At 37.2% G+C, this 72,089-nt stretch overlaps 2 protein-coding genes across 10 annotated transcripts; both read left to right on the top strand.

Annotated features, from left to right (window-relative positions):
* The first annotated feature begins 32,358 nt into the window (after positions 1-32,358).
* Positions 32,359-39,046, top strand: slc25a48 (solute carrier family 25 member 48). Its single transcript, XM_077235952.1, has 7 exons — positions 32,359-32,690; positions 33,530-33,573; positions 33,770-33,841; positions 34,896-35,148; positions 36,177-36,452; positions 36,904-37,037; positions 37,731-39,046. The coding sequence occupies exons 1-7, from the start codon at positions 32,645-32,647 to the stop codon at positions 37,833-37,835; spliced, it is 930 nt and encodes a 309-aa protein (XP_077092067.1). The 5' UTR covers positions 32,359-32,644; the 3' UTR covers positions 37,836-39,046.
* A 3,102-nt stretch (positions 39,047-42,148) lies between these two features.
* cplx2b (complexin 2b) lies at positions 42,149-69,027 on the top strand. 9 transcript variants are annotated; one of them, XM_077235962.1, is made up of 5 exons: positions 43,564-43,800; positions 46,957-47,035; positions 58,856-59,001; positions 63,487-63,662; positions 65,136-69,027. In XM_077235962.1, the coding sequence occupies exons 3-5, from the start codon at positions 58,971-58,973 to the stop codon at positions 65,331-65,333; spliced, it is 405 nt and encodes a 134-aa protein (XP_077092077.1). In that variant the 5' UTR covers positions 43,564-43,800; positions 46,957-47,035; positions 58,856-58,970; the 3' UTR covers positions 65,334-69,027. The 9 variants fall into 9 exon arrangements, with proteins under 9 accessions (XP_077092076.1, XP_077092071.1, XP_077092077.1 ...); XM_077235957.1 differs by lacking the exon at positions 46,957-47,035 and adding an exon at positions 58,087-58,129 and having other exon boundaries at positions 43,600-43,800; XM_077235959.1 differs by lacking the exon at positions 46,957-47,035 and adding an exon at positions 58,091-58,129 and having other exon boundaries at positions 43,606-43,672.
* Positions 69,028-72,089: the final 3,062 nt, after the last annotated feature.

Below are 72,089 nucleotides of genomic sequence, written 5' to 3'. Positions count from 1 at the left end.
CAATCGATCGAACTCGAGTCAAATTTTGAATGAACTCGGACTTGTACGGAGCCCCTAAAGGGACGTGGTGGTGAAAAAAAAATTAGGATGGGAGATTTTTAAAAAAAAATCTTTGGCGTTCCCTCGCAAAACTTTTGCGTTCCCCCGAGAAACTTTGCGTTCCCTCGCAAAGATATTTGCGTTACCATGCAAAAGTTTTGCGTTCCCTCGCAAAACCTGTTGTGAGCTCGGACAGACACTTCCTGTTTAATGTCCCGCTGGCAGTGCTTCAGAGCTCCGTACGTTACTGGAGCGTTTCATAGTGTTTGAACTTGGACTCAAATATAAAGAAATGCGGTCAGTGCTTACCTCAAGGAACTTCCCGGATCAATATACTTGAGCTAAACGTTGTTAAAACACAAACGACACCTATTTACAATCACAGTAACCTAGACAACAAGCTACAGCCCAATTTTCCTCAAAACGAGCTTTATAATATAGGCTAAATAGGCTATCTTTATGTGCAGGCGGCTGAGAGACAAGTCAAGGGACCATCTGCAAAGTGCAATATGACCCAACAAACGACTACATCATCAACTCATAATCAAAAATACAAAAATAGTCATTAACTTCAATGTTACAAACTGTAGTGCCACCCAATTCAGCTTACCATCAATGGTGACCCACTGGTCATACTACACTGCTTTTTGCACATTGCACATTTTATATTATGAAAAATATTCAATAACTCCACTGTAACACACCAAATTTAGTTCACACATCACTGCTCTAATATTGGTTATACAACACTTTGTCTTCGAAATGCATAACTGTAAGTGTAACTCTTTTATTCAAAGGTAGGCCTATACATTCACATTCTTATGAGTTCTTGCTCTTCCCTGGGAATCGAACCTCTATGACCTTAGCATTGCATGCACCAACGCTCTACTGTGTGAGCTACAGGAAAGCTAATATGGGAAGTAATTGCACATGAAAAATAAGTAGGCCTATTATTTACACAAAATTATATTGGTACTGTGCGCAGCTAGTTACAATCATAGCTTATGCATTATATTTGCTTACTGAATTGCGATGGGATTACACATAACAGTGTGAAGTTATTGATTTTATTTCATAAAAAATCATAACAACTATGCTTTTTTTTAATCAAACTAAGTATTGTAGTATAACCAGCAGGAGAGCGGTGATGTGTGAACTGAATTTGGCCACAATGTCATAGTGAAGCTATAGAATATGTTTAATAATATAAAATGTGCAGATGGGTTTGGGATTTGAACTTTGCAGACGGCCCCTTATTTGGACTTGTCTCTCAATCGGCTGTTTAGAGATAAATTTATATTATGAGGAGAATTAGCTCGTTGTCTAGGTTACTGTGATTGTAAATAGGTGTCGTTTGTGTTTTAACAACGTTTAGCTCAAGAATATTGATCCGGGAAGTTCGAATAGCCTATTTGAATATTACCAGCATTTCTTTATATTTGAGTCCAAGTTCAAACACTATGAAACGCTCCATTAACGTACGGAGCTCTGAAGCACTGCCAGCGGGACATTAAACAGGAAGTGTCTGTCCGAGCTCACAACAGGGTTTGCGTGGGAACGCAAATATCTTTGCGAGGGAACGCAAAACTTTTGCGTGGGAACGCAAATAACTTTGCGAGGGAACGCAAATAACTTTGCGAGGGAACGCAAAAGTTTTGAGAGGGAACGCAAAGTTTCTCGGGGGAACGCAAACGTTTTGCGAGGGAACGCAAAAGATTGAAAAAAAAAAAAATTCGCCCATCCTAAATTTTTTTGTCACCACCACGTCCCTTTAGGGGCTCCGTAGACTTGTCCTATGGGATCAAATTCCCGCCAAATGTATTGCGGCCACGGATCAAAATATAATAAGCGTGAATCAAAAAATAACAAGCATGAAAAAAAAAACTTTAAACACATTAAAAAATATTTTTTACAAAACTTGAACATTGTTCATGCTTTCTTTAAAATGATGTTTTCCTTGATTTTATTACTCTGTACTTTGCGCTCTCTTTCATTTTCTGCTCATAATTAATTTTTTTGTACGCTTGTGCTGTTTTTCTCATCGCTCTTCCTTCCAAGTTCTGCACTTGCTCGAGTTTCATGTAAATTAGGGCGGGCTTAAGCGTCACCATTGGTCCACTAGTTCTAGATTGACAGCTCCTCCTCTAGCCAATCAAACGAAGAGGGGAGCTGACGTCACCCCAATGCGACTCGCGCTACCTTCTGGAGCTTGATTAGAATTAATTTGCCAGGCTACCTAGGCTATCCACAACTTTCCCGAACTTTGACCTTTCCATGAATCGCTATGGTAACGTAGAATGCTTAGAACAAGCCGGTATCAAACTTCCTGTTTACATTAGCCTGTAGCTGCTGCTATCAGCTAAACGCTATTAGTATTTAGGAGTAGAAGTGCTATACTCTTACAACAACGCCGCTGGCAAAATGAACACATCTCACAGATGGTCCCATGGACCTGACTATCTTACGAGAACTGGCGATAGTACAGTTAAAGTGCCCCATCCGTCTACCTTAACGGAATGGGTAGACGATATGAAATTGTGGCCAGACGTTAGCTATGTGGATATCGTTAACTATTTCGTGCTTAGTGAGGGTGTTGATGGTGAGACACTACGAAATTATAAGAGCACAGAGGCTTACAACTATCTACACAGCAACAAAATTGGAAAAATACTGTGTACAAAATACGACGAGTTCATCTTCCTTAAGGCTGAGGTCGAGCCGAGTCAGAGCATCAACAAGCCCAAACAACTTGCTTGGATAATGACGAGGCCGATTGGTATAATCGAAACAGTCGGCTGTTCATGCATTGCAGGGCTAGGAAAATCTTGTAGCCATGCAGCAGCTGTCATTTGGAAGGTAGGTATAGGCTGTTAGAGCGATCTTGCTACACATTAAATCTGTAAATTATTGAAAACAATAAAGAATACCCCTTACAAAAACAGCTTAACTGCAGTTTTTATTCTAAGTAAAGTGCAGGACAATGTCTGTGTTCGAAATATTGAATTTATGCAGTAGCCTACTGTAGTGTGCAATGCCGTTAATGTACAAAAATGTCATCAACATTATGTTATGGCTGATTCAGGTCCAGAATGCAGTGGTTAGTGGAAAGACAGGGCTTGCATGTACTGACACACAGCGGAGATGGAATGAAGGAACATCCAAGAACCTTCAGCCCAAGCGTCTGAGCCAGATTCATTTTAGGCACCACAAGGCAGAGGATGAGTATGAGGAAGAGACTAGGGCAGTTGGCAGTCAGCTCCCAAACACACCACAGTATCAGTCCCACAAAGACTTTAGAGAGAGTGTGGACAAATCTCTAACAAAACCTCTATTTCTTCTCAAGAATACACAAGCGGGTCCGTTTATGTTGGAAACAGATCCCGTTCATAAAGTCCTTCAGTTTTCGCGTGTTGTTTGTGCACCCGACAACGGCACACGTTGAGCCACAAGGAGCCATTGCGTAGTCTGTCACATTTAATATTTATAAGTAATCAGTTTTCCTCCTTTTGTTTGTGCCGCGAGTAGTGTCCCTTGTTTGCTAGCTTCATTGCTGTCATCTGTCTCCCTGCTAAGGCTAAACCGGAACTTAGATACCAGCAACACGAAGTATCGTGTGTCATGGCGACGCCCAATAAGACTCGCAGGAAAGTTGTGAATATGATCGCTTAACAACAACAATTAAGAAAATATTTCAGGATGACGTATTTAACTGTAACGGATCACCAGGTAGGCTGTGCGTTTTTTTTTTCTTTTAAAAAGGCTACAGGTTTATTTTAAATTTTAGTTGTTGTTTTTCTTTGTTTTACATACTCTGAACTGTACCACAAATGCCTTTGTATATGTCTTGTACTTTTTGCACTGTATGCCTTGTCTGTAATGGAGCTAAATTATATATATATATATATATATATATATATATATATATATATATATATATATATATATAAGTTAGGATGTGTGTAGCGTTGAAAGGTCAAAGTCCTAAATTCTTCAGACGGGTAAAATGGCCTTTTTTAACTTAATTTTTGCAAAGAAATGTAGTGTTTCAAAACTGCATGATGTTTTAGAGCTGCCTTAGCATATTAACATCATGAGCCAAGTATTGTTTAACACCGATTACCAGTGTGCGCATTAAAATGTAGGCTACCTCAAAAAAGAGGAATTTAATTATTTGTATATGTCCAGAGTTCAGACAGCTTTACTGCTTAAAAGTCCTTGTAAAGTTTAAAATAAACTGTTGTCTTCCCCTGTACGAGGAGTGAGGATCAGTAGCGCGAGTCGCATTGGAGTGACGTCAGCTCCCCTCTTCGATTGATTGGCTAGAGATGGAGCTGTCAATCTAGAACTAGTGGACCAATTGTGACGCTTAAGCCCGCCCTAATTTACATGAAACTCGAACTGCAATATTTGGAAGAGCAAGCGCAGAACATGGAAAGAAGAGCGAAGAGAAAAACAGCACAAGCGTACAAAAAAATAAATTATGAGCAGAAAATGAAAGAGAACGCAAAGTACAGAGTAATAAATTCACCGGACAAACTCGGACATTTTAGACTCGGAAATTTGCAGAGTAGGCTACAGTCGAGTCCGGGCACAGAAGGACACAATATTTTATTATTCAAAAACAAAACAAAACTACTTACATTGTGTTGTTTCAGCGTTGAGCATTGTAGCCAATCACAGACATGTATATTAAGCACATGAAAGTGAGTGACCAATCAGAGGCGTTTTAGAGTCATCATGTAGGAGAATTCGCTCAAAATATGTTCAGAATGAGCTTTATACTTTCGGAAATCCCCTCATAAACAACAAAGTCTAGACGGTATGTAAATAAGAGATTCACTTACGTGACGTTCACACTGTAAAGTTTAAGGAGTGATAACTAAATTTAAATGTGGGAGTGAATCTGCTAAATTATAGTCATGTGAGTCATGAAATTGCCATGATTTGACACAGTAACCATAGCAACATGAGAACGTGATGACAATAGCAACATTTTGACATCTAATAATGATATGATTTTTGTTACATTTACACTTTAGTCATAAGTTCTCATACACCTTGCAGAACCTCCAAAATTTATTTTTTTAAATTTATTTTTTAATAAGAAGGACCATAAAAACGTTTTTTCTAAATGTACTGCCCTGAAAAAGCTTTTTTACAGTACAGATCTTTAAGTATAGCCTAGTCCACAAGACAAAATACAAACTCAAAATACAAGACAAATTACATAAGCTTGATTTTTAATAATGTGTGTCATTACCTGAATGATCCACAACTGTTTTTTTTTTTTTGTAATGGTTCATGAGTCCCTTGTTTCAAACCAATCTTTCAAACCAGTCAGTGGATTTGAACTTGAAAAAGGGTGTGTATTGACATATTTTTGCAGTTCTAATGTCCATTCATGTTTGATTTGTGCTATAACTAAAATAGATGATCAGTTCACGTACTGCTTGACCTAAGGCGCTACACATTAAAGTGCCACAAAATGGTATTTATTGTTTTTAGCTGAGACTGTATTTTATACTAAAAGGAACCTCTTCTGTCTTGTCTGTTGGCACACTGTCAATGTCCTCTTTGCTCCTCAATATATTTTTCACTGTGTGAGAACATGATGTGTGGAGTGAGAGCAAAATGGCTTGTCGGACGTAGAAACAGTAACTAAGAGGGACGGGTCTTTGTGAAAGGTCAATTTCAAATCATTGAAATCTTTGTGGACTCGGCCAGACTCGACTCGGATGTTAAGGACTCTGACTCAAATCCGACTCGGCCCCCTTTGGACTCAGACTTGAACTCTGACTTGATTGGTAAGGACTTGGACTCGACTCGGACTCGACAAAGGTGGACTCGTCTCGGACCCAAAACTATCTTAAAGTGCAATGAAATTTCAAATGTTAAAAGTTTGTTAATTTAAACATTTTTAAAGCATCAAGTTACAACAACACACAGGGTGTCTCATCACCTCCTTCCCTAGCTTTAGCTCAAAGACTCATTTGAGTGCTGATGTAAGTGGTCTTTGGAAAGTATCACTGTTGTCTCAATATCTACAAATCAATCTGTGTTCTGACAGCCTCTGCAATGCAGGCACAAAGCTTGCACTACAAAAGCCCTTCCTTGCAGTCTGCAGCCTCTGATGCAAGAGCAGGTCTTCACCAACTGGTCAACAACAGAAGTAGAGGACTTGCATATGTGGCTTACTTGCATGTGTCACTGCTTATTAGCAAACTCGTTTATTTCAGCTTTATGGCAATCATAAGCTCTGTCTCTTGCTAATCGTCATATGACAGCATCTTTAGTACTGGCACTAAATCCTTTTATTTGGTATTTTATAGCGCATTGTCTTGCTCTGACATTTGCAGCTCTTTTAGGTCACTGTGTTCTCTCACAAGTATAAACTAAAGACTTAGAAGTATATATATCCAAGCTTCAGTGTCACATGATCCTTCAGAAATCATTCTTGGGTAAACTATCCCTTTAAACAACAGAACAATATTGACCTGGGCTCTAAATCACAGCTTAATAAATGTTGACTACACTTGGATCACCACCATATGGAGAGTTATTAAGAGGCAGATGGCATGCTTGGATATAAGCACCAACGAAACATCATTCTTACCTTTGGGAAACTAAGAGGTAGGCCTAATAGAGACGGAGGAGGTTAAAGGTTTATTTGAAAAATCCCTCATCCTGATAGCCTATACCTCTCTAAGGATCTTGTTTCTCTTTGCCAATGGTTTTGATCTGTGAGGTTTTAGTGCATCCATCTTGATTCCAGGTGTGGACGAAAGTGAGTCTGCAGTTCAATAAATGCATCATGCAAGAAATTTTTACCATTTATGCTGCCAGACACACAAGCATTGACCAATATATAGCCTCTTGTGTTAAAACAACTGTCTCTAAATGACAAGTTAATAGATAGAATATATCATAACCAATGCCACAACCAGAGAGACCAGAGATTTTTTCAGTTTTTCTGGAGACCATGAAACAGATTTATAAAAACCTTTACAGTTTTACATGGGAAATAACAATCACATCAAACTGTATTTCTCATTCGTTCTCATTCAGTTAGACTTTTATTTTCCCTATGAATGCTTCATTAAATCAAACACTTTATTGTTTGCAATGAAGTTCAAAGAAAAAATACTTCTCATGTTTGCAGAATCCAATATGCAGATAAAATTAAAAGTGCTAACAATTACATACGTTTTTTCTCATTGAAACAGTCACCATTTTTTGGAGCATCTTTGTAATGCTATAATGACAGAATCCCCAAATCGTCTTGAAATATTGGCGTTTTCCAAGCATCTTGGATGTATTTGAAGTAGCAGTGTGTGAAGTCTGTGTGTGTGTGTTCTGGTTAATAAGAATCTAAATAGAGCGGAGCTCTAGTGTCCTACTCACTCTTAGTAATCAATATAAGTCCTTTCTAACGCACAGCCTTGCAATTTACAGCAGATGCTGGACTGAATGTTGATAGGTCAGACTGAATGCTGCCCTTGGAAAAAAGCTTAGTCCAGCATTTCATGCCAAGGGGTAGTAAACTATATTTTTCTCATTAAGTATGCCATATAGCATCAAAGTTAAGAACCCATTGATTCAGATGACCCTCCTCCATCCAACATTTTATCTTTACGACTCGGAGTGAGATTTGATGGTGAAAAGGAAATAGTTTTTTCCCCATTGAATGGCAATATATAAGAGTCATAATATGAAACTGTGCCTTTTCCAAGATTTTAATGATTCTATCAGACAAATAATGTATTTAAAGTGTTAATTAATAGTTTAGTGCCCATCCTGAGCTAAATCAATAATTTTTTACGTTAAAATATAATTGCTTCAGGAAGGTAACAGAGTGTATGTTAACAGGGTAAGAACTATTTGCAAGCTGAAACTGTATCTTTAAAAAGACAAATGGTGATATCAAGTGCTGAGTTTTCTAGAAATGTCCACTTTTTAGCTCATCAGTTCACTATACAAAATTATGGTAACCTGTTTGACATTATAAGATTGCCTCCTACTGACAAACATAAGATAAAATTAGATTTTTGTTTTTAAATTTACTGACTTGACTGACATCTCAAAGAGATGCCTTAAAAGAATGTAATTTCTTTATTTTATTTATGTTGATGATATGTCTATAAGAGTTCATTCTGTTAAGTTGGCAGGCTATTTGGTCTAGATTATATTTGTTTTAAGAATAAACCTACTTTATCGCTTTCCAAAAAGCCAATACAAAACACTGCACACTGCACTGTTACTGGAAGTCAAGATTAATCTCAAATTTAGTGCCATACTTGGAAAGATATAATCATCAGCTTCTGATCACATCGCACCAGGCAATTTGAAGGAAAAAAGATAAATGATTCAGATAACAGCAGAAATCATGAAGCATTGTTTTGTTGCTACATAAGCCTGGAGCTGTCAATAAGGATCGAGACACAAAACCCTGGAGTTAAAAAACAGTTTGAAGAAATAGCATCAATATGTTTGGGGAAAGAGCCTTAAGTATTACCTCAAGTGAATACAGAAAACAACACAATCATACATTAGTTGTTTTTCATTTATTTTCTCCCTGTGATCATCTTAAAATGTTTCTATGCCAAAACAATTATTTTGTGTTAATCCCCCCTCCCCCCTCCCTTTTTTTTAAAGAAAAGCACCTTTTGCGGGTTTGTTTTCATGTCAAATATATTTTTTAACGTCCTTATCCAATAACAATCTCTTTGCAAAGTCTGCTTTACATTGTGACAGGATGGTCACAAAATAATCTGTGTTGAAATGCACTAAAGTGTTCATTTCTATTGCTGGGATCTTTGGAGCATCAATACAGTACATCTATGTTTTTCATGTCACAAATTGCAGGGCTGAACATTTACACCACATTGTGATTTCAGAGTCATGCTTGTGAAGTGAAAACAAACCTTCAGCTATTCTCTGGAAGTTTTAATGGCTATCATGCTAAACGCCGTCCAGTCAATACACACTTGAAGGTAGAGACGGTGACTGCTGCTTCAGAAACAAGGGAAGAAAAATTAGATGCTGATGTTTGGTACAGTTTGTCTCATTCCTGTCACTTCTTTCTCGTCCTTTCCTCCATTTCTCCAGCTACTTTCCCCCCCATTTCATGCCACTTTTGGCAGATCCAGTGAACAATCCACTAGTACCGTAATAATGAAGCTGCTCCCTCATTTTCCAACCCCATTCTGTCACACCCCAGCACGGTGAAATATGCATCAAACCCCACAATAAAGAGTGTGTGCAGCCAGCATGGCCATGCTATTGGCAGAACTATAATGGAGACAGAGATTTATGGCTGAGACCAGGTGTGTGTTTGAGGAATTGTACCTGATATAATAGGGTTTTTTTTTGTTTTTTTTTTTGCTCGCTCAAGCAAAGACAGAGGAGGTCTGAAGGTGAGGGGTGTAATGGCATTGACCTGCTAAGACGAGACTCTTTCACTACATCATCAGGAATCATAAACGTTATAGTCATTTTTGACAAAACAAACGTAGTCTTGCTCCAACTGTGGAAGAGCAGAGAGACTATTTCTTTAAATTGTTTTAGATTAGCATTGACAGTGCTGGCGTTCCAACACTGGTTTATTCAACCTTCCTGAGTGAACTCAACCTTCATGCTTCTTTACACACCACTGAGAGAGTCACACCGCTAGACCCTCACTAACTAGACTTGCATTGTATATCTATAGACCTTTGACGGTAAAAGTCAATCCCAAGGGGCCGTAAAGGTAAAAAGGACCCCGTGTAAGGTAATATGGGGTCCACAAAAAATAAAAAACGATTTTACAGAACTTATTTTTGGGGCTATCAAAGTTAATGTGTGTAGTTAATATATGCAATGTGTTTAATGTAACGTTTTTTTTTTTGCATCCATATTCAGCAATCTTTGTTCATATTTCATTCTGCTTTCTGAAGGCTGAATAATTAATTGTTAATATTCAAATATTCTGTTGAGAGTGTTGTGCCCTTGAAGAAACAACATTATTACTGTCATCTCTTATTTTTCACAAATATTATAAAAAAAGTGTAACAGTCATGTCATGATAGTTTCATTGTATTGTTTAATTTCTAATCATGGTTTTATTTGTCAATGTTTTGCCTGTGTTCTAGCTAATTATTAGTTGTCATGGTTTCTGATCAATTCTTTCGTTAAAGGGTTAGTTCACCAAAAATGAAAATTCTGTCATCATTTACTCACCCTCATGTATTTCCAAATCTGTAAGAGTTTTTCTTCTGCTAAACACAAAAGAAAGTATTTTAAAGAATATTTCTGAAAAAACAGACACTTGGTGGTACCTTCCATAGTATTTTTTTTCCTACTATGGGAGTCAATGGGGTCCATCAACTGTCGGGTTATCAACATTCTTCAAAATATCTTCCTTTGTGTTCAACAGAAAAAAGAAATTCATAGAGGTTTGGGACAACTTGAGGGTGAGTAAATGATGGAACTTTCCCTTTAATGATCTTCCTTTGTGTATTTTAGCCCTTAGGGTGTTTACACGACACCGAAACTGACAAATGATTTTGCGTTTTGGCCGTTTATTTACACGACAAAGGCTTTTTGGGGGCCTGAAAACGCATACTTTTGAAAACCGGATTCAAAGTGCAAGTTTTTGTGTAAACTGCAAAAACATGAATTTGTGAAAATGGTGACGTAATGCGCATGCGTGTTCAGTTCATTATGTGTTCTGTCAATAGGTGTGTAGTGTTTCAGTACAAAGTAAAAACCGCCAACTACTGGCCTGGCATGAATAATTCAGCATTTTTTGTCGTTTTGACGGATCCGTGTGAACGGTGATCGTTTTGACAATGTTGTCGTCTGTAGGTGAAAAACGCAAAGGAAAAAATTTTACGCTTTTATTACATCGTTGTCGTGTAAACATATACCCTCAGTTCTTTGTTTCACGTTAACGTTATGTTCAAATGTGTATCACGCATCTCGTTCTCGGAGCATCTCGGAGTATAAAATAAATAGTAAAAATAACACAGTATATACAAAAGGGAAGAGATAATAAGCATATAGCCGATGAAAACCGAGAGAGAGAGAGGCATACTGAACAATCAGACTACGAAAAAAAGGAAAACCCCAAATTTGTTATAGAAAATGAAAAAGAAAACGGGGGCAAATAAACTTACAAAATGTAAATGGATGTTATTGTCCTGATCCTTTTAAGGTGCAACAACAGTAGGCCTACTAAGGGGGAAATATGTATACAGTTTTGCTTTTATATCAGATAAATTGTCAACTTACACTTTATTTCAATGGTACACTTTATACACTCTACTAACTAATAAGCAACTTTCCAACTACAACTAACTCTCTTTAGAAGTATTCGTAGACTGATAGGGTTAGTGTTAGAATACTGTAAGTTGACATGAAGTTGCAAAGTTACTTGTAGTCAGTAGTGTCTGTTGGAGGAGCATCACAATAAGAGTTAGCAGATGTTAAGCAGACAGTCTATTAATACTCTAATGAGAGTTAATGTTATGTAGTTGCAAACGTACTTATAGCAAGTAGAATCATGTCTAAAGTAGACTATCAAAATAAAGTGTTACCAAAATATTATAAAATAAACAGTCATTGTAATTAGTACATTGACAGTAAATAACAGCCATTATGATTAATTTAGTCTGTTAATGTGATTCAAGAATTAGTATGTCAAAATAATTATGGGTACGATATGAGGAACTGTCAAAGAGACTGTTTTCATACATTTTAATTTCTGTAGAACACTTCAGCCAAAAATACATTAATCACTGAAAATGTCATCTAAAGAAAGTCTCTTGTTTATAAGGAGGAAACAGAACACAGATAACTCTTTCCATATGTACTGTAAATCTTTGCCAAATATATCTACTGTCAGAAGTATCAAAGCTACTTCCATAACTGTAGTATTATCCTTTGTCAAAAAACGTTTGATAAATTAAAGAATAAAGGGGCTAACATATGGCTTTTAGAGATCTGATTACAGAAGTGTTTCACTTTCCTCTGAAGCGGCCTTGCACTGCATCGAGAACAACAAGCAACAAATTCCATAAAGACAGCACCCAAGATGCTCTTATCGTGTATTTGCCATCTGTTCCCTATAAAACGTGTGGATGTCTGCCTGCAACATAAACATCTTTCACTCAGCAAATCTGTACACACCACCTGCCTTTTCTATACCTCCTAAATACAAAAGGAGAGAGTGACTGGGGATCAAAAGATTAAGCTGTCTGAAAAGAGCTTTTTGGGGGGGGTTTCAGCCAGCTACTCAAGAGATGAATTATTTTCTAGATCTTAATATGTCACGCTGAATCAAATGGCTTGGAAATGTAACGTGTAAACATCTGCATATTGATTTTTTTTATCTAGGGTGGACCCTGCTGTATTTTTTATTTTTTCATATATATATATATTTGGGAATACAAAATCACCTTTAAATGTTGTCTTTTAAAGGTACACATGTAACTGTTGGTCCACTAGCAGCTAAAAAACAAAACGCTTTTTGCGGAAGAACATTGTTTTGGTTGTGCTTCGGCTCTGTGACTGCGAATGAATATGGTTGTTCTTCAGCTCATAAAGCATTCACTACTAAGCTTAAGAGAAATAACCAGTTTAGATGGAAAGGATCTCAAGCTGACTAGCTAAAGACTTTACTGTAGCTTTTCTCATTATTAGACATGGTACTATCTTGAAAATAAATTCCACCACAACGCTTAAACAACCATAATGAAATGACCCTTCACAATAGATAATGCTTTACAAGGAACTCTGTTAGAGAGCTACATATGCAATTTATCTGTTCAATAAAACACCTCACTATCAGTTGAGTATAAAAAAACGTCATCTCTACTGCGCTTTTACAATATTTTACAAAAAATATAGAAGTCAACATTTGAAGTGGATCAAAACATTTCATCAAAGTTATACATGCATTTTGATTTTGCAACTTTGATTAACTTTTTTGATCCACTTCAAATGTTGATTACTGTATAAACACTTATATCGGGCTTACCATAGTGAATCAGGGTAAGTCAAAACACGTTTTGGTAGAAGGATTGATGATGAATTGATTGATTATTTAAATTTGGTTAATTTTGAAAAAGCATTACATAGATCTTTCAGAAATATTAGCCTAACAATAGCCTAAAATAAACAGCAATTTACCACTAAATTGTTTATTTAAAAATAACAAAAAAACAACAACTGTGCTTGGAGACATTAACGTAAAATCATATTAATATTATCAGATATGAGTAATTGTAGTTCTTAAATTTGTCAGATACAAAGGGACATGATGATGGGAAAAAAGTAGATTGGAGGAAAACTATTTCAATGCTTATGTGTTCATTTGCAAAAGTATTGTGTTCCCCTGAGAAACTTTGCGTTTGCTTGCAAAAACTTTACTTTCCAAACTTTGCGCTCGTTTGCAAAGGTCTTTCCTCTCATATTATTTCCCTCACAAAGGTTTTGCGAGCGAATGCAAATTTTCTTGGGGAAACGATAAACCTCTCAAAAGCATTGAAAGCATTTTTTTTCTTTTGTCCCTTAAGGTGCTAGGCAGATAATCAGAAGAACCATACCCTACCTCAAAACTATAAAAGTTATTGTAGAACTACAATTCCCCTTCCATATCCGAAAAATCTGATGGGAAATGTTTTGTGTCAAATAAACATGAATCACATCAAACAAACACTGCTTTCAAGGGAAGTCTAGAAATGGGCCACAAAAGAATGCAAGAATTTTCCATCTGAAATGAACTATACCTAAACTAAGACTGGACTAACTTAATTAAACCATGGTCATAAAAACAATCCCAAGCACTAAAAGGTACTGCAGACCCGAAATAACTCCAATATGCCATAATGAGTATGTGCCTCAGCCCACCACAGGCAAGAAGGTTCTTAATGTAGGAGTTTTGTGCTATTTAGAGAGAAAGCCATGGTGAAGACCCTGTCAACTACTGAGGCCAAGAGGGGAGAATGCAGGAACTATGGCTGAAAGCCAATATGAGCATTCAGTCCTACTTAAGGCAATGACAGAACACAATAAAGCCTCAAGGCCAGAGAGGAGAGCATGAGATGGAACAACAAGCCCTTTCATGGTTGATTTAGCAAACAATAGCCTTGGCTCAGGATAGGGAACTCTAAAAGGATGAGCTGATTATGAACAATCTTTTATTCTCTTTTGTTTCATCACATAATCTCAGACTATGAAAATGTATAAAATGGTATCAGAAATCTGAACCATGCTGAGAAAAGAGCCTATAAAGAACTAGATTCAAGCCCAGAGGTCCCGAGAGAAATCCAGCTGCCTCAAAATGTAGAAGTATGTTCTGTAAAGCACAGCGTAATTCAACTTTCCCTTCAAAATATAGAGTTTCCACAGACAGGAATGAAGGTCATGATGCATGAGGCTTCCAACATCCCCATGAGATTGTGTCACGCTCCAAACTGGTGCACATGCAATCCTTTCCACAAGAGGGGACGCACATGTGTCATTGCACCAAAGAAACTGACAATTCAGGCAAACGCATTCTGTGGCTCGCTATATCCAGACCAAGAGAATTGCAGTTTTCCACACACCTGCCAATCAAGAGTAGCTTCCACTAATTACATCCTTTTTAAAAGATCAGTCATACTTTTTCCCTGCTAAAATCCATTTATAATGTTAGTAAAGTTGCCAAAACCATCAGGAATTTTGAATATTATTCTGATTTTTTTTCAAAATAGGACATTATATTTTTCCTACGTTTCAAAATATGAAGGAACACTTAATTTCTAATTAAATTATGCTTAAAATAATTTTTACAAATAAATACATTTTTAAATATTTTTTAAATAAATGAAAAACAATGCAGCAGATGCTGTCAGATAAATAATACTTATTTTTGGTTCTATTTAGTCCACTCCCATAGGTGCTAACTATTCTATGCAATTTTGTAGTATGAAGAGTGAGTAGTGTGTTCACAAAGAAAATTCAAATAAGAAAAAGTGCACTTGACAACCAGTGAACGTAAACTGTCTGTGGTCTCCCAGTGACTTACATCATTGGATGTTTAGCATTATGTGAATCTACAACAAAACAAAAGAAAACATTTCTTCTATGCCGATAACATTATTTTATTTATGTTTTTTCATTTTAAAATGAAACTAAGCAGCCATGTTCCGCCAAATATTTTTTGTGTATTTGGAATGTTTGCAAAGGATTGTGGGTGTTTCACAGTTTATGTAGCCTTCAAAATACGCCAAATGAAGGATGCCTTCCAAGGATTTTTCAAATTAAGATGACCTTCGATGCTTGATGACATGGCAGCAGAGAAATGAGGCTTTATAGGACACAGTCTTCCAATTTATAAGCACCCGACGTGTGTAATGTTGGGCACAAGCAAACAGTTTGCGCTCACACTCACAGGTAAAACAACAGGTAAAACAACGACAATAAATTTCTCTGTAATAAGTCTTGTTTGTAATGAATTTCTTGAAAAAATGTCTGAATTACAGTATCATGTAAATACAAGTTATGATATTTGATAGTGGCGCTCTGGTTTTTCATTGCTTATGGGTTTAGCGTTTCGGCATGGTGCTCCGATTTTTCATTGAGCACATGTCAAAGACATTCTGGCTGCTCTAGTGCCCATGGCACGTGCCCGGAAGGTCCGGGCGTTAATCCATCCCTGGTAACACCAGTCACTGGTGACAAGTGACTGGGTAAGTCATTAAATCATTCATTCATCAAATTCATTCAAAAACACTGATTTAATGAGGAACAAAACAAGTTGCTGTCTTTATGAGTGAGTCACTAAATAATTTACTCAACCGATTTGTTCAAATTAAAAGCACTGATTAATTCAAGAAAAGCTTGTTATTTCCTGTTTTGGCTTTGTTTATTAATATGTTTGTTGGTGGAGCAAAAGGGTCAAAGTAACTAGAAGAAAGGTAAAAAATGCAAGTTAATATTAGCCTTTTGTTTACTGAAGTGGTGTGTTAAAGTTATTTAAAATTCGCAGTCAGCATGCAGGCCTGAATATTTTGCTCTCTTGCATGTGTCATATTGCTTATAATAGAACACAAGTCAGCAAAAACAAGTTGATCAATAGCCTTTTTATTACATTTTATTATTTATTTTTTTTACTCCTGAGTTTACTATGGGTTGATGTTTTTAGTGTAAATTTTAGTGTTTAAAAAAAAAAAAACCTAGCCTTGGTGTGCAAATGAGGACATGCATTAGGTTAAATACTTCATGTTGTCCATGTATATATATAAATGTGTGTGTGTGTGTGTGTGTGTGTGTGTGTGTGTGTGTGTGTGTGTGTGTGTGTGTGTGTGTGTGTGTGTGTGTGTGTGTGTGTGTGTGTGTGTGTGTGTGTGTGTGTGTGTGTGTTTGTGTGTGTGTATTACCAGCATAAAACTATTGACCTATGAAGTTGTCACAACGTCAAAATGACTAAGTACCATTGTCAGTAATTGCAAAATTATGACAATAAATCAGGGAATTTCACTTTTCCAGTTTTCACGATGTAGCTAGTTATGAAAAGTGCGAATGTTTGTTCATCAGATTACATTGCAGTTATGTATTTTAGTTAGACGGGCATAGATTTATGCCAAAATGGATTAATAAAACTCCCTTTTTATGTTCTTGATAAACTAGGTGAGCATAACTGGAGGCTTTGTTTTCTTTTCTCTTTTTAATCTTTGCTGCTAGTGCGGATTATCAGATGAGATCGAGGTCCTCGGTACCCCGTATAGTAGATGTATTAAAATGATTGAAAAGCTTGACAGCTCCCAGCTGCACATGACCAACATGGAAGCCAGTTTCTAGACCGAGCAGCGCCCAGGCCTGGCAGCGCAGGGAGGAAAATCCAGAGATGACTAAGCACAACAGCCTGCCAGCTTTAAACTGCTGCCGGAGGACTATACATCCAACTCTCCCATGCTGGACCTCTGTCGCCTCAGATTTGCTCACACGGTGCATGTAAATAACATGCAGACTTTCCACTGATTCGCAACCACCTCATTCTTCCCAAAGTGGCTCGAATCCTTCTTTGCTAGTGAGGATTCCACTGTTTGGTCAGAAACATGGAGAGTCAGCCAGTGCAACAACACCCCCTTAAGGAGCCTCTTTTTTGTTTATTTCTGTACAGGTGGTGGAAGGGAAGAGGCAGGACTGAAGGCAGGTCTCCAGAGTGCGTGCGCCGTCAACACTAGGTGTCACGAATCTTTGCATGAGACAGGAGCAGCAAGATGGCTCTATTCTCAACGCTCCCTTCTGCAGCTTGAAAACCTTCCCTTGTTAAACAGTTTTTCAGCCCCTCTTTGGGTGTCGTTGCAGATCTCGCAGAAATCTTTGTAAATCTGTGGCCAGTCAGCGTTGCGTTGCCATACCACGCCACTCTCAGCCAGTTCCGTCAGGACTGTCACTCCACATTAAGTCGCTTCTCCTTTATTCTGCTGCTGTAGGGTAAAATGCAGTCATGCTTTTACATAAGAAATTTGTTCTTGTAGAACTTTGACTGCTTCATCCACCCTTGTGTGATTCACACAGTCTGTTCATGTGACTCAAGGACAGCGCTAACCTTTCCCTTCAAGAACTGTGTCCTTCCTCAGTCTCTAAATTTACCAGAGCGGTCGATCTTGTTTTGTTTCAGCACGCAATCGTGTTGCTCCAAGAGTTGAATTATACATCAGTTTAATATTTGTGTTTGCCACTACTACTGTCCCGGCATGTCACGGGCAGTAGACGCCCGCAGATTTTCCTGTCTGCTGTTTTGCGTTGCCCTTCACTGTGATTCTCATTGAATGCAAATGAGGTTTATACTCCCTAGCCAATACAGTGGTCATTTCCGTGTGTAATTAGACTAGATTCCTGGATTGCAAATTACGTTGAAGACCAAAGGTAAATATTTTACACCAGTGAAAACAAAATCTATCTAAGCTGTAATGCTATGAGCACACAATGTCATTGTCCCTGTAAGGCGTAGTTAATGGTTTTACTTTCAACTGATTATCTGAAAGATTGTTTACCCTCCAACTGTCACTGCACAGTTTCATATATTTGTCAATCTTGAGTTTAGTTTGCCTTTTTTTTATCCATATGGCAGTCATTGGCTATTCGTCTACCATCAACTATTACCCACATTCTTCAAAATATCTTCTTCTGTGATTTTGAACAAACTGATGGTCAGTAAATGACAGAATTTAAATTTTTGGGTAAACTGTCCCTTTAAATTGATCAAAGGTGAGAGTAAATAGTTGTTCATTGATACAAAAGATTTCTGTTTCAAATAAATGCTCTTGATTTAGACGTTCTGTTCATCAAAGAATCCTGAAATTATCATTGATAATAATAAGAAATGGTTCTTGAGCAGCAAATCAGCCTATTAGAGTGATTCCTGAAGGATCATGTGACAACGAAGACTGGAGTAATGATGCTGAACATTCATTTACATACATTACACACACACACACACACACACACACACACACACACACACACACACACACACACACACACACACACACACACACACACACACACACACACACACACACACACACACACACACACACACAGTTAGTTTAAATAGTAATATTTCACAATATTACTGTTTTTACTGAATATTTGCTCAAATAATTTCAGCCTTGGTGAGTATACTTTCAAAAACATTCAAAAAACATACAAAACTATAGTGTATAATTACATAGAAAACATAAATACATACATTTTTGCTGCTATAAAAAAAATAATAGGCAGTTTTTTTTTTATTTCAGTGGTATGATGGTATAATCAGCTTCAGAAGAAATAACCATAAACGCTAAAACATTTAAATAGTTTCAATTTTTAATGTAAGCCTACATAAATGTATATATAAAAAGGAAAATGAAAGAGAGAAAGACAAGTGAATTGTGGGAAAAAGGATATCATTATTACAGAACCAATGAGTATTCAGTTCCATCCATCTGCAAGGGCAGAGAAGAGTGCGCTGGAAAGATTTATAGGAAATTTCACCTTTCCAAATTTCCAGTGAACTGGAGGGATTGGTGCGGAGCCTTGTGCTCCATGATTAGAATCTATAGTAAGAGAGAAAAGGTCAGTGGTAATTAAAGTACAAAACCATGGAGAAACCAAACATTCTGTATAAGGTTGGCAAAATAATAGATTATACTAGTCTGCTCCCTTGTGTTCACTAGAAGAAAAACATGCTTGGGTTGTCAAATTACTGCAATTTGCACACCAAATTACAAACTTATTTTTCGTTTATAAAACCTACAAAAAATGAATGTGCTGTTTTTTTTTCTTCAGTGCAGATATATACCTATTTCTGAAAAATAATGGCTATTGCACCACACAATAGCCAAGCAAGGAATACAACACAATACTTGATCAATACACCGTACTCATTTTTTAAATTATTTAATTATTTTTATAATGTAACCTAAATTACTGTAAGATTATACTAATTATTCTAAGATACTCTTAAAAGTATTGTAAGAATTGCAGGTGCACTTTGACCTAATACCTGTAATATTCTGTAGTTCGTGTTTGTGGAATTACTGTCCAAATGGTGACATCTTGTGATCAGAATATGTCATGTGTCTACGCCGTGACTTCAGCTGCGGTGCCTTTGATTTTTATTTATACACATATTTACAGACCAGAAAACATTGCCATCTTAATGAAACACACACACACACACACACACACACACACACACACACACACACACACACACACACACACACACACACACACACACACACACACACACACACACACACACACACACACACACACACACACACACACACAAAATCTCTAAATTTCATAACAGCACCAAACTCAGTGATCAGTTTATAATAAACTTCAGTTTAGGTATTATTTATATCATACTGAATGTTTAAATTAAGACACCAACACAATAATCATTCAACTTAAACGCTTTTTGATTATTATGTCATTAAATGTAAAGTGAATTGGGGCCTGTTTCAATAAGGAGGTTCAACCAACGCTGAGTTAAAACTTGAACTCTGAGTTGATTTACCCTGAGATGGGAAACTCTGAGTTTTTGGTTGCAGAATAGCTGAATTGAGTTAGTTCAATCAACTCTGAGTATGTTGACTCTGAGTTAAGCGCGTGCACCATGACTATGAAAAGCCATGATCAATGGAACTTTGAAACTACTATTCCCCAGGGCAACAACAGGACAAAAAGACGTCCTCATACTTCCGAGTCTTTACGCAAGTATAATTCTTATTCACTGTTATAATATCAGAGGTGAAAATTGGCAGAACGGTAATTTATTGAACTAATACTCTTTTTCATGGTATCCCACAGGCAAAAAAAAAAAAAAAAAAATGAACGTGGCTGCAACTATAATTAAACAATAAAACCATAATTCAATACAAACATTTGATATATGAAATACACATAATTCGTTGTCTATTTCAATGTGCCGCAGCTGTTTCCATGTAGTATAAGGCACGACAGTGAGCACAACTGGAGCTACATGTGCAAAACTCTAACTACAGTCTGCACTACCAAAAGTCAACTTAGCTAAACAGTTCACATCACCTGCAAAACTCATTCCAAGGAACACAACTCTTTACACATGGCTCAAAACAGGCTCAGTGAAGCCAAACACTATGCACAACCCTCACTGAGATAACACACACTGTCACTCAAAACACACTGAGAGTAAAAACACTAGCATCAAACACAATACAGAAAATACAAACTTTTCATCTTTACAATTTGAACAATTTCAGTGACTTCATACAAAGTAATATTTTCTTCAAAGAAAATAGTGACATTCTTTCACATGATTTATTTAAATTTTTAGAACATAACAATTATTTAAGGTAAATGAACATTAGAAGCTTGCTTCAATAGTCTGTAGTAATTTACGGAATGAGAAAAAAAGGTTGAAACTAAAAGTACATACTGTAATTCGAACAAATAACAAACAAAGACACCTGCTGAGCCTTTCAGCTTAAATTGCAATCAGCAGTGTTTGAAAGGCACAAGGCTGAAATCTATTCTGTTTTGAATGTGTGGTTCACAGTTTTGACAGCAGTGTGTTAGCATTTGAACAAAGTGCTGTAAATCCACAGTGTTGTGCAGGTTGTGGTTAAAGTCATGGGATAAGGGTGTATAGTTTTGAAAACTGTGTTCAAACAATGAAAAACGAACTAGAGTTTGGTCCACATGAACTGCTGCTGTGCAGACTGTAGTTAGAGTTTTGCACATGTAGCTCCAGTTGTGCTCACTGTCGTAAAGCAATCGAAAAAAACTGTAAATGTACTTTAATCCAACCTAGGCTAATGAAATTGACATATGAGTTCTCCCCCACCAACAGCAAGAATGCAGAGGACCTGCTGATAGATGAAGAGGAGATACACAATGCAATACTGGAATAATAATAAAATCCGACAGGAAAAAGAATTACTGTTGCTTTTTTTATATTTGTAGGAAATAAAGATGACCAAATAAATTGTGAATAATTAGTGTTTATTTAACAGGTGTGGTGGTTACTGTTATGAGCTGCTCAGAGACAAGAAGTTTGAGGATCCGAATGCAGTTTATTAAAGTTAATCCAAATCGTAATCAGAATCCAGGCAAAGGTCATGCACAGGCAGGCAATCCAAACAAACAGACAAATCCAGAGGGTGAGGCAGGAATGGGAAAACCAGGACACGGGCAGAGATCAAAAACCAGGAACAAAGAAAACAAAGGAAACACTCAGAAATGCAGTGGGATAACGTACAAGACTTCACAGGGAATGATGAGGTGAACCAGGCTTATATGGAGTGAACTAAACAATATAATGAGACACAGGTGAATGTGATAATCAGAGATGATGAGTCCAGGCAGTGAATTATGGGAAATGTAGTTGTGAGTGAACAATGATAGTCTGATGTGGAGTGCCCTCAGCTGGCTCTCAAGGGCAATCCAGCTGATAACAGTTACAGTTACGGCATATATCTCTAGCCTTCCATCTGGCATCCTCCCATTCCATACAGTAATCTGTTTCATTCTCGGCAGGAGCGATGATGTAAATATGTGTGTCATCAATACATCCAACCACACTGGAAATCCTAAAGGAAATTCTAATTACTGTCAGAGGTCACAGCAAGATGTCAGTGAACGTCATTTATCAGATTAGCCTTGTTTAAACCGATTTCTCCACCAATGACCTGCAATCCTGTGAAACTCCTCTTTGATGGATCTCACGGGTTTGTGTCGAGGAAACAACACAAAAACTCTCAGAAAGAGTGTGAGAGCGAGGCACACTTTCCTTCCCGCTCTGATACAGTGTCCTTACTAATATGCTCTCTCCGATGACATATAGAAAAATGTGCACTGAATGAATGTACTGCACTGCAAAAATGCTTTTATTACTTAGCCTTTTTGTCTTGTTGTTTCCAGTCAAAATATCTAAAAATTCTTAAATCAAGATGCATTTACTACCTAAGAAAAACTCTGGGTTTACAGAAGAAAACTTGCTCCCGACCAGGTTAGGTTCACAGAGTAAGTTACCATGGTAACTGACTCTGAGTATAAGTTACCTCTCTTTCAGAAACGGGCTTGACTTGCTCTGCTTTCTCGGGTTTGACATACCTCCCATTTTGAAATGGAAAACCCAGAGCCTCAGCAAGCGATCTGTGTCAAAACTGTCTGTTATATTTACTGTTGTCTGTCAAGTTATACATATCTAAACACTATGGCGAAACAAATTTACAAACTCTGTGCTTCTCCCTGCCCACGTTATTTAACGGGTGGGGACACACAAGAGCTTTGTGCTATGTGTTTGGGAGTGGAGCATGCGGTATCAGCCTTCGAGGGGGTTGATTGCCAGCATTGTGAGAAGCTTCCACTTCGCATGCTCCGCTCCCGCCTGCCACTTTTTGATGAGGAAAGTGGCCAGGCTCGCGTTCCTCAGGGTGCAGGACCAGCTGCTGCCAAGGCAGCACGGAGAATGCATTCCTGGGGATTCCAAAAGGATCTCTCAGAGAGGTTGGAGATGGGTCCGAGGGCCTTATCTCCTTCCTTTCCTGGGGGATCTAGTGCTCTCTCTCCGTTGTCGAAAGCCCGGGAAGAGAGCCCAATGCTTCAGTGCCCTAGATGTGCTAAGCATTGGAAGTGACACAATCAGGGGGGAAGAGGATTCGCCACCTCTTTCCCCAGCGTATGAGGAGTTGGTGGAGGTAATTACTCGGGCTGTAGATAAGTTACATATTGAATGGCCAGCGGAGAAAAGGGTTCCTTACTTCCAATGTTTCACCTCCACCACAGGGCCTTCCATTGTTCCCCGATCTGCACAGTGAACTGTCTAAATCGTGGAACAAGCCATACTCGTCACGTCTTTTCAGCCCCCAAGTTCACGAATATTCTGGGATAAGGGGTTGAGAGAGTATGGCTGTGTGTCGATGCCCAAGGTAAAAAAGACGCTTGCGAGCTATCTGTCTCCCGGTTCAGCATCGGCTCTGAAGGCCTCGGCTTTGCCCACTAAGCCATTAAAAACTACATCCAATTTAGTGGGCAAGGCATATACGGCAGCAAGTCACCCTTGGTGCTTCGGGGCGCAACGGCCTCTAGCGAGCTTCTGGCGCAGTGTCAACACGACATTGCGTCAGACTTGCGCCCTCTGAGGGGGGTTCAAAAACAGTCAACTGGTTGTCTCAATTACACCAGAGGCCAGCCTCGAGAAGCTGGTTCCCTTAGTAGATTTTCTGACAGAATGGAATAATCTGCCAAATATATCTCAATGGGTCCTGCAGATAGTAGAAAGAGGCTACAGAATTCAGTTTGGTTCTCGTCCTCCACGCTACAACGGGGTGTTGCTCACGTTAGTGCATCCCGAGCAGGCTCTGGTAATGGAGCAAGAGGTGAAGGCTCTGTTAGCAAAGGAAGCTATAGAGCAGATGTACTCACCGACAGAGAGTCGGGTTTTTACAGCCGTTTTAAAAGATGGATGGTTGTGTCCCATACTAGATCTTCGCCTTTTGAATCGTACCGTTCAGAAACTCAAGTTCAAGATGCTGACACTCAAACTGATCATGACTCAAATCAGATTTGAGGACTGGTTTGTCACGATATATCTTAAATATGCATACTTCCATGTCTCCATCCTCCCTCAGCACAGGAGGTTCCTGAGGTTTTCTTTCAGGGGCAAAGAATACCAGGATCGGGTGTTTCCATTCGGTCTAGCACCCCGCACATTCACGAAGTGCATAGATGCAGCTCTGGCCCCAGTCAGGCTGCAGGGCATACACATTCTGAATTACATAGATGACTGGCTGATTCTAGCGGAATCAGAACAGTTATCGGTTCGGCATCGAGATATCGTCCTCGCTCATATGCATAAATTGGGGTTGAGGCTCAATGCCAAGAAGAGTGTGCTTTCTCCAGTACAGAGGACCACTTTTCTTGGTGTGGTCTGGGTTTCAGTCACGATGCGAGCCGTCCTATTGCCCACTCATGTAGCTGCTATCCTTACAGCCAGAAAATAGCTAAAGCTAGGCCAGTCACGCACTGTGAAACAGTTCAAAAGACTGTTAGGCCTCATGACAGCAGTGTCCAATGTGATACCCTTTCGCCTGCTGTACATGAGACCTTCGCAGTGGTGGCTCAGGACCAGAGGGGAAACCCACCCCGTAACGATCAAGATTCAGGTTCCGTACCATTCCTGTCCCAGAGTCCGGTGTTGGGAGCTCTTTGCCATCGAGTTGCTATCTCGACAGATGTTTCCCTCACCGTCTGGGGAGCAGTAATGGAAGGCCCCTCAGCTCAAGGTCTGTGGAGGAGTCATCATCTCTCTTGGCACATAAATTGCATGGAGATGATGGCTGTCTTTAATGCGTTGAGACATTTCCTCCCAGACCTGAGGGGCCATCATGTGCATGTCCGGACAGACAATAAAGACATAAATCGCCAGGTGGGTCTGCGTTCGCATCCACTCTGCAAACTGGTGCACCAGATCCTCCTGTGGTCCCTAGGGAAAATACTCTCTCTGAGGGCAGTGTATATTCCAGGGGGCCAGAATATTGGAGCAGACATCTTGTCGAGGCAGGGACTGAGGCCAGGGGACTGGAGACTCCACCCCGAGGCGGTGGAGCAAATATGAGAGTTTTAAGGCCAAGCAGAAGTGGATCTGTTTGCATCTCAGTACACGACGCACTATCCACTTTGGTTCTCCCTCATTCACCCAGCCCGCTCGGGGCTGCAGGCTATGGTGCAGACGTTTGCCGAGGCTATGTATGTATGCATTTCCCCCTGTTGCTCTGCTCCAAGGAGTTCTGGAGAGAGTCTGCCAGGATGGAATATGCCTACTGCTAGTAGCACCATGCTGGCTGAGTCGAATTTGGTTTGCGCACATAATTTATCTCCTTGGCGGCCCTCCCTTGGAGATCCCGATCAGGAGAGACCTTCTGTCTCAGGCAGGGGGCACAATTTGGAAACGCTACAAGGAAACTCTATACACTGAAATGGAGAGTTTTCACTTCTTGGTGTCACCAGCGTCAGTGGGATCCGGTTAACTGTTCGGTTAATACAGTACTTGAGTTTCTGCAAGATCGCTTTGCATCAGGTTTATGTCGCTTCCACTCTTAAGGTCTATGTGGCGGCCATTGTGGCTTTCCACACCCGGTGGGTAGTACATCTTTGGGTTGAGAACCCCTGATCACTCGTTTCCTTCGTGGCACCTCCAGGCTGAGGCCTGCAACTAGCTCTAGGGTGCCCGCTTGAGACCTTGCAATAGTTCTAGAAGGCCTGTCTGAGGCTCTTTTCCAGCCCTTACATTCGGTTTCAGAAAAATTCTTACTTTTAAGACCATCTTTCTGCTAGTTATTTCAACCCTCAAAAGAGTCGGAGACCTTTAGGCCCTTTTGGTTTCTCCCACCTGCCTTGAGTTTGCACCCGGGATGGTCAAGGCATTCTTATACCCTAAACAGGGATACGTCCCTAAGGTGCCAACCAATATTCCAAGGCCTATTGTGCTGCAGGCTTTCTGTCCTCATCCGTTTACTTCTTCGGACCAGGAAAAGCTGAAACTCTTGCGAGCACTGGACACTTATGTTCATCGGACTTCTCCGTGGAGAAAATCCGATCAATTATTTGTCTGCTTTGGATCACCCAAGAAAGGTCTTCCTGCCTCTAATCAGACAGTTAGCAAGTGGATAGTTGAGGCTATTTCTCTTGCTTATGAGTCCTCTGACCAGCCGTGCCCTTTGGTGGTCAGAGCTCATTCCACTAGGTGTATGGCGGCCTCTAAAGCGTTATTATCTGGGGTTTCTCTCCAAGATGTTTGCAATGCGGGTTGGTCATCACCGCTCACATTCGTGAGGTTTTATAGCTTGGACCTGGACGCTGCCCCAGGGTCTCAGGTGCTTAGTGCTTAGTGTAGTTCTGACAACAGGCTGACACTCAGGCTTTTGTAAGTTTGGCGATTTGGGTATTCTCGTTCCCAAAGCATCATTGACGCATCGCAAGTTCCCTCGAAAGGGAACGTCTCAGGTTACGACTGTAACCCTAGTTCCCTGAGAAAGGGAACGAGACGATGCGTCACCCTGCCATACTTCCTGCATCCCTGTGATCGACTTGCTTCGGCAATTTTACGAAGCTAATGCCGGTTGCACCGGATCCGCTTTTATCTCTTCCTGGTCATGACATCACCCACCCGTGACGTTCATTATTTCCATTGAACTAGTTGACATAGATGCTTTAGACGCATTCACACCGGGGGCGTTCCCAAAGCGTCATAGACGCATCGTCTCATTACCTTTCTCAGGGAACTAGAGCTACAGACGTTTCCCTCATTTCAGGGTTAACATACTCAGAGTTTTCACTTAACCTCCTTTCTGAAACAGGCACCTGTTTTACTGAGTTCTTCATTATTTTGTTGCCTATATGTCTTTCGGTTTACTCTTTTGTCAATCACTGCAGTGCATCATTAACATGAAAAGAATGTTCGGAATCGTTGATGAAGCTTCTGAATGACTCTTTGTGACGTCAGATGCAGAATTCATTTAAACTCTCAAGCTCAGTCACAATCTCAAATCACAACTTTTCACAAATCTTTTGCCAAATCAGCTTAGATTCAAAAATGTTGTTAAGATAACATAATATTTTGAGTGTCTGTTGAATAAAAAAAATCTCTTTCTTTGCATTATCAGCTCAAATCTTTAGTTTAAATGAACTCAAACTTTTAAGTTTGAGTTAAGGCTAGGCTAAGCTAAACCAACGAATACTTTTTACAGTGTATTTAATCATTTCTGTGCATGATGTTAATCTAATGCCACATCCAAAATAATGCGTTTTAATTTAAAAAATGTAATTCTCAAATGAAAATACCATTTTCTAAAGTATGTCTCCACATTCCATTTTCGCTGGAGGAAAAAAACTTGAGGGGTGATGAGGGGTGTGAACGCAGGGAAAACTTTACAGTGGATGTAGGTCTATTGCTCCCGCATCATGTAAACTCCTTTTATGATAAAATACCTGCACAGTTGCAGATATAACAATCTATCAAAACACACACCTTGTCCTCTGCTTCTGCCGCTGGCGCTGCGGACAAATGAACACCCGGAACGCGATGACTAAAAGACGCGGAGGAGCTGCTGAAGCCCCCCTAAAAAGGGCCTCACGAAACCATTGGTTTGATTGGCTGTCTGAATTGCATTCATAGTCGTGTATCTTGAGAAATGTTTTTTGATGCGTTGAGATGAAACTGGTTAATTGTAATCATCCCCTGACAATTTCAATTTAATTTACTCAATGACATGTTCAAATATTTTTTTTTACAGATAGCTCACTAAGCTCTGATAATTCCTGCTTGCTGCTATATTAATGGGAATTCTTATTTATTTAAGCCCATAGTTACATTCAAGTAAACAGCATATCTCTCTGACAAGACATTATTGCACAAGGCATAATGTGTGTGTGTGTGTGTGTGTGTGTGTGTGTGTGTGTGTGTGTGTGTGTGTGTGTGTGTGTGTGTGTGTGTGTGTGTGTGTGTGTGTGTGTGTGTGTGTGTGTGTGTGTGTGTGTGTGTGTGTGTGTGTGTTTGTGTGTGTGTGTTTGTGTGTGTGTGTGTGTGTGTTTGTGTGTTACACACTAGACGTATCAGGCTGGTTACTGTTTATAATCGGGGGTGTCCAAAAAGTTTATGCTTGCAATTATGCTGTTGGGATGTATTGATGTACACCTGATGTGCAAAAATGACTAGACTAAACAGTACTAAACCTGAAGGTTTGTGGCTTCTATCTCACTTCGCACTGAGAGCCAATAGGAATCAACAAGTTTAACACACCCCGATTTACAATGACGTCTAAAGTGACTCATCTAAATTACTCAACATATTTCATTTTATTTGAATTCCGTGAATTGAACATTTATGTAACTTTGGAGGTCAAAACTATTTAACTGGTTTAATTCGTAGTGGAGGGCAATTCTAGAAAGGAATAATTGTAGAATTCTATAAAACAAACAATGTGTGTGATTGTTTGGATTAAACTATTATTATTGTTGTTGTTGTTGTTGTTGTTGTTGTTGTTGTTGTTGTTGTTGTTATTTATAATTGCTATACTATTTTATTATTACTATTAGTAAGAATATAATTAATATAACATAACACAACATAACATAATATAGTATTTGTTCTATTTAAAAATATCCATATTTGGAAGTTTTTTCATTCCAGATAGGGTTTGTACTGTCAATTTCAAAAGTAACAAAAACAAAGGTTACCGATGTGTGGTTGCGATTCACTGTAATCTGTGTCAACACAGACTTCAAAACAGGTTGAAAACATGTTCAGGTCACTGACCTAACTGAACTATATTTCTTTGTGATAGAACAAAATGAATATGTCAGAACTGAACTTTTTGTTTTTATGCTTTCACGACAACAGGTTGTTGTTTTTGTTGTACATTATTGTTAGCATGTTTTTTTCTCTAGTTCCGAGATTAAAGTGGTCATGAACAAAAAAAAAAGTATTAGAAAGTTCTCTATTGTCAGGAGTTTTACATAAAAAAAGCATTCTAATTCAGAAGTAATATGTTATTTTCTATCCTGTTTTTGAGCCTATCTTTCGAACACGGTTTTGATAGTCGTGCCACATTCAAGACTTATAAATAATGGATACTATTGGTATGATTAGGTAACAGTTTTGAATATTAAAATATTTTCAACATCCCCACCATTTTACGTGTGGAATTGAAAAACTTTCAATGGTGAAAAATATCTTGTTTTATATTTGAAACATTTGCAAACAATGTGAAACATTTATGCGTATTACATATGCTTTATAAGTCTTGGTTGTAGTTAATAAAGTTTAAGTAGGCCTGCTAACTTACCACAATTATATTTGAAAGGATAACATACAGTGTTTCATGTAAATGGAATTATGAATGAATAAATGCACCATAGTTTGTCTATCTATTCATAGTTCATCCTTTTCGATAAAGTGAAAAATGTAGGCTATATACAGTACGTTGTCGTTTGCAGTGTTACATAAAATTAAACGTGTTGTAATGTCTTAATGATGACATTAATGATGACAATTTTTTTCCATCCGTGCTTTCTTCCGTATCTGGTTCAAGTTTCAATAAAAGCTGTTTGGGACTACTGAGGAAGTCTTGAGTTCTGAAACTTACAGGATAGTACAATGACCTCTTATATGTCAAAAGATCAAGGAAAATTTGGTTTCTCAGTTCATGAACCCTTTACTTATGTCAGTGGGTCAAGAGCACATGAGTTGGTTAAAAAGACTTTATCTTTCATTTGCACTGAATCCAGAGACCTTGACCTGTCCAACTTCTAATTCTAGCAGACTCAACAAAACCTGACCAACAAAAATGCTCAGCCTTCTGAAGTAAATTATAACCAGAAGTATCATGCACATTTTTTTCTTTGGTCATATCTTACAGTATATTGTTTCTGGGGGGGGGGGGGGGGATCTCCAGATGTGATTGTTTTTAGTTTGTTTTGTTTTTACCAGAATTCAAAAGAAATGCATGTTCCAGCCTATTTTAGTTGTTGTTCCTCATCCCTCACCTCAGACCAACAACTTTTTATAGAAAGCTTAAGAGAAAACATCTGAAGGCTGCAATCTCCCAGGCATACACTACTCATTCTGTGTCAGAAACAAAGACTTTTTTTGTTCACACATTGTTGGCTTTTAATTTATTCTGCTGACGTTTGACACAAATTGCAGCCAAGCCTCTCCTTAACACTCAAACAAATACTCATTAGTAGTCAAGTCTACAACAGATGCACAGGAGACCTCTTGTAGTGCATGAAAATGAGTACAAGTACAATTGAGCTGCCTAGTTAGTTGTTTGCACAGACAGATGGAGCGTTCTGTACCTTGCATGCAATCCGGTATGCTGTGATATTGCATGCAATCCGGTGACGGCTGTGTTGTGTGGTTAAATATTGATCACTTATCAGAACAATAGCTGTGCTCACAGACACTAATCAGGAAATCCTGAATTGCTCTTTTCAAAATCCTTAAAAAAAACTTTTAAACCACAAACTTGCATCTCAAAGCAGCCAGAAAATGGATTGCTGCAACGCATGAGTGGATTGCATCACGGCCTCACCTGTCTCAGGTCAGGTGACAAAGCATAAAAAGGCCCATACAATATGACTTTATTACTATGAGTGAGTTAATAAGTCACAATAGGCCGAATAGTCAAACAAAACATTAAACCAGATTTTCTGCCATTTTGATTGCACCATTAGTTTGCAACATGAACACAAAACCTGATTTCACCCAGTGCAACATTTCAATCAAACAAATCAGATTTAATAGATAAGTTTATAGTCTTTGTCAACTTTAGGTTTACAACTACGGTTATGTGCTTCTACATCAGTGTTATTCACCTATCATTTCCCTCTAATTTTAAGGATAATGTATTAGGTTTTGGGATAGAGATATGGTTATGGTTACATTTCCAGGCAGGAATGTTGTTCCAACACATCTAATTATGCAAATTCATGATGTGCCAGTTTCAGTTTAACCTTGCCCAAGTTTTTACAGTTTTGCCCAACCCTAAGGCAACCTCTACATTGTGTTTGTAGTGTAAGCTCTAAGATGCAGTAACCTCCCTATTAAGTTATGAATACATTATTTCTGAATGTTCTCTAAACATTAAAAATAAATCTTTGTTCTTTGTTATGGAACATTGCATTAGGAAAACAACATGGGCATGTTAGTTTTGAATGTTCTCTGAACATTCTGAAACAAGTTAAAAATTTAAACTTAAATATTTCAACATCAAAACAAAACAATTCCATGAACGATGAATAGATAATGTGTGTGTGTGTGTGTGTGTGTGTGTGTGTGTGTGTGTGTGTGTGTGTGTGTGTGTGTGTGTGTGTGTGTGTGTGTGTGTGTGTGTGTGTGTGTGTGTGTGTGTGTGTGTGTGTGTGTGTGTGTGTGTTTCCACATACGCTGTAAAAAGTGGTCAAATTTTGACAATATTCAAGACCAGATAACATTGAACGAATGCTCTATTAATGTTGCTGGAAGACCGCGTTTTCATAACTTTGAGAAAACCTTGCCTAAACATTAGGGAAGTTCTGAGAGCATTCCCTGTTAGTTGGATTTACAACAGAGTACACCTACATGTCATAGGGTTAATTTTCTGTCTGAGACTCATAGTTTGTGCCTAAACTTTTTGGAGAGCATGTGAATCAACAATATATTTCACAATTAAGGGAATGTGATTCCAGTTTACACAAGAGAGGATTTCAGACTGCTTTCAGGTTGCACATTTCCATCTATATCAGCCAACAAAAATTCCTGTCACAATAATTTCTGACATTTATTGACTACTTGATTCTATGAGCTTAAGGGTTTCAATTAGAATCAAAAATTATTGAAAGTGGTTGAATAAGCAATGATCTCACTGCTGGTTGTACCATTGGTATCATTTTGATTTAAGGCACAAACTACATTTTCAGTTTTAGTGGGTTGATTTTTTTATAGTGTTCCATAGCTCTTCTGATCATTCCTGTGCGTATAGATATGTCCTCATACAAAAGTTCGCAAAACTTCAGTACAGAATACTTTCCATTATGCCAGTGACACTCACGTGTAACTTTCCACATGGACTGAAACATGTTATTGACAGAACGTTTCTTTACATCTCAAACTATAACGTTTCATGTCAAGGACTTGGCCGATGAGAGAGGAAATGATTGTTGATTATTTTATTTTATGTGAGCCATGGACAGCGCCACGTTCCAGGCATTCCTCAATCTATAGCCTATAGGAATTCCGAAGCCACGTAAAGAGTCACATGATTCACGCACTTTACATATTATTTGACACAATAGTGAGAAATATGTTTGCAGCAAATTGTTTTAATCAGCTCGTTATGGGTGTGTGGATACAAATCTATTTTCGTATGCCCTGCAACGCCCCCATGCTCCTCGCCGATTTAAATGTTTCGATGAAACTGAACTCAGTTACCTTTGCTTTTATCGATCTGACGAACTGTTAGATGAAGTTTACAAATGTTTAGCGTCAACATTTAAACCGTATTAACTCCGACTCGTATGTGGAAATCTCCAGTGTAGATTCAGTCTGTTGTAGCCTACAATGACAGTCTTTCATCTGGATGATTTTGTAGCAGGATGGATTGGAGGTGAGTTTTATTTGTTTTGCATTTAGTGAGAAGCTTCGTATGTTTAACATTACAAACAACCCCCAGCCGCACATTTTCGAAGAGTAGGCTAATAGCTATTGTGCGATTTAACAGCTTGTAGCTAGTCAATGCGTCTTTAGTGAACAGTTTAGTTATACCTTTTTTCGTGAAGTAGGCTAGTTAATCTATTACAAACAGATTTTTAAAGTTTAAAGTAAACTAACACTTTTAGCTGTTTATGGTATATTATCAGCATTTTTAGAATGTGGTTTTTAAGTACCGCAGAATTGGGAAAATTGTCAATATAAAAGGTAGAAAAACAAGTTTGATTGAGAGATGACAAGAAGCCGCGTGAGGGGCGTCGTTGAGTCGTTGTTTATGTTTATTATTCATGTGTTGTTTCTGTTGTTAAGTCTTAAACTGATATACATCCATGTCTATTTTAACGAAATTTGTGACACTTGTAGGCTACGAAACCATTTCAGTGAAGTGTTACAAATCTTTGCTCCATCAGACAACATATTTAACTATTTTTCGCGCTCTTGCAAACAACGCCGATTTGGTGTTTTGGCAAATTGGTCTACATTTCTCAGCCTTTTTGGAGGAAAAACGGGTTTTGGTTCTCCATTCAAAGGAAGAGTGTGTTCTGTAAAACCCTAATGTGCATGCCCTGCCCAGCCACCATGAAATGTTCAAAACAATGTAACTTATTCATGAAAACGAACACTGTGTTCTCCAAGGAGAGCCTCCTACAAAGCTATGCAATACATCTATTGTTATAATTGTCTTTGTACACTTCAGTTATGACATTTTTAAGGTATGTCACTGCTTTGTTACAGGAGCATCCAGTGTAATTGTAGGACATCCGCTTGACACAGTCAAGGTAAGGTTTGTGATTTGTTTTGTACAATTAGATATGTAGGCTACTTATTATATATTTATAAATCGTTAATAGGTTTTACACTAAATGTGACTTCATAAGGCATTAATGTTCTCTTTTTACCCACTGGGTAGGCATAACATTTTTTGGTTAGGAATGAAGCCAACCCAGGAAAAAATAATGTTGTGCTCTTTTACAGACTCGTTTACAAGCTGGCAATGGATACAAGAATACTCTCCACTGTATTGTATCCATCTACAAAAAGGAAAATGTAAGAATTTACATATTTATAGACTAAATGAATTAAACAATTACTGAAAAGCATTTTGTTTTTCAATAACCGTATCATAATTACCCCAAAAGGGCAGACAGCTTTGTATTTATTGAGCCATTTCTGTTTTGCTATAGCCTACATTTACAACTGTTTATAGCTAAGGCTCTTAAACTTTACAACATATATTAAAAAACTTATTTACAGAATGAAAAGATGGCTATTATAACATGGATCCAAATGAAAATAAAGATTCAAAGTTAGCCATTGTTCAAAGATTGACACTTAGCCTATATGAATAGTTAACTTGGAATTTAGATTTATTTAATTTAGAATTTGATTTACTTTAGATAATTTATATTAGTCATTTATAGTTTTTTCATCCTGTTCTCAAATGTTGTTAATATCATTCTACAGTAGTCAACATTTAAAGTGGATCAAAACCTTTCATCAAAGTTATACATGAATTTTGAACAATACCCGTTCTTGTCTTAGGACAACTTTGATTAACTTTTTTGATGTACACTTCAAATGTTGACTACTGTAATTTCTATCAAAGACAATGTCACTTCCTAGAGGATTATTGAAAACAAAATAAAACAATTATTACAACAATACAGTAACCAATAATGCCAACAAAAATATTGGTTAAAACCTTTTAATTAAAAAAAAAAGACATCTGAAATATTTCCTAATAAATTGCCAGTTGTTCATGTCAAATGTTGCAGCATATTGGGATATAAATGGCAACATCTCAAACAGAATTAGTAACATGATTAAAAAAAACACCCTATTTTTACTTAATTCTGTATAATATATTAAGAAGTATAGGATTGACCAAAGTCACCAATATAAATCATAGAGCATAGGACAAAATTTGTGTGTAGGCTATACTCTCACTCACAGGGCCTGGGTCTATGTTCCCAGTTGTCCCCGGGGATGACCGCATACAAAAAAATTACATAATTTATGGTATGAACAGATTTTTCCTTTACTTAGAAGCAAAAGTAAACAACTCATGACAAAGACATCTCTCTCTTTTGTGTTGTCTCAGGTTACAGGGTTTTTCAAAGGTCTGTCCTTTCCACTGGCTAGCATCACCATCTATAACTCAGTGGTGTTCGGCATCTTCAGCAACACACAACGCCTCATTAGCAGATATCGTTATGGTGACAGTAGACATCCTTGCAGCATGCTTGACCTGACTGTAGCGAGCATGTTAACCGGTCTGGTTTCGGTGGGGGTGGGCGCCCCTGTTGACCTTGTCAAAATTAGACTGCAGATGCAAGTCCAACCTGTTCTTGCAGGTAAGCTGGGGTCTTGACATTTTAGCACCCTGGAACTATGATGGAGTAGAACCGAACATATTCACATCAACCCTTTCATGCAGGAATTATGATAACCACAGCCAGGATATGTGATTGTATTGCTCTTAGGGCATGAAAAACAAGATTTGAACTTTTTTTTACACATATTTTGCAAGGAGATTTTTAGATGACTGGACAGTATGCGTTTATGTTTTTAACTGAATATATAATGTATTAAACAATATAGTAATAACCCCATAATACTGTGTGTATTTAACAAACCAATGAATACAATTTTATAAAATCATGTGAAAACTATAAAATATATACAAAAAAATATAATATAGATTCAATTATTGCAAATGCACTTGAGTTTGCAATTCACGTGTATTTGATATCAGAACATGAGGACGTGATTCCACCAAAGACTTCTACAACCGGTGAATGCTTACTATCTAATAACACAAATATCTACAGCCAAAAATGTTACTGCAGATGAAGACAAGTCACAGTCAAAGCATGAATTGTAGCTGAGATATAGCTAGTGATGCATGATGATGTCCAATTTAGTGGACATGACTAATCAGAATTTCCTCCCAATCTAAAATCAATACTTGGAAAATTGATATGAGTCCTTAGATGTTACACATTTTTTTTATCTGCAAGAGTCTTCTAGGATAGAAGGAATGGATGGATATTCCAGTGCATCTTGGAATTTCTAACTGGCTGTTGGCAATCTTGGTTTGGAGAAAACAAACATTCAGCAAATAAAGCCTTGCCATTTGGTGGCACTATAGTGTTTGATGTGCAACTATGCCATCAAAACCCGTGCATACATAAGTAAATGGCTTTTTAATTAGATGCTCACTGTAGTGACCTCTATGAGTGAAAGGGTTCAAGGAAACAATCCTATGTAATGATTACTGAAAGCTAATCCTTTTCCAAGGAAACGAACAATTGTTAAAAAAAATAAAAAAAGTCTATGAAAAGACACAGTTTTGCTCATGTACTGTTTTGTGTGTTTTCAGAGAACTTTAACATTGCTGGGAATGGTAGTGTCCCTCTTCGGTCAATGGGAATTCAGTCCCAGTCTATGTACAAAGGGCCGCTGCACTGCATTAGTACTGTCCTGCAGAACGAGGGCATTCAAGGGCTCTACCGAGGAGCGGGCGCCATGATATTGCGGGATATACCTGGTTACACCCTATACTTCATACCGTACACATTGTTCTGTAACTGGCTGAATCCTGATGTCAATAGCACCCCTCATCCCTGCAACATATGGCTAGCAGGAGGTTTAGCAGGTAAATGAGACATGAGAGCTGTTCCAAAACCTAGTAGCTGCTATCTACTGCCTACACGGGCACCTGGCTTCTAAAAAAATTGGAACCTAATAAGTGACTGATTTGAAACCCTCTCAAATTTCCAAGAGTGTAAAGAAACAACAGATTTTTAAGTCTGTTTAAAAAAAACACAGCTGTTTTCCAAAATTGTTTTCTCAAGTTCGACTGAGTTAAAAAGCTGTGTCAGAACCTCTGTATGACACCAAACTACTTCTCAGCATTCATGCACAGATTAGCAAGTGTACTGTAGGTGAGTCAGAGTATGAATTGTGATGAGATTTCTCACTGTACTTCCCATTTAAAATTTCTCTCCTATCGGTAAATGACGGGAAGAGCCTGGTTTAACCTACAGTAAATATGATTCTAGTGGGAGAACAAACATTTTATTCACTTGTATGCTGTTGTTCCACAGGATCCATCTCTTGGGTCACCGCCACACCTACGGACGTGGTGAAAAGCAGGTTGCAGGCCGATGCCATGACGCAGAGGAAATACAAGGGCATTATGGATTGCATCATGCAAAGTTACAAGACAGAGGGAATACATGTAAGTTTGTGATGGATGTTACACAAGATTTGTAAGGTAAAAGAAGTAAGGTTGAAAACAAAGTTTTAATGTACAGTAGCAGCTGCTTGACTAGTCACACCAGCTGCTAAACAGTTAGAAAAGTAAAAGTAAACAAGTACACTGTCAAACACGTTCGGCCAGCCTAAAAAAAGTGCTTCATGTGGTTACACCCAAATAAGATTGTTTTATTTAAGTCAGTAATCTTTAAAGTGCCTCTATTATGCTTTTTTGAATATTATCTTCCATGTAGTGTGTAATATAGCTGAATGTAAAAGGCCTGCAAAGATCAAAGTGCACGATAAATTAAGTTTTCAGACTTTTTGAGAAATGAGGTGATGTGCAATGTATATATTATGATTTTTTCTTAACTTTGGGTGCATGAAAACCTATTGTAGGAGACCTCAAAAACAAAATTAGGAACCTTTTAAAATAGCAAAATGGGGCACTTTAAAATGAGGGAGTCATTCAAATATGCACTATATCAGTAATTTATATACAATATATGAGACTAACTGAAGTAATTTAAAGGTCAGACCAGATAAAATAGGTCACGGGCACAAATTAAGTGAATTGCTGTTTATGTTTAAACATGCTGATTCAGAGTTGAATGAATTATATGAAATATAATACTGATGCTTTTGTTTTGTTTTCTATTGTCAATGTCCAATGCAGGTTTTCTTTCGTGGGGCGACCGTGAATGCTATCAGAGGATTTCCAATGAGTGCAACCATGTTTCTTGTTTACGAGCTTTCCCTTCAGTTTTTCCGCAGTTCCTAACACACACTCAAGCTGAAACAAGCTAACGCACAATATATGCTCTCAGAAATGATTTTAAAGGATTTGTGATTTTAATGGCATCTAGACTTACATGTGGCATTTATGTGAGTTCATTGTTGATACAATGAAGAGTATCAGGGAAGGTGTGTTTCTTATATTAAGAAAATAGTGAAAAATAGTGATGTATTTTGAACATATTTCGTTTGCTGAGATATTTTAATTTATGATTATCTTTTTAGATAAGTTCAGTGGGCTTTCAGTGCGGAGTGCCTTTAGGTTTATCTGCTAATGCAATAAGATGCGAATGGAAACAAATTATATAGTGAATCTGTAATATAATGTGTTTGCGTGCTTGTTTGTATGAATCACTTTCAAATGTATTTTACTTGATGTAAATAGGAATTTTTATTTTTTTAGAATAAGTATGCTCTCAGCTGTGGTATGTCGGAAAATGCTCATTTGAAAAAATTGCCAAGGGTGTTCATGTCCTTGAAAATACTTTTAATGCTTCATATTCTTTTTTACACAACCTCCACTATCCTCTTATCATATAATTATTATGGAAATAGGAATATAAGGTCAAGGAAAGAAATGTAAAAGTACTATAACTATATAATATATAAAGTGTCCTTTGAATAAATCGTGAATGATTTTGCTGTTATTTCTGATTCTCTAGGTGGCGCTGTTTCGTTATGTCAGAAAAGTCAGCAGTTGCATGGAAATATAAAGAATAAATGTTTCCACCAGATGGTGACACTATCTAAAACAAACTGTCCGGAGCAACCTTTTCTGCATTGATGAGGGGGTCATCAGTAGCCTATGTCTGAATAATTACAAACCTTATTCAGAAACAAAATTGTTTCCTCTTAAAACATGCTGCAACTCGACCTTCTGAGCACAGTCCCAGTTGGTAATAGCGGTCTCCTTTTATGTACAGGCAGTGGAGTGATAGATGAGGTTTAAGTGAAAACAGCTGAGGACACGAGCAGCGTTTAAAGCACCAGCCGGCATTCACTGTCAACCTCACTGCAGCTGAATGGCCTCTGCCAAACTCCACCACCACTGAAAACTGACGCTGCTTTTCCATAGAAGCCACAAGCAAAACACCATAAGTCCAAGTCAATTAAGCCACATAGATGCTGCCAAAAACCCTTTTAGTCGTGCTTCAGAAATCATATGCTATATAATGCATTAATAAACCACAAATGGCATTCTGTTTGTATATTATGTCTCTATTTTAAATCCATCCATGTTCATCTAACGCTCATTGTTTGGCTTTAGCTGTGTACACACTAAAAAAGAAAAGAAAAGTTTAATGTACCAAAAGTAATATTTAAATGTTACTATACTGAGAATAAAAAAACAGATGGAATAATAATATCACCTGCAATTAAAAACTCTAGACAGACAGCAACCCTCGTTTCGAAATATTCATCTTCGGATTAAATGATGACTCAGATGTGAGGGCTCCGTATGCAGCAGAGATTTGATCTATTTTTGTTGTTCATCTTATTAACTTATTCGTCTGCATGAATATTGACAACTTCACATGTCACTGAATTCCAGACTGCGTGAAACAGCCTAATGATGATGGATGACCTGCTCATCACAATCAGCTGCATAATGCCCGTTCTTTTTCCAAGCTTTTGTACAAAGAGATGGTGTGTGTGCTTGAGATATCAGACCATCATGTAATGAAAAAATATTATCTTCTATGATTTTATATAGTGAGCTGAGCACACAAAGCAATATGTTACATGTTGTTTACAGGTTCACATGTGCTGCTGCTACTACTACTAGTACTACTAATAATTAGGGGCCAAGCACCGAAGGTGCGGAGGCAACTATTGTATCTGTTCCGGTTCTTCTTCTTCTTCTTCTTCTTCTTCTTCTTCTTCTTCTTCTTCTTCTTCTTCTTCTTCTTCTTCTTCTTCTTCCGACTGGGCGTATATGGCAGCCCATAGAACTGTTTGCGGGAAAGTTGTTTTGGTTGGACATTCTGATATAGGACAGTCCCAACATTAAATACACCAATTTTGGTGTCTCTAACTCATTCCCTCTAGCGCCACCACCTGTCCAAAATGTCACTTGTATTATGCTAATAACTTTTGAACCGTAAGGCCTATCAACAAAATTATTTTTCCTCTGATTCCGGAGCTCATGACGATTCTATTGCACCCTATGATGTCATTTTCCGTCATAAAAATATGGCCGCCATTTTGAATTGTTCAAAAAACCTACTTTTTCACCAAAATTGCACCAGATCATCTTCAGGCAGTGGGGACAAAAAGTTATGGAATTCAAGTTGATTCGTCAAACCGTTTTCGATAAATGCACGAAAACATTTTACGTAGCGCTTGCAAAAACAGACGTAAGGCTGTATCTCTGCAACGCTTTATCATATTAAGACCAAACGTGGTCCATGTCATCACAAGCATGACCTGAGGCTACATGCTGCGTTTCGGCGCAGCGCCACCTACTGGTCCGGAGATACAGAAAATGGCTATTTTTGCTAATAACTTCTGAATGGTTTGTCCAAAAATCATAAAAGTGGTCTCATTAGATTCAGGGCGTCACGATGAGTCGAGTCCATTTTGAATTATGTGCTAAAATGCTGTATTTTCTGAACGCATGAACGAATTTTAATGAAACTTGGTATGGGTCATCAGTACGATGCATTGAAGGAGCCTGACAAGTTTCGAAACAGCGCCACCTAGTGGTAAAATTTATTTTTCAAATGCTTATAACTCTGGGTGTGGTTGACTTATTTTCACGGGAGTCATCTCGTTAAGTTCCTGAATCCTTGCCGAATCCACAGATACCAAACATGCTAGGTTTCGTCTCACGGTTTGTGTAGCGTTGTGATTTAGCGCTTAAAAAACATTTGCCGATATCTTCGAAACCGTTAGTCCGATCGAGACGAAACCATCGTCAGAAGTTTGGAACCATAGCTTGTTTGCATTCTATATATGACCAAATGTCAAAATATTGATAGTAAGGGGCAGTAAAATTCAATCAAAGTCACGTGTCAGTCATTTTTGATGTGTTTTTTCATATAAATGTCTATAACTCCGAAGCGAATTGAGATATTTTCACCAAATTTGGCACACACATGTATGGGCTCATTCCGAGGATGAAAAAAAAAATGTGATGAAAAAAAATGTGAGATTTTGCCTCTTGGTGGCGCTATAATAGAACAAAACATGAAATTCCCATTGACTTCAATACAGTTTTGTGATGTAAAATGCTATACTTAACAAATGCATTGCTGTAACATTGTGAAACTCAGAATTTGCCACCAGCACCATCCCCTGAAGGTACTCAAAATATTTTGAGACAGCGCCACCTGTTGGTCAAACGTTATAATAAAATGTACAAAAATGCTAATAACGTTTGAATAAATCTGCATATTAAAATGTCACTGGTCTTAATAGATTCCTTGGGTCACTCCGAAAACATAGATACCAAGTTTGCCGTATTTGGCTGAACTTCCTGTCCGCCATCTTGATTTTTATTCAAAACCTACTTTTTCAAACTCCTCCTAGATCGTTTGTCCGATTTTCACCAAAATCGAATCGTATCATCTCCAGACCGTGCCGACTAAAAGTTCTGGATTTCGTGACGATAGACAAAACTGTTTTTGTATACCACAGCATCAAAGTTGAGGCATACTGCCAAAATTACTATTCAGGCTTTATCTATGCAATGCTTTCACATTTTGACACCAAACTACCACACTCTGATCACATCATTTTTGTAACTGCGCCGCCTATTGGTCGAAAGTGATAATCCATTAAATCATATTTTTAATTACTGTATGTGATTTTTCAGCCATTTTGCCTAAATTCATGTTAAAATGTCTTTAACTGCTCCTTGCTGTAGTTGGTCTGAAACTCCCAGCCATGTTGGCATGTCTTGTCGGCTGCTTTTGCGCTTGGCCCCGGTAATTGCTGCTTGCAGCTATATTTATTATTATAACTGAAACACCCCAACAACAACCCAGCTACTGTCAAACAATTAAAGTGTATAGTTACGGGAATTACTATCATCATGTTGTACAGTTCAAAACACATTAAAGTATTGAAAGTATGCTAATAAGTTACTAACCTTCAGTATGGATTTTATCTTTAAAGTGTCCCTCATGGCTCATTCAGTGACATATTAGGATTAGGATTTCATTGTGGCTCCCATTACAGCCACCAAAACTGCATTGTTCTCTTGTTTAAAGCCCGTTTTAAATGGAGCAGATCTCTGAAATCAGACCCCATATGGCTGGTACATGTTCTGCTTTATTTGAACTGATTGTGTTACTCAGAGTAGCCCGAGCACCTGTCAGTAATATTTGTTCAGGTCTATGTACAGGAGGTAATGAGGGATCAGTAATCAACTGTACACAGCGCTTTCACAACCAGATCCTGCTGACCTTCAGAAAGGAAAAACAGTAAGTCTAAAATAGCTGACTGCACATAATACCACACTGCTGACAGATAGTGTCACTGAACATTATTGTTTATTATTTGTATTGTTTATATTCAACACCGTTTCAGCACCTTTGTTTGCACCTTTAAAAAAAACTAGTCTAGAGTAGTCTAAAACCAAGCTGGGATTAATAGTTCTCTTTTAAACATACCTTCAATTCACTTTACCTTTTCTTTATTTTACCTTATTTCTCTCTGGTTCTCCCTTGCGTGTGTACTTTTTTTGTTTGTATCTTGTAAGCCTACCTGCCACTTGACCAGTTCAGCAGGCCTGATAAACAGAACTGTCTCCAACTTGTTGCAAAAAAAAAAAAATCTTGTTTGTACCGAATCTAAATTTATCAAAGTTATTAATATATGTGTTGATTTTGATTTTCATCTTTATTTCATGCAAATATAGTAAAAAATATTTTTCCAAATTGCCTAAATGTCAAAATAATTACAATACGACTTTAATAGCCTATAATAATGATGTCCTTTTGCATATGCTACAGTATTTTGATTGAAGAAAGTGGATAGAAGTTCTACTGCTAACATTTGCCAGCAGCTTGTTTAATAGGCTACTTCGCAAAGTTTAATACTTCACTATTTACAAATGAAACTGACCTGCACGTGAAGCCCTTATATTGTGCTGCTCTTTCTTGAAGACATTTCCCTTTCTTCTCCATCTCACAACTTTTCTCCATCTTCAAATCATTGTTTTCAAAACCTTTTTGATTGACGGAGGCGTGGAGCCGAATAGTTAGCACTAATCATAATAATAAAAACAAATCATAATAATAAAAACAAATAAATAAAATAAAATAATTAAATTGGAAATTCCCACGGGACCACTATTTAATCTAGACTCATGTCTTGATCAACACAAATTGTAGGCTAATTTGGCGCGGTGAGCTAAATGCTAATTAGCACATTTTAAACAAAACACTCTGTTTGATTTTGATATCTATCCATAATTAGAAGATATGGCCGTAGTGTTTTGTCGACCGCAACTGAAGCGGCGTATTGTTGCTATGACTACCTCTTACTAACTTCTAAATCTAACATTGGTGTTTATTGTAAGGTTTGAAACCCCGGCTGAAACGTATGTAAACATTTTAAAATATATAACGTTACATGTACCCCGCACCTTTTGTTTGTACTCTGGGGTTGTTTGAAACCTCCTCCTAATGCTGTAGGATCAGTTGTTGATAGAGGGAGGAGGCGTGTGGAGGCAGAGAGAGAGAGAGAGAGAGAGAGAGAGAGAGAGAGAGAGAGAGAGGCTACGATACGGAGCAGCACACACACACATCACATCAGACGCCGAATTCAAAGCAGTCAGGACCACCTCGCGCTCTCTCTCTCTCTCTCATCGAGGAGGTTTGTAAATGTTCGCTCCTCGCATGCTCTCTTTTCTCCATCCATTTGATCAGACTCGGCGCGATGTTGAATGCTGCATGTTCCTGATGCTGAACGCACTCGGCGATGGAGAGGGTTGGGCACGCAGGGTAAGGCGTGAGCTGCCAGATTTAGCTCCATGTTTGTAAGAAAAGGGCAAGTGAAATGTGAGTTGACAGGTGTTTTGAGAGATGCCTTGTGTGTTTTCAGGTAAGCGGTAGAGACAGAAGCGCGAGCGACGTGCATACAGGGAGAGAGAGAGAGAGAGAGAGAGAGAGAGAGAGAGAGAGAGAGACGACAATACAATATGCGCAGGTGCAGCAATTGATGAATCTGCCTGCTGATGGACTGCATGATTGCATTGTATACCGGTGGAGGGCAAGGCCGAAAACAACTGAACAAGATAGGCCTACATGATTCTACTGTTGATCTTTTGACTAGTAGCCTACAGTGAGATTGAGCTTCTCTGATGTTACAGTGGGTGTTTGAGAAACCAGTATCTACAATTGCCTTGAGCTCTAGTACAGTATAGCATAGCTGGTATACAGTAGGACAGCTCCTTTCCTATACGTTTACTGTCCATTGCATTGGTTCATTATGCAACGTTAATTCTTCAACCATGAACACTTAAAACATCTAACCTTAAATGAAAATGTAGGAAAGACTTTATAATTTGATTATGGTTACCATGAGTTTATCAGAGCTAAAGTAACAGGCTGTGTGTATTTAGTGTAATAGAAATTGTGAGAGAAACGTCTTATTTTCAGCTTCAAATTCTTTAAAGGGTTAGTTCACCCAAAAATGAAAATTAAGTCATTAATTACTCACCCCCATGCTGTACCAACCCCGTAAGACCTTCGTTCATCTTCGGAACACAAATGAAGATATTTTTGATTAAATCTGAGAGGTGGATCACTGCTACATAGGCTGCCTAAGGGAATGAAACTTGACGGCCCAGAAAGTCATTGAAGAAAATGTTTAAATATTCCATGTGCCTACAGTGGCTCAACTATAAGTTTATCAAGCGACGAGAATACTTTTTGTGCGGGGTAAAAGACAAAAATAACGACTTTATTCGACTATTCCTTTTCTTCCTTGTGGGCCTGAGACGAGAGTTCAAGAGATTTACACGACGCATGCGCGAGAACTGAGAAGAGAACGTTCTTCTTCTAATACTTCTTGTTCAGTTCTCGCGCATGCGTCGTGGAAATCTCTTGAACTCTCGTCTCAGGCCCACAAGGAAGAAAATGAATAGTCGAATAAAGTCGTTATTTATGTTTTTTTTTGGAAAAAAAGTAGTCTCATCGCTTGATAAACTTATAGTTGAGCCACTGTAGGCACATGGAATATTTAAACATTTTCTTCAATGACTTTCTGGGCCGTCAAGTTTCATTCCCTTAGGCAGCCTATGTAGCAGTGATCCACCTCTCAGATTTAATCAAAAATATCTTCATTTGTGTTCCGAAGATGAACGAAGGTCTTACGGGGTTGGTACAGCATGGTAGTGAGTAATTAATGACTTAATTTTCATTTTTGGGTGAACTAACCCTTTAATATGCTTCTTTGAACCATGAGACAGATATAACTGAAATGAGGCGTGCAATTTTTATGATTTTTAACCATAACCAATATAGTAGTGTTTTTGTGGGGTTAGTTTGTACAATAAAAATTTTATTCAAATTGGCAGGAATTTAGGCTTTTTTATCATCATCTTAATTTGTTAATGTTTATATCTGGGGTTGCTGAGAACCCAAAGATAAGTATTGCAATATTTTTCTAAGCATGTCATCAAGATGAAATTTAGTTTATAATCAGTTCTCATAAGATACAATTCTGAAAACATGATACTTCAGTGTTACAGTGATTATGTTATGAGCTATTCGAATGGCTTTTGCATACAGCGTGACTGTTTTTATCTAGCTTTCAAAAGAATTCGCCCTGATTGGACGTATCAAATGCACATTACTATTTTTTACTTTTAGCCCCAGGCAAGAATGGGAATTAGGCCTAACCCTTGACCATTATTCATGTGCTGTGAGAGTGAAAAGAAAAGATAAAAGGAGCGAAAGAGAGAAAGGATGCATGAAATGGATGTATAGTAGAGGAACAGATAAGATCACGTTATTTCTGCTTCAGAAAACGTGTTGAAAATTGGATTGGCTATGCTATAATTTAGATTGGCTATGCTGCTTGATGTTTACTGGACGTTATAGCATTCAAACTGTCATGCAACTTTGCAAAAAGCAAAGTACCGAGGTGTATGCACCATTTTCCTTGATTGTTTATAATGTTTAGTGTCTAGTGCACATTCATGTGATAATAGGATAATAGCCTATTTAACTGATTTTTATGCTAAAGAGTTTGCTTTAGATTTGGCTATAGCCTACTGAATTAAAAGCAACAGGTTTTTAAAATGTGAACAAGAATTTAAACTTTTATTTAAAGCTAATTTGTTTCATTTTTGTGCCACTAGCGTTACTGAATAGAGTTAGGCTAAAGAATTGGTCTGCCTGCTGTAGCCAGTTTTGAAGGTATTTTAAAAACAATAAAGGAGAAATTCAGACATTCAGGCATAAAGTTGATTCATGACTGTTTAAGTCAGTCATATGGACACATCTGTCCACCAGCACGAGTGTAAGGTGAGTTGTTGTTTGTGACAGGTGTGTAGTGGCGGTTTTGAAGCCTCCGCTGTGTGTTTGGTACTGAGTGTCGTCAGGAGAGGTCTAGCTGCAGGGGAGAAATCAAGTGCTGAATTATTTATAGCTGTGTCCAACCTCCATCAAATTGCATTGTGAGGCTTTATGATCATATTCTTTTTTTGCAGGCTATGGTTCTGCTGTCACCGTTGAAATGCCCTACATTTCTCAGAATTGTGATAAAACAGCTGCTAAACAAAACCCAACGACCAATAGGTGTGGAGTGACAGTTTGCCGGAAGCTTTTGTCTCTTTTGTGATTATTGATAAACTGGTTTAGGAAATTTCAAAAGATAATTTTTCCTTCAGATAATCCCTTAATAGCACGACTGGTTTTTGCATGCGATAAACACAACACAACACTGACGGAAATCTAACGCTTCCTTAAAGAATAAAGCTTGGTCTGCACCTGGTCTGATTGCGCAATGTGTATGTTACTGTGTCAAGCTGTGGAAAGATGTTGGAGAGGTTAAAAAGACCCTTAATCTGGCTAAATGGTCTGAAGATAATGCTCTTTGGGTGAAATGCTTGCAGCAAGTAATTCAACTGAAAGCTTATCTCTCTTCCCCAGATTTCTAAACTCCCTCTGCATGGTTAGCCACTTGGCAGACACATACAAACACCAAACACACTTCAGACTCAAGGAAGAGGTATGATTTAGGTGACATGGACAACCTATGGGTCAACAGCTATGTGATACTTTTAAAAGTACTGCATTACAATATTGCTTTACTCACTGAAAAAGTACTTAGTTACTTAGTTACTTTTTATGAAAAGGAATGTTACGTTACTTTTGTATTACCAACACTGGTCAACTTGAGTCTGAGGTATTGTGAATATAGAATAAGATAATAATTAAATAATGAAAGATTTTTATAAACTTTTAAAATAAAAATAAAAAAACATTTCTTGGCCCCAATGAAGATTATTCTGCCCAAGAACATCCGGAAAAAACCATCTGTCTGACATGTAAAGCAATACCAGGCATATTTCATAATGCATAAATTCTAATCTCTTTGCACAGGTGGTCCAGTGTTTCACAGTATGAATTATACAAATTTATACTGGCATTTTTACAAGATTTGCACACAAAAATATTGTGTGCGTTCAGCACAACTATTTTTTTTTTTTTACAGTCAGGCCCATCTGTTTGCATTTCACAGACCTGGTTTTGAATACAGCAAAATGGAAAGTGTGAATCAGGTGTTAAGCAGTGCAGTCAACAACAATACAGTAATGTGTTTATGACATGCTAACTTTAATGTGACAAGAGCTAATTGGCCCCCATTGGAGAGGGGGCTTCCCATGACCTCTTGTGTGAGCCCAACCCAGCACGCAATGATAGGCTTTGACACTTACATAGCGGGAGCTCAGTTGGAGTATCTGCAGACCCCCTTCCTGAAATCAAGTGTCCTCAACTGCTCTCATGCAGCAGGGGGTGTAATAATAATACGCTGGCTTAAGTGGGTCAATGTTGACTCTTCATACATTGCAGTAAAATATCAGATTTTCCTTCAGAGAGAGTGATTCCCATCCTGGGGTATAGGCTGTACTTTGGTTGTACACTGAAAATGGTTTTATTTGCTTTGTTAAACCTATAAAACAGAAATTACAACTTACTGTTTTACAGTAAATTGTAATTTCTGTTTTTACAGTATAGTATTTTACAGTATACTGTAAAAATACTATACTGTACAAATTTCAACCTACTAAAATTGAGTTCTACTAAGAGTTCATTGCACTTTTTCCACCACTTTTAATTTTGAATTATTGATTAATACAATTGATTACAGTGTACATTCATTACAGGGCAATTCTGTCATTTTTTGTCTAAACAGGAAGATTCCCATCTGTGTTATTTCCACCACATCTCAAATTATGGGTTTCATAGCATTCTGTGATGAAAATTAAATTTTAACCCATTTTTGGGACTCTCTTGTATTAAGCTAAATTTTATTGCTACAGTAACATTATATGTATTCGAAATATAATAAACACACAATTAAATAATATTATCTTACTTTTTCCTAATTAATTAGACATACTTATAGTACATTAAGGTAATATCACTTGTGAGCATAATATTTTTATTGTGTGCCATGCACACAAGTAATATTTACCTTAATGTTTGTTTCTTAGCACATCATATCTTTCATCTCAAGCATGCATGTTTGTCGCTAAAATGTATTTTTGGTAAACAAGTAGACCAAATTTAGAAAAACTTTTATTAAGGAGCTTTTATTAATAGTTATATGTTTAAAAATGCCTGCTCAAATGGAACATTATAATCATGCTCAAAGTTAAAGAAACACTCAATGACAACATTTTTACAGTGGACAAAGTGTGTAAATGATACTTAAAGACAGACAGATGTGCTTCCTCTTCTGGTGGCATTCTTGCAAAGTCTGTAGAAAAAGAGTGAAAGTCTTTGGAAATAATATTTAGATATAATTATGATCCATAGTGACTTTAATTAAAATGACCACTGTGACATTGTCAAATAAATATACAAAGTAAACCATTTGATAGGAAATCCAATGTCACATGTATGTTAAATGATTTAAAATTATTATATTATTTTTCATTACAGTCAAAACAAAACATTGTTTTTTATATTTATATGGTACTTTTTTTCAGCCAATACATTAATGTATAGCTATACAGACCCTATGTAGTTTTCTGAGACATTGAAAAATGTATTGCTGCTACCCTGATAGATCATGATAGACCTCTGAGGATGCCTTTTTATCCAGCGCTGTGGCATTACATTTATTCTGCAATGTTTTCGTGATATAGCACTGGACCTGCAGAACAGGACACATGGTCCACACTCTCTGCACTTGGTCTGTGTTTTGTTGTGCTAATAAATGTAGATTCCCTGTAAAATGATTCCAGGCATGATGTATTAATATACATGCTGAGAATGAACAGATTGCTTTCCTGCTTCTGTGTGTTGGGATGGATCTGTATAGTATTGTAGCCAGGCCCCATGCCCTATATTTAATCTAATTGTGAATGGTGCTTTTCTGTCAGAATTGCTTTGTAAACCAGGCAGAGCTGCTCAGAGTTTAACCTAATTACCCTTCATGCCCTGCCTTCCTGTATCCCTCCCACATCTCCCCTTTTGCGGAAAGTGTATCAGACTAGTAGGTTGAAACCATTTGGTTTGCTGTTACTGTTGTGTAATCAGTGCTTTTATTTTTTTATGTTATGACAATTAAACAAAATGATGGCATATGGTTTAAAGATTTTGTGCTGGCAGACTTCCAGGCTCCAGATTGTGTGCATTATTTCATACTTCTACATGATAATTTGGCATTTTTGCTTTTTTTTTAATCAAGTAATAATTGAAGCACAAAGTGGGATTGGCAAACTCAGCAGAAATGTCACAGAATAAATGTAACTGATCTAAGTGAACGACTCGCCATAGGCATCATGGACATACAACTCAACCGAAAAATATTGTTAATTTCAGGCTTTCCTCTGGCTGCAAATGTCAGGAACTATTATGTTAATAACTTAATTTCAGCATGAAAATTAAAACAATAATTAATATATGTTCTTTATCATTTGCATTTTATTGCTATACTCATGATAAACATTTTTGTTTTCATCTTGAAATTTGTTTTATAGTTTGAAACGGTAATTATTGGTCATTTGTAATGGTGTAAACCTCAAAACATTTCTTTGTAAATGTCAGGCATGTTTACTACCCTAAGGTACATGGCGTCCTTGCAGCTTTGGGTATTTATTAAAACCAGGAAAACATCCTCATTTTAGAGGACATAAAATAAATGGGACAGATCTACTCACCCATTATTTTCTCCGCAATGCGACCTAATAGAACTTCTCTTCTAAACAACTGGGAAAAGTTGATCCTACAGTGTAATTGCAAAATTGCCAATGGACACACAGTACTATGCTACTGTATGGAGCTAAACTGATTGGATGGTTAGAATACAAGCAGCTTCCCTTGTTTTTTTGTCATTTTACAGTATGCATAAATAAATAATACTGGTCAATAAAAAGGTTCACTCAAAAGGTCTTATGCTGCCTTCACAGGCTATCGGAAATTTCCTATTTCCCAGTTCTGAATCATGGAATCATGAAGGACACCAGGTTTATTATTGCCTATATATTGGGAAAATCTTATTAAAGCCAAAACTAATAAAGAATACCAGTCACAGCAGCAGATGTTCTTCCCTCCTCCATGTTTTATATTTATGGCATATCCAACTCGGGAACTTGGGTACAGGGTCGTCGGTAGCGGGGCGAAAGGTGATGACGATTCTAGATTTCATCCAAGGGATACTCCCCCCCACCCCGGGACTGTTTTGCCTCTTAGTTATATGCATCCTGTCACAGTTAAAACTTCCTTGTCATTCATCTTGTCACAGTTAAAATCCTCTATATTCAATTTAATTAAATTTCCAACCATATCAGTGTCACGTTAACTTAATGACCATGAGAAACAGAGGAGCTAAAATACACTAGGTGACAAACTCAAATTACAAACAAGTGTGCTCTAATTGGGAACATAATGAATAACCATGACAACTGATGAATGACGTGCAAACAGGAACATGGCCAGATGGCAACAAATACCCCTTTTCCACCAACAAGAACCAGGTGCTGGTTCAGAGCTAGAGCTAGTGCCGGTTCGGAGTTGGTTCATCTGACGAGCTTTCAAAGAACCGGTTTGCCTTTCCACAGGCTAGAGAGCCATCACAGAGCCAGATCTTACGTCACTGTATACATCTCATGTTGCCCAGCAACGCTAGCGCGGCACACACAAACACACCAGGCTTCTTCGAGATCTCGAACTGCGAGAGCGATCCAAAAGCAGGAGTCGTATGCTCTCCAAACACTCCCGCAGCTCCGATCAGTCAAATGCCGCTCCGATGCATCTCGAACAAGCCTTCCATCAACAATGGCGGTCGTTGCATTACTATTTATGCTCATGGCTTTGCAAACCTACATCGGTATCCAAACACGGCGAATCCAGCACGTTCGTGCAGCTCGCCGTAACTTGCATTAACGGAGATTACAATCGAGCTGCTATTAGCACGATTAGCTGCTATTTAAAAAATGGCGGTCACAAGTTTCTGTTTGTCTTGTTGGTCACGGTAACCCCGCCCCCAGCCGCTGACGTAAGCGGTTCTTACTTCTAGACCAGCAATGATTTGGTGCTACTTAGAACCACTTTTACTGGTTCGGAGCTGGTGCTTTGGTGGTCGAAAAACAAAGAACCAATTTGAAACTAGGCTCTTGCTCCGAACCAGCACCAGCTCTGCCTTGGTGGAAAAGGGGTAAAAGAGAAACATAATAAGAGCCCATGAAAATTAAACTAAAGCTAAACTGAACATAGTGGTGACATAACGCACCCCCTCCGGAAAGGCGCAGCCTCGCGCCGTAACAGATCGACAGAGGGACAGGGAGGGTGGGGGCTCTGGAGGCTGACGAGGGGCTGGCAAAGAACCAGAACTAGGCAAGAAGAACCAGGGTGGAGCAGGTGGTGGAAGTACCCCTAGAGCAGCAATGAAGTATCTGACAGTGGAAGGAACCAGGGAGGAGGTGATTGCAGGGTGGAAAAGGTGGACGCCCAGAGCACAGGTGGTACGAAGGCCCATGGCAGAATCGATGGTGGGAGGAGCCAAGGTAGACTTAGTGGTCCAACAACCAGCGGTGTAACCGAGAGGTCTTGAGACCCTAGTGAAGCCGAGAGATTGAAGGGACCGGGTGACAATGGATGTTCTGGAAGGCAGTGCGGACGAGCTGCCAAAGGGGAACATGACCGTTGGAGGTTCTAGGTGGAGCTGAAGCGCGGAGGAAAGCTCGAAAATCTGTGGTGCAGGCAGGGAGATATCTGACCCAGGTGGAGTCGGTGGGATGAAGAAGCATGGTGGAGCCAAGGAGACAACGGTCGCTGGTGGAGCGGAGGGAGGGTGGGGCCAAGGCAGAGTCGATTGCTTGATGGGCCTGGAGGTCTGAGGTCGAACATAGTGGTCGACACATCTTGCCTTGAGCTGGCGAACTAGAAGTCCCCAGCAGATCCGAGCAGGTTAGAGCCAATAGATGAGCCGAGGGACCGAAGGGCGCAAGCAAAGACCGGGGGTGAGGAAACGACTAGCTTGTGCAGAGGAGGCGGGAGAGGGACGCAGGGTGGGTGCATTATCAACGGCATAGCAGTCTTTGAGCTGGGCAAGGCCAGCAGCGACGTAGGCTTAGGACTGGGTGGAATCAGGGGAAGGATGCCGTCATCATCTTCAAGGTTTTCTCTATTTCCCACCGGCTCATAGGTAGAAGTCGACACACACACTTTCGGCTCTGGGACAGATGTGGCCTAACGCTCTGGCTCCATTGTGGGCATTGACATTGGCTCAGGGTCCGAGGCGGGCATCAGCATGGTTTCCAGCTCTGCGGTGGACTTGGGCTCCTCTCCTGCGGTGGGCGATTGCTCTGGCTCTCAGAGGATTGCCTCTCTCCAGGTTCCTTCTCTCCATATTTGGAAAGTCCAAGGAGCTATAATAATTCACCCCGGTCAAATAAAGAGACTTTAGTGTCTCATTGTTAAATTCTGGTTTTACAGCCAGTTGATTACCTAATTTTTCAGCGTTGATGATCTCTTTACAGGCGTCAGGGCGGTACAACCTGTCAATCACATGAGATCTTAGCAATAGAGAACCACAACCATCATTGTTTAAGAAGCGTTTCTATGGAATACCAAAGCTGACTTAATTAAAAATAAATACATAAATAAATATACGAATAAATGTAAAAAAGCAAAAATACATAAAAACATAAATAAATATACAAAGAAATGTAAAAAAGTACAAATAAATGAGAATTTATACTTTTATTTCGTTATTTATCTATAATTGTATTTTTTCACACATTTTTTTATTTATTTTATTTATACATTTATTCATTTATTTATTTCCACTTTTATTTATTTCCACATTCATTTATGTATATATGTTTTTATTTCTACATTTATTCATTTTCACATTTATTTATTTCCACATTTATTTATTTCCACATTTATTTATTTCTACATTTCTTTGTCCGTATGCTAATGAGGGGGGCGTGTTTTACCTCAGACATCAGCAATCGAGCTCAGAGTGGCAGTGCTGAAGCTTTGAGGCCACAGTGACACCTTGTGGTGTGTGACCAAACGAAACGCAAGAGGTCTGGGACGATATCACATTTTAAGTCATGTATATCACCCTAACTGTATGTAGGGTAGGCTATATAGGGTTAACACACATAGCACACCTGAACAGAAACTGCACTTCAACGGGTCTGATAGCAGACACTTGGACATGGAAGCGCATGAAAGTATCCACCACTATTAATAAAAATGTAAACGCGGTGGATAGGGCTGATAAGAGCTTGCGTTTATTGTCGATGAGACTCCCCCACACCAGCGCAGAACGCGGAGAGAAACCAGCGCACATTTCACTGACTCCTACGCAAGCATATTGATCAATGAGTTTGAAACGCGACTCAATACACAGTTTACATTCGCGTTTCATAATTTCTTATGCATAACAGGTGACAATTCAAATGCTTAAAACACAACCCATATTTCATAGATGCTGCTCTAAGATACTGATTAATCACAAGTCATCAATTTGGAATTATTCTTAAATCTTACATCAAACAAAAGGGGCTCAAGTAAACGCAGCTATAGTGAGCAGGGGTGCCGCTAAGGGGGGAAAAGTTAGGCCGATTCTAAGGGCCCACACACTTTTGGGGCCCCCAGAGATCGATGTTATTAATGGAATGGGTGGGGTAGGGGGCCCAACCTCATATTCTTTCATAGGACCCAACATTGACTTGCGTAGGAGTCAGTGAAATGTGCTCTGGTTTCTCTCCGCATTCTGCGCTGGTGTGGGAGTCTCATCGACAATAAACGCAAGCTCTTATCAGCCCTATCCACCGCGTTTAGATTGTTGTTAATAGTGGATACTTTCATGCGCTTCCATGTCCAAGTGTCTGCTATCAGACCCGTTGAAGTAAAGTTTCTGTTCATGTGTGCTATGTGTGTTAACCCTATATAGCCTACCCTACATACAGGTAGGGTGATATACATGACTTAAAATGTGATATTGTCCGCACAATTCTTGCGTTTCGTTTGGTCACACACCACAAGGTGTCAATGTGGCCTCAAAGCTTCAGCACTGCCACTCTGAGCTCGATTGCTGATGTCTGAGGTAAAACACGCCCCCCTCATTAGCATACGGACTAAGAAATGCAGAAATAAATAAATGTAGACATAAAAACATATATACATAAATTAATGTGGAAATAAATAAAATTGGAAATAAATAAATGAATAAATGTATAAATAAAAAAATAAATAAATGTGTGAAAAAATACAATTATACATAAATAAGGAAATAAAAGTATAAATACTCATTTATTTGTACTTTTTTACATTTCTTTGTATATTTATTTATGTATTTTTGCTTTTTTACATTTATTTGTGTATTTATTTATTTTTAATTAAGTCAGCTTTGGCATTCCATACGTTTCACTCAGTTATACGTCATATTGAAGAAAAGACTATCGCAACTTCCATTTCATAGGGACATTGATGCACAGACTGACAGTCTGTCTGGAATGAACAAACAAAAAAAACAGAGTGATACAAATCTGTTTGGTGTATTCATATGATGATTCATATGAAAATATGATGAGCATGCTGATATTTCCTCAAGGTTTTGATTCTATTGTCTCTCCCTTTTGCTTTCAATGCATCTTTGTGGATAAGAAAACTGTCTGTCAGAAAGGATTTAGAGTTTTAATGTGTTTTAAAGTTGTGTATCTGCACTCAGTCCTGCCTTCAAGCTGAAAGCTCTAGGGTTGTCGGGAAAGTCAGGAATCTTTCCTTGTCTATATCTATTGATTTGAACTGCCCCCAGGCGTCTTTTACCTGAGTCATTAAGCTGTGGCTGAAGGTAGCTTCCAATAGGCTTAATGGATGCAATCAGGGACCATGTGAATCACTCCTAAATGCCTGTCCTTGAAACGATCTGTAAGAAAATAAGAGAGGATGCGGATAGAATCATGTAGAAGTAATCTTAACTGAAGTCATTATTCCACTGCCACAGAGAAAGTGACTTGTGGAAAATCAACCAGTTACAATGTACCAGATACATTCACAGTTATTTACTTTATTTAACAAGATGTTCATTTGCCCAAGCAAATCAATTGATTTGTGAATGTGTGTTGAGACAAAAAATATTGGGGAATATCTCTCACGTACAGATCTGCTGTAATCTGGCTGAAGTTTTTTCTCAACCAAGCGAAGAGTGAGAGTCTCTTATAATTGCTTTTTTTATAAGCATATTATTGCTGTTTTTTGTGGCAAAGAAATTGAAAAGGCCCCGAAACCCATAAAAAGCATCTATTATTCTTACCAAAGCTGAAGCAATGACTTCCTTGGAGAGGTTTCCTGTACATGTGCAAAGACCATGTTTCTATTAATGCATTATTGTGTTGCATAATTGTGTAAAGTCTTTAATAGGAAGAGTAATAATTTCATGCCTGATTGGGCAAAGTCTTAGCCAGCTCCATCCATGCTTTAAGCAGCTACGTTGTTTTCCTGAGACCTTTGATTTCAAAAATCCACCACAGCATTTAGTGCAATAAGCATCTCAAATTAATCGTCATATTTTCACAATGTTATTTTGTGCCATACATCAGTGAGTCTCTGTTTAGGAAATCAAACACCCCGCAGTGATCTCGTAGTTTGCCACTGAAGTAGAGCTTACGTAAGTATCCACTAATAGCTTCAGAAAGTATATGATCCTCCTCTTCTTCTTTATTTTTTTTATTAAACTATACAGCTATCCTGTGCAATCATGCGTGCTTTAAGAAGATCTAAAGGAGTTTCATAATAAAAACCACTTTTGAGTTTCAGTTTATGCTTTCAGTTAGCAAACTGTAACCTTGAGGCTTTCTTTCTAATCCCATTTTATCATTTTAGAAGCTCAAAGATGGATGAGATGCACAATCAGAATCAATCAGAATGCCATTTCTCCTTGACATCTTTTAAGTGCATTGTGAGATTTCAGATGACATATATACTTTTGCTGTCTTACAAATCTTCACATTCGGATGTCAGATCATTTGCATTCAGCAGGACTTATGCTTGAGCTGGATAGACTATATGGTTTTATAGGGGATGACAGAAAAATAGTTATAATTAGATGCAAAGCAATGTATGATAATGCAAATCATTCAATGCAAATGCTTATTGCACCACATCTTTTCTTGGTCTCTCAATTCATTACACGAAAACACTCTAAAGACTCAGTTTGCTACATTAATACTGTGAGTAAACTGCTGTGTTGTCGTGGAAGAAGTGGTGAACTGGTAAATAGCACGCAAACCCGACCTCAAGGTCACACAAGGACACTTTATGCTAATCAGACATGGTGGGCGTTATCACAGCCCCATTTTGAATAGAAGATCAGCCATTGCATGTAAGGATGGGTCAGGGTTACTAATTTGTGTAATTTTTTTTACCTTTAATATTTTTTCTTGGGCAGAGGCTATTTACACTAATTAAAAGTGTAAAATTTAGTAGATAGATGCTATTTGTACTAAAAGTATATAGTGGTTAGATGCTATTTAAACTGTGCAAATAGTGACAGATACTATTTGCACCTCAGTGTATTGTAGTATAAAACTCTAAAGAATTGGATGCCACCATATTGAGACAATAAAACCTTCCCTACCTACCCCCTACCCGATAAACACTTTTTTTCCTACTATAAATAGGAATATTTTCTTCATTTTCATTTAAATTATCGCCTTTCTGATCTGATATGCGGAGAAAAATGAGTTAAGTAAACTTTGGTCAAAATTGTTTCAAAAGGTACCGCAACCCACTTTACTCTTCACACCAGTACTATTGTTATTGGACACTTTTGTAATTGTGTCTGGTCCAACCAGAAATTGTTGGGCGGGGTTAGTGTCTATATACAATAGATACTCATTTTTATTTAAATTTACTTGGGTGTTTTTTGTTTGTTTTTGTCTTCTTGCCTAAAACAAACAAAAAGTGATTTTAATCTCAAGGGTCTAGCTTTATAAAAAGCAATAACAATAAATATTTTAGATGGGATGAATTTAGAGAACGTCTCAGAGAATTCTCAAGCACAAGAATGCTGTTTTACTATCTACATTCATCCCCTTTTTATATTTATATTATTTATGCATGTAACTACTGCTTTTAATTAATTTTGTGTTTGTTTAAACAAAAGTGTATATATATATATATATATATATATATATATATATATATATATATATATATATATATATATATATATATATATATATATATATATACTGGGATAATACAGGAAAAACGTGTTATAAAAGTAAAGAATTGTTTAAAAAAATTAAACAAACAGACACATACAGTAACTGGGGTAATCTGTCCATTACATTGAACAAAATGAACTTCCTTTTACTGAAGGGAGATGGAAAGATGAGGAGGTGGAGTGTGGGGGAGTATGAATGAGGCTATTGGAGCGACAGACAGACAGAGAGATAGATAGTGAGAGGGAGAGAGAGAGAGAGAGAGAGAGAGAGAGAGAGAGAGAGAGAGAGAGAGAGAGAGAGAGAGAGAGAGAGAGAGTGGTTGCAGGACCCAGGCAAGTCATTTTTTTTATTCATCGTTCAGTTAGGAATACTTCAAGAAGAACAAATAGCAAAAGATTAAACTGGTAAGTGGAAGCAGATTTATTTAAGCAAATACATAACTGGTTACAAACAGTTAAACACACAATGCTAGTTTGTTTAATGTTTTTTTATTACATTTTTTTATATAACTGCTGTTCTTTAGTATCGTGTCTTGTCACTTTAGACTGGTTTGGCTACCATCATAGGGTTCTGGTTTGTTTTTGTTGTTCCTGTGCTGAAAACATTTTCGATGTTTTTTAGTATTCAAAGGCTTATTTGTGCAGCTCATATTTGCTTTGAAAAGCTGAACGATTTTTTTGCATGTTATGGTCTGGTGTCAATGTCTCAAATGTGGCAAATGCCAAACCATCTCTTGCCTGCTGAAGAAAAGCAACCTTTTATAAAGTTTCAGACAACTCCTTGAGATGCTATCTCTAATAACTCTGATAGCCTTAATGTCACGGTGTAGCTGTAAATATTCAGTGTGTTCCTGTAACCAATAATTACTTTGACTTCCGTGAGTTTTCAGAACTGACTGTGAATTTATTTTGAGCACCTGCTGTGTGGGATTTGCCTAGAAGCTCAGAGTAACATAAATGTGCATTTATTTGCAGATATTACGACTTTTTATGGTAGCTTTGTAAAAAATACTAACAGATGTGATGGATGAGGTTGTATTCAGAATATAGTGATCGATATTATTATGTACTCTGAGTGTTTCTGATTGACGTTGCTTGCTGATCAGGTTTTCTTCCCATTTTTTCCCAAAGGATTAATCAGGACACATAAGACTGACACACTGGTGGAGCGGCAGAATCAGGATCACAGCACGACTAAATGCAACATTTTCTTTAGCTGTAAGAGGACCAGATATCTGAGTGCATCATGGATTTTGTGATGAAGCAAGCATTGGGCGGTAAGTGTCATGTTATTACACTGGCATATTAGTCTCGATCCAAATGTCAGTTTGGTCAAGACCAAGAATCAGATTGTATTGTTTCTACCTATATGTTGCATTTATTTGGTTCATTATTGAACTTTCATTTGACGCATGGCAGAAATTGATGACGATTAGACATTTTCCTTCACTGTAAAATTAAAATGATCAATTAAATTTATCAACAACAACATTTATTGATAATTAAATTATTGAAACATTAAAATTATTTTCTATTTTTTAAAAGTTTTTATTAATAATACTAAAAAGTTTTTTTTTTTTATAATACCAGTTAATTTGCTACATAAAAAAATACATTTCATAATTGTTGCATTTCAATTCACCTGCTGTAAGCACAGGATATGCCTGTTATTATACATAATATTTAGGTCTATATTTGGTTCAGATAACTATGATCAGTTTTTATATTTATATTTTATATAAATATATTGTTATTTTTATTAAATATTTATATATTTAAAAATTGCACATGCATATTAGCATGTAACCAGGAACTGATGATGTTTTTAAGAGATACATTTGTATTCACTTTAAAATGTATTAATGTGCAATTAAAATGATTTATTCACTAAAAAACAACCAAGAAGTTAACAAAAAATTAAATGTAGTTGCAAGTAATTGGATGCAAGACAATAAGCCAGCAATATCTTTTTTGAAATTCATACATTTTTAACAGTAATAAAACAAACTGTTTACTGATCTGATCATAGTTTATTTTATTTGACATTTAATTGTTGTGTATATAGGTTATAGATTCGTACCATACCATGAACATAACTTTGTCTAAAGGTCAAAGAGACCTTAAATCAATTTCATGATTTTGTTTTTATCAGCCGAGTGACTATGGGCAATAAAACGAAATTTATTTCTCCCCTTTCAATTCCCTTGAGTGGGCCAGATGTCGCAGATTGTGTGACCATACAATGACCTTCTGCGTGAGGTGTCTTTAAAAAACACAGATTGTCTTTTCACGGCACGTCATATTTTGCACAGTTCCTTTGGTGTTCCACATGGATGAGGCCAAGATGTCAGATTGTGACTATGAATTGTGAAAAGTAAAATGAAATATGAAAGAAATGTTTCGTGTAGCACTTTTAATATATCAAGAAAGCTTTGATATAAATGTGCCCTGAATTTGATCCTGAAGTCTAAAATCTTTACCAAATGTAGCATTTTTTTCTGTGATAGCAGCATAGACCTTATAAAACGACATAGTTTAAATTCTGCTCCATAGCTCTGAGGTAATGAAGCATGATTTACTCATGAAAATCATCCATTATTAAACAGACTTTCCCTAGCTAGTTTTTCTCAACCCTTGCAAATTATTCAGAAGCATATAGAATTTCTTCAAGATCCCACAGAGAAGTTACCCCACGCTGCCCTCCGCGTTCAGCAGACTGTAAAAAACAGTTTATGTTTGTTATCTGTTGGTGTGAAAGACTTTTATTAAAGAAAGATGGAAAACAGAAAAAGGCATAAAATGTAATAAAAATGTGCTTCAGTACAGCTATGCTTATTAATGGATAGGGCTGTAGCGTTCATGTGATATTATAAGAGAGCATAATCACACAAAATATCTCCAGATAGACTCACCAACCTCTTATTAATCATTCTCAGAATCTCTTCTTTGTTTTTGAGGCTTTATTAAAGGCTAGCAGACCTTCTAAAATACAAGTGACCTATTTTACTACTACTACTTTACCGTTATAAAAGAACGTAATTAATATGCTAATTTCATAAGCTCCGATAATTCACATAGGCCTATCATTAAGAATTAGCCTTTTTACAGAGATACTGGAATACAGTTCCGGCCGCTCCGCCATTGTTATCCAGAGCCCAGATTTGCTCTTCCATCCATAACCATCACTGCTGTTCCTGCCAAGCGGTTTGATGTAAAGCCATGAAGAATCTGATAGAGGGAAGGAGTTCTTTTGTTATGTTAACCACCCTCTGCGTGGCTTTAAACTTGACAACAAAACTACATCCAGTGGCCTACATCTTGCTTTAAGCTCTCAGGAGCGGCAATTGCTTTGTTTGTAGAACAATTCATGACATGAAAATCTGAAGAATGTTTCAATCTTAATGCTGTGTACCATGTCATTTTTAAATACTTTGTCATATCCCAGTTTAATATGCAGAGACAATTATAATTAAGACATCTGTGGATTTATTTCCCCATAAAGAGTAGCACTGTGGCTGTTTATCATTATCAAAACATTACTCTGTTTGTTTGAGTATCCCGACTAGCCTGACAACAGCAACATTGGCTCAACCAATTGGGTGAGTTTAGGGGCAGGGCTATCGGTTTGATCGACCAAATGGCAGAAAGGAGGAGTTTTCATTAACCTTGTTTAAAAAAAAAAAAAATCCAAATTTTAACATTTTGTTTGGTAGCACTGAAATTACACCCTAAGAGGCCATTCACACAAAAGGCATTTTTACATTCCACTGCGCTATTTTTCCTGTAAACATGCACTTGACAGACATGTTTGTTCACATTTCTCATGTCTTTTGCAACCTCTCGTGAGTGACACTGCATTCTAGAACCCTGGGTTGGAATTTGGCGGTAAACACAGTGTAGCAGCCATGAAAGCCAACAAACAAACTCAGAGATTGCAGATTATACTCGATTAAAAAGCAACGCAACTAGCACTTGGACGCTTAAAAAAGTTAATAAAGAGATTGTAAAACTAATCCATATGAATTGAGAGGTTTAGTACAAATTTTCTAAAGAAACTCAATCGCTTTATATGATAAACAGGTTTAATTTAGGCTTTTATTTTCATATAAACATTAATCTGCGAACATAAACAGAAGCTCAACTGAACCAGCTTGACGCGTGAGAAAAAAGTAATTTGTTCTTGCAGAAGCTCAAACGTGCTGCGTAACACAAGAATGAACCTCATTGTTTTTTGAAGAAGCTCAAACGCGCTGCGTAACACAAGAATGAACCTCATTGGTTCTTGAAGAAGTTCAAACGTGCTGCGTAACACAAGAATGAACATCACTGGTCCTTGTAGAAGCTCAAACATGCTGCGTAACACGAGAATGAACCTCATTGGTTCTTGCTGAATCTCAGACGTGATGCGTAACACGAGAATGAACCTCATTGGTCAGGAAGGTTTATCGGTCAGGAAGTTTGGGGTTGGTGGTGGGTTAGTGTTGGGTACAGAAAGTGAGTGAATTCATACCGTCATTGTGGACCATGGGCAACCTGCAGCATGATGCAATGCAAGGACTGTTATGTCAGCTCAAGGTGTCCTAGACATACACACGCAGACAGTTAAAGGCCACTTAAAGAGTACACTCTCACTCCCTTCCCTTTCAGTGTCCTGAGTGTCATACGGAAGCATTTAAACACATGTGAAGATAATGCGTAGACCTTGACGCTGGATTTCAAATGCACACTCATGCATAATAAATGACTGTCTTTAATAATAAATGAGTGTACAGTTGCTTGTAGAGACACATTACGCAAAGCTATTATGCAAATGATTAATGACTTAAAGCAATAGTACAGCATTTGCAACCAAATCTTCCAGAATGTTTCTGAGTCTGTCTGTACTAATTTTTCAAACACAGCTGTGCTTTAAAACATATAGTTGAAGTGGACATCTAGCTAAATGCAAACATGGCCATTGCTTAAAAGCATTTATTGCTGCATTACCCATAATAACCTGTGGCTGTTGTTTGCTGAAACCGAAACATGATGTCAAATACATAGCGTGATAGATAGACTCACAGATGGCAGCGAGAGGAATAGCACATGCATCGTTCTGGTGTCTCTGTTTGCCTTAATCATTTTGTCTCTAGTATATCATCATATTAGGAGATTTTGCAGTGAAATTTGCTCTGCAAGGCTGCATTTAACTGATCAAAAATACAGTAAAAACAGTAATATTGTGAAATATTTTTAAACTGTGTTCTATTTGATGAATTTGAAATGTTATTTATTCCTGTGATGGCAAAGATGAATTATTAGCATCTTTACTCCAGTCTTCAGTGTCATATGATCCTTCAGAAATCATTCTAATAGGCTGATTTGCACAAGAAACATTTCTTATTATTATCAATGTTGAAAACAGTTGTACTGCTTAATATTATTGTGGAAACCATGATACACTTTTTTCAGGATTATCTAAAGAATAGAAAGTTCAAAAGAACAGCATTTATTTGAAATAGAACTCATTTGTAACATTGTAAATGTCCTTAGTGTCATTTTTTGTATATTTAATGCATCCTTGATGAATAAAAGCATTTTTTTTTTTTTTTTTAGATATCTCACTAACCCCAAGCTTTTGAATAATAGTGTAAATAAATAACTGCTTACTCTCTCCTGGGAAGGCTCTATATATCAGTTTCAGCCACTGAAAACCACTTATAGGTGACTTCTATAGTAATAATATTTCTTTGCCATTTTATTTTTTTATTTTTTTGGCACAGGGGCCACCAAAGACATGGGAAAGATGTTAGGTGGAGAGGAGGAAAAGGACCCTGATGCCCAGAAGAAAGAGGAAGAAAGGCAGGAGGCGCTGAGACAACAAGAGGATGAACGAAAAGCCAAACATGCTCGTATGGAGGCAGAGAGAGAAAAAGTCAGACAGGCCATTCGAGATAAGGTACTTGTTTTATACATTTCCCATCCACTTTAGCTTCTCGTGACAACTGTTACTGAGACCGGGAAAATTAGAAGAATTGGTAAGCATGGGATCATTTCTAATTGCTAATCAATTTCAAACTAAAGCAAGATGAAGCCGTTATACCATGATGACGGGACTTCATGATTAATGTGTGTGTGGGGATAATGCATCAAATAAGAATCTCTATTACCCTTTAATGAAATGTCACATTTGCAGGAGGTCTTAATGTCAGCTAATTACAGCTAATTTAACAGCTCCATCTTAAGGAAGGAAAATAGAGCCGAGAGTATGAGGTCATTACAGGATCATGAATTTAGCCATAAGAAGCAGCATGAGAACATCTGGACATGGCCTGATCCGATTCGAGCCTAAGAGCCTTTAGAAATGTATCAGACCTGGGTGATTTTAAGGCCAATATAATAAATATTGTTGGCGCTTTGACAAATTGCCTGATCCTCTTTTGTTAGTCAATTCAGATTCAAGCGCCTGCTACATGCATATAAATACGGAAATTAAATCCTATAAGGTAAAAGTTTTGATGTTTGATTTTTAGAATACACTATTTCACAGTGTGTATAAAAATATATCATTAATTTAAAATACAAGATAACATTTGTGTATGGAGTTTTGATCTTGAAACACAGCAATGTTTAATTGGCCTAAATTAATCCAAAATATGCCAATAAAGATGATGTCGTTACCATTTAATCAAGATAAAACTGGAATTGATCATCTATGTCATTCTGTTAGTTTTAGCATTATTTTGCAGTTTTAGCATTATATAGAATATCATATATATATACTATATATATATACATACACTTTTTTTTAACTTATACTTTACTTTATTCTATTCTTGTGTATATAGTATAGTGTAGTGTACTGAAGTATACAAGTTTGGGGTCAGTAAGAATTTTTTTAAAAAGAAATCACACAAAAATCTATTTCAAATGCTGTTCTTTTGAACTTTGTTCTCATGTCAGCCTGAAAACAATCTCGGTTTCCACAGAAACATTAAGCATTAAATGTTTCTTGAGTAGAAAATCAGCATATTAGACTGATTCCTAAAGGATCATGATTTTGAAGACTGGAGTAATGTATAGTATAGTATAGTATAGTATAGTATAGTATAGTATAGTATAGTATAGTATAGTATAGTATAGTATAGTGTAGTATAGAAGTATAGAAGAATATAGCATATAGTATATTAAATCATACAGTATAGGCTATAATGTAGTATATAGCATACAATTGCCATAAAGCAATTTTCCTAGTCATGTTAATAATTTTGCATATAGTTGGATCTATGCAGTTCATGATATTTTACTATATTTCCCATAAATGAGAAATAGGCTACAGTGAGTAGACCTACAGTACAAAAAGAAATGGTATAATTTCAACATTCCCTCTTCTCCTGTTGTCTAATTATCTTGATTATATTTGTTTATATAGTATGGACTAAAGAAGAAAGAAGAGAAGGAAGCAGAGGAGAAAGCGGCTATGGAGCAAGCGTGCGAGGGTTCCTTGACTCGCCCCAAAAAGGCCATCCCAGCCGGCTGCGGGGCAGATGATGACGAGGATGAGGAGAGCATTCTAGACACCGTTCTCAAATTCCTGCCGGGACCTCTGCAGGACATGTTTAAAAAGTAACAGACACAAAGCTGTTTCAGGAAGAAAATGGGTGAGGGGGGATTTTTGCCAAACAGGTGAAAGGCTTTTCACTGCCTTGACGGAATTTTATTTGTTCCTTTCTACGGATAGAAACACAAATCATAACCCAACAACGTTTGGTCTTTTCACTGCCATTCAGGTTCAAACTGTTTACACTTTCTATAGATGTATATCTATTTGTTTACTGATCACCAGGGTTTCTGATACTTAGAAAGTTATCTGCCTTAGGTACTCAACGATCAGCCCCACAGTAACGGCACATTCCAGGATCTTGGTACTGAGCTTGGGCACTGGGAATATAATGGTTACTTGGATATTTATCTATCTATTTCAAACACAGTGGGGTCAGAGCATTTTAAAACAGTAGCTTGGTATAACTGTTCCTTCTTTCACAGAAATAAAAATGTAAGTGAAGTGCAAAATGCAGCCGTAATGCTTTTAGTAGTGTGCATGAGGTCCAATCTTACTATGAGATGAATTGCGTTTGCCATCGATACGTATTTGTGAAAATGGGAGACGCTGATAAACTGTCTTAGTTGTGCCATGTTAGACCACCTGAATGCAGCCTGGCAGTTCTCATTTGTCTGTGATGTATTGATATCAATGTTATTTTTATTGTACACTCTTTAAAAAGAAAGGTTCTTAATAGGCATCGATGGTAACGTGAAGACCCTTTTACATCCATGGAACCTTTTCAATGCACAAAAGGTTCTTTATACTGGAAAAAGATTCTTTAGATTATAAAATGTTCTTCACACTAAGAAAAAACTTTATTTTTAAGAGTGTAGTGTAAAATAGAACTTGATTTGACCACAACTGATATTCACATTAGCCTTGCCAGCAAAAGATCAGGAAAAGCTCAGTATTTACAAGAACTGTGACAAAACCACAGTTTATCTTTTTTACAAACTGTACCAAATCTTTACAATGAAGAGTTATCCAGGAGGATTCAAGTTCTGAAAAACATACAGAGCTTGAAATACAAGATTTTGCAAATGTTTCAGTATGTATTCAGAGGTCAGTCACTGTTTTACAGCACATTAATCACTGCCAAATCACATACGACAATCAGAAATTAAATGGTCTCATATTTGGAATCAATTGGCATTGACATTTGATTAAAAAAAAATAATATATGGGATGTTCTGCAATGTGAAAATACCTGCCTTAGCTGAAAGTTAGGTAAAGGTCTGACATGATTTTAATGTGCTTTCAGTAAAAAAGTAGGTAATTGTTAAAAACAAGTCTACATGTAGGATAATAAATTAGTACTGTTGAAAAAAAAGTGAAAAAAAAGTATTGTTGCAGAACATGGAAGCATGGCGTTATTGAAAATAATATTTTATTGATGAAAATATACTAAATTAATACTGAGAAGAATACATGAGCTTCAATCACAACAGTAATAAGATACCAAAGAAAGAGTTATACACCTTAGTAAAGATGTGAATGACACAGTACACGAAATAGTTAAATGATCTATTACAACGATACATGACGTGGACATTTTGAGAAACCGTTATATTCTGATCCTGCTGTGAAACTGTATCAACATGATTTATAAAATCATGATTTATAAAAATTGCAGATCATATTCTGCCCAAAATCTTACTGCTGGCAAAATCGGATGTGGGGTTGCAAATATGATGAACTAAGGCTTTTTATTTCAATTATCAATGTCTTCATGTTTTTAAGCTTTGAGTAAACACTGACATTTGATAAACATGTTGGACATAACATGTTTTGGGGGGTGGAGGGTTGGGGGGTTAAATGTTTACATAACTGTTTATGAAAACTGGGTTAAAGAGGCAAACTCATTTTGTAAAGCAATGCTCAAATGGCTATTCTATTGCATGATGGGAAATATAAACCTATAGATAAGTTTTCATTTGGTAGATTACACAAAGTTAGTACTTGTTTTCCAATCAGTCAGATTGAAGATGTGTCCCTTTTTAAACTCTTTTAGCAAATGATATAACTACGGGAATGTATCTGTACCAATTAGGCTTCATTGTTCTGTGATCAAAATGCTTTTAAGATTGTAAAGTTTGTCAGAACAGAATGACATACTTTAGAATAAAACATGCTACTCTCAAGTAGACTTTAATTTTAGCAGTACAGAGGTACTTTTTTTTTTAATTATAAGGAAAGAATGAGACTGACTTTTTAATTTTTTGTAGTGCTGAAAGGTTTTTCACTAGTCAAAGCCATATTGTTAGACTGCAATAATTAATGAAAAAATGATCATCTTGTAGTCATGCATCTGTTACCTGTAAAAATATGTTGATATCTATTTAACTCTTCATAGTACATGTCAGAAAGTGTATATACTAAGGTATATGACATTTCCGTGTTGCTATGTTCTCAATGTAAGTGTGTATTTATGTGTGTCTATACCTGTTTGTGCTGTAAAATGTTACTTCATGTTATACCTGTTGATGTCTCTTACAGTATGTGCAGTCTAAAGCAAGCTGTGTTCACTTTCATGAATTTGGTGGAATCGGGTTATGGGAGTCCCAATGTTCCTGTATGCATGCAGATAAACTTTGCATTAAATACCAAATCAGAACGTCAGGTTGTACCTGTTAATGTATCTCTGTCCCTGCAACAGAAGCTGCACCCTTTATCCTGGGATTAGTTCCCATCTGTCTGATGGGATATGGTGAATTATCATCAGGCCTATCATTCAGGTTGTTTGGTACTTACAGTACTGAGAGATCACTTCAAAACCCTTGCTACTGCTAAACTAGGGTAGTCATTTATCATTTGACTGAAGATGTAATATTATAGTTGTACTTCCAATATACCTCCTGGTATAAACATTCATGCTGTGTGTCCTGAGCCAAAATGCAGTGGTTCATCCCAAAAATGTATTTGGACACGTTGGGTTGTACTTAAACATGTATGAATGTCATTGGATACAAAATATCAAGTTTCATCTGCAAAAAACTGATTCTAGACTCTTTCTCAGAACTAACTTCAGTTCATCATATTACCTCTTTGAACTTGTTCCACTTATATTGTTCGATAGACATTTGATATTTTGGGTTACACTTTATTTTACAGTTTCCTTGTTACACATTACATGTAGTTACTATAGTAATAACTATAAATTATGTATAATTACAAGTAACCCTAAACCAAACCTGCACTTTATTTTACAGTCGTGTTCCGCATGTACTTACTATGTACTTATTATAGTAATTGTAATAACTGGTTAATAACTAGGTACTAACCCTGAACTTACCCCTAAACCTAACCTTAACCCATGTAGTTACATTCTATTGCCCACTACTTTCTTAGGTAAGTACACATAAGTGCACATACTGTAAAATAAAGTCCAAACCGTAACCCTACAGTGAGTACATGTAGTTACTTAATATTACTCAGAACTTAAATGTAATTACATTGTAACAAGGACACGTGAATAAAGTTTAGCCATTTTGTTATCCAACGCAAATAAATTTGTACATTGATTGCGGCTCACGTGTTCAAATACTTTTTGAGGTCACAGTATAGTTGGTTGATTCCCCACTGAATCAAAACACTTTAGGTTTCAATTCCCACTTTATTAATACTTCCATCTTTCCGTATGTATCACAGTCATATTTGGAATTTTGATTTATGTAATTTTTATTACATGAACATTACATAATAAACTGAGCAAAAGGGCTGACTGTGTTGGTGTTGGTAAAAATAATAATAATATAGATTTGAAATTATTTTAATTATAAATTCTGAAGCACATTATATTATACCTGATCCCTTTTCAGTCTCTTAAATATTGAGATATTGTCAGTGCTCCTATTGTTGTTTCATAAAGAAAGTGTTATAGGCTGTTTTTTAATGTAATATTTTTTTATATAATTTATTCCTGGGATACTCAGCAACATTGTTAATGAATATATAATAGGCTATATAAAAGCACACTAAATTGCGCTGATGATTGATAAATGCAGAACTGTTAAATCCAGAAATCTATTGAGATTTCAGTGAACTGCATCAGAAACAGATAGCATGTTCCGTAGCTTAGCGATATTTCTGAGTGGTAAGAAGATTGTTTTTGTAACATGAAGTGTGATTTTTTGAAAAATAAGTTGCTGTCATATGTAACACCCAGGTCTTTAACTGTAGAGAACGAAGTAACAGTACATCCTTCTAAATACAAATTGTATTCTAAGAGATTCTGAGTACATGTTTTTGGTCCAATAAGTAATACCTCAGTCTTATCCGAATTTAATAGAAGAAAATTACTGGTTGTCCAATTTTTTTTTATTTTTAACACACTCTTGAGACTTTTTAGAGTATCATCGGCATAACAGTGGAAACTAAATTTATGTTTTCTTTTAATATTACCAGGTGACAGCATATATTGAAAATAGCAGAGGGCCTAACACAAACCCTTGCGGCACTCCATAATTTACTGACATTATCTTAGATTTTTCCACATTTAAATAGACAAAATGGCAACTGTCTGAAAGGGACATCTAAACTACCTTAATGCCTGTCCCTGAGTATAATTTTGTAGGCAATCTTAAAGCATGTTATGATCTATAACAATCTAGTTGTGGTTTCTTGATGAGAGGCTTGATAACTGGCAACTTGCCACATTTCCACCACATACCTTTCATTTGGGTTGGACTAAACATTTGCACGCTTTAATTTACTTCAAGAATGGAGTGATATGAGATATTTGTTTTCATTATTTGCCTGATACTCCTGATACTACTGTAAATGCCTGATACTAAATGCATGATACTCTTTAACGTTGTCGCTTTTTACTATAGCACTGTCCATTCCATGTATGTGCATAAATAAGAAAATAATTTGGATTGATCACTGCAAATATTCAATTAAATACACTCATTTTCTGTGACCTTGACATACTGCAAAATCTTCAACAGTGTCAGCTGGAGAACTGTCAATCTGCAGGCCATGGTTTTTTGTTTTAGCATAACAAAATATTAATCATTTTGTACATATTAGGTACTGGATTTTAGAAACACTTAATCAGTACATAAAAATGAAATACCATTTATATAGATTTTGACATGCACGTTTTCACATTGTGCCATACTTTTGTGGCGGTTTGGGGTGAAATAATGAAAGTACTATTCAACTGATCTAGTTTCAGTTGTCAGCAACTTGAAAGAATTTGTAACAGTTAATTTCAGCTTCTTAAACATCTGTAAATTACTGGTATATATATGATGTAGTAAAACAGATTTCTATCCTCTTACTGTGTGTTTGAGGCTTTGATTTCTATAACAACTTTAGAATGTTATTTCTTTAAAAGCACTTGCAAACCATATGGAAATGTAACTTTAGTTTAGTCATCTGCTTACTGCATCAGAATAAACAACTATTCTACCAAAATTAACCTCAGATTGAACCTCACTGCAAAATTTCAGCTTAATCTGTTCAGAAAAATATGTTGGATTATAAAACATTTCTTAAAACTGCAAAAAAGAAAAGAAAAGAAAAACAAAAGTGTGCCACAGACATCAAAAAGCCCTATGTTTCTGTTCACCCTGAGGCACAATACTGTATGATATTTATAGCTAATAAAATAATACTTTCAATCTGAACAGGTTTTCATGTTTCAAACTCATATAGTCGTGTAAACTGTCAGCAGCAATACCATTTATTTTCATTATTTTCATGCATAGTAAGTTTGCTTTACTGTGTAACAGACTTAAATCTTGTTTCGACCGCCTGTCATAACATAAATACCTGTCATATGTGAATGATAAAGTTGAAAGGCTATCAGAAAAAAAAGTTTGTTGAGAAGCATTCAATCATCTGAGGTTTTGATCCATGGTATACGAGTGTAGAGAATATATAGAATGAGTTTCTTATTGCATGTTTTGTAATAAACATCTGTCAAACCAAATCACTGTAAATCTGTTATATTAATAAACCTAAATGAATTTTTGGAAGTGGCAAATAAAAATGCTTTATAAAAATGTTTTAATGTTTTTGTGAATTTAAATGAAGAGCTAACAAGTCTGTCTAGCACTAAGGGAGTGTTAGTGGATGGACATCTCATAACTTTGCCTTAAAACTCCCACTGATTTCCTGAAATGTATTAGGCAAGGTTATGACTAAATTTCATGAGCAAATTCTGACGTGGGACTTACTCATCGAAAACCCACTCACATATATGCTCCTATATATACATATATCATGCTCCTATGAGACTAATAATCTGATGACAGGTTTTATGTTTTTGTTACTTTATGCTTGTCCCACTATTGGATTTAAAAAATAATTATTAGTAATGTAATATAGTGACAGTAATTATTACAGTAATCTAATTACATTGTTGAAGATGTAATTAGTAGCTAGTAATTCATTATTTTTGGGGGAATAACTTCAGGCTTTCTAAATAGTTAATATTTGCACATATTTAAAAGAAACAAGAAACATCCTGATGCTAAGAAATGTAGTTCAGTCTGAATATTTGAACACAAATAGTGCAAGAACATGTCTAAACATAATACATTGCACCTGCATGTGAATTGCAAATTTTAATAATTCAAAAGCTGTTAAAAAAACAATGTTCAGAGAGCCTGAATTGTTAAACAGCAAAGGTTATTATGGAGTGCTAATAAATTGCATGTCAAAAATGTTTTGTTTCACATCAAGCCCCATAAATTACTGGAGCAGAGACTGAAAGACAAATTGGAAGAGTAACAAAAGCCAATAATATGGCTGGTGGAGAAACTAATCCAT

The sequence above is a fragment of the Siphateles boraxobius genome, unplaced genomic scaffold (genome assembly GCF_051911475.1).
Source record: "Siphateles boraxobius isolate OS27281-9 unplaced genomic scaffold, OSU_SipBor_1 2, whole genome shotgun sequence".
NCBI classification, from domain to species: domain Eukaryota; kingdom Metazoa; phylum Chordata; class Actinopteri; order Cypriniformes; family Leuciscidae; genus Siphateles; species Siphateles boraxobius.
Note: the sequence above shows the minus strand (reverse complement) of the source record. Positions and strands in the feature narration are given on the sequence as shown.

Coding starts and splice junctions, on each gene's coding strand:
- slc25a48 (XM_077235952.1), top strand. CDS start 32,645: ATGACAGTCTTTCATCTGGATGATTTTGTAGCAGGATGGATTGGAG. Junction 33,842..34,895: donor CCATCTACAAAAAGGAAAAT/GTAAGAATTTAC, acceptor GTGTTGTCTCAG/GTTACAGGGTTTTTCAAAGG. Junction 36,453..36,903: donor GCTAGCAGGAGGTTTAGCAG/GTAAATGAGACA, acceptor GTTGTTCCACAG/GATCCATCTCTTGGGTCACC.
- cplx2b (XM_077235961.1), top strand. CDS start 58,971: ATGGATTTTGTGATGAAGCAAGCATTGGGCG. Junction 59,002..63,486: donor GATGAAGCAAGCATTGGGCG/GTAAGTGTCATG, acceptor TTTTTGGCACAG/GGGCCACCAAAGACATGGGA. Junction 63,663..65,135: donor GACAGGCCATTCGAGATAAG/GTACTTGTTTTA, acceptor TTGTTTATATAG/TATGGACTAAAGAAGAAAGA.